The 67,153-nt window shown below is 42.5% G+C and overlaps 1 protein-coding gene across 1 annotated transcript; it reads left to right on the forward strand.

The window, feature by feature from the left end:
- Positions 1-2,254: 2,254 nt before the first annotated feature.
- On the forward strand, positions 2,255-41,203 carry LOC124276390 (leucine-rich repeat-containing protein 71-like). The gene is made up of 10 exons (XM_046712032.1): positions 2,255-2,313; positions 14,125-14,237; positions 15,196-15,327; positions 16,323-16,435; positions 17,019-17,030; positions 17,219-17,295; positions 19,897-19,971; positions 26,369-26,443; positions 26,749-26,908; positions 41,141-41,203. Exons 1-10 carry the CDS (start codon positions 2,270-2,272, stop codon positions 41,201-41,203), a joined length of 864 nt encoding a protein of 287 aa, XP_046567988.1. The 5' UTR covers positions 2,255-2,269.
- Positions 41,204-67,153: the final 25,950 nt, after the last annotated feature.

A 67,153-nucleotide genomic window follows, 5' to 3' on the forward strand; every position in this document is an offset into this window, starting at 1 on the left:
GAAGGTACGCGGGCTCTGTGAACTCACTTCTGCAGGAATACTTCTGAATGTTGACTCTCATTACCAGGCAAATTCTAGCCTCTTGACCACGTGAAGGAATACTGGACCTTTGACTTCTCATTACTAGGCACCCTAGCCTCTTGGACCACACGTGAAGGAATACTGGACCGTTGAGCCCCCTTACCAGGTACCCTAGCCTCTTGGACCACGTGCAGGAATACTGGACCTTTGACTCCCTCATTACTAGGCACCCTAGCCTCTTGGACCACGTGAAGGAATACTGGACCTTTGACTCTCATTACTAGGCACCCTAGCCTCTTGGACCACGTGAAGGAATACTGGACCTTTGACTCCTCATTACTAGGCACCCTAGCCTCTTGGACCACGTGTGAAGGAATACTGGACCTTTGACTCTCATTACTAGGCACCCTAGCCTCTTGGACCACGTGTGAAGGAATACTGGACCTTTGACTCTCATTACTAGGCACCCTAGCCTCTTGGACCACGTGTGAAGGAATACTGGACCTTTGAGTCTCATTACTAGGCACCCTAGCCTCTTGGACCACATGTGAAGGAATACTGGACCTTTGACTCTCATTACTAGGCACCCTGGCCTCGTGGACCACGTGTGAAGGAATACTGGACCTTTGAGTCTCATTACTAGGCACCCTAGCCTCTTGGACCACGTGTGAAGGAATACTGGACCTTTGAGTCTCATTACTAGGCACCCTAGCCTCGTGGACCACGTGTGAAGGAATACTGGACCTTTGACTCTCATTACTAGGCACCCTAGCCTCCTTGGACCACGTGTGAAGGAATACTGGACCTTTGACTCTCATTACTTAGGCACCCTAGCCTCTTTGACCACGTGTGAAGGAATACTGGACCTTTGACTCTCATTACTAGGCACCCTAGCCTCTTGGACCACGTGAAGGAATACTGGACCTTTGACTCTCATTGACTAGGCAGTACTAGCCTCTTGGACCACGTGTGAAGGAATACTGGACCTTTGAGTCTCATTACTAGGCACCCTAGCCTCTTGGACCACGTGTGAAGGAATACTTGACCATTGACTCTCATTACTAGGCACCCTAGCCTCTTGGACCACGTGTGAAGGAATACTGGACCTTTGACTCTCATTACTAGGCACCCTAGCTTCTTGGACCACGTGTGAAGGAATACTTGACCTTTGACTCTCATTACTAGGCACCCTAGCCTCTTGGACCACGTGTGAAGGAATACTGGACCTTTGAGTCTCATTACTAGGCACCCTAGCCTCTTGGACCACATGTGAAGGAATACTGGACCTTTGACTCTCATTACTAGGCACCCTGGCCTCTTGGACCACATGTGAAGGAATACGTGTGGACCTTTGAGTCTCATTACTAGGCACCCTGGCCTCTTGGGACCACGTGTGAAGGAATACTGGACCTTTGACTCTCATTACTAGGCACCCTGGCCTCTTGGACCACCTGTCTGAAGGAATACTGGACCTTTGAGGAATCATCTCATTACTAGGCACCCTAGCCTCTTGGACCACGTGTGAAGGAATACTGGACCTTTGACTCTCATTACTAGGCACCCTAGCCTCTTGGACCACGTGTGAAGGAATACTTGACCTTTGACTCTCATTACTAGGCACCCTAGCCTCTTGGACCACGTGTGAAGGAATACTGAAGGGACCTTTGACTCTCATTACTAGGCACCCGTGAAGGAGTACCAGCCTCTTGGACCACGTGTGAAGGAATACTGGACCTTTGACTCTCATTACTAGGCACCCTAGCCTCTTGGACCACGTGTGAAGGAATACTTGACCTTTGACTCTCATTACTAGGCACCCTAGCCTCTTGGACCACGTGTGAAGGAATACTGGGCGTTTGACTCTCATTGCTAGGCACTCTAGCCTCTTGGACCACGTGCAGGAATACTTAATTCTTGACAAAATGCATAAATGCTAGCATTTCCTTAGGTCACAGGGTCAATTACGCGTATTTAGAGACACCCTTTCAACATACTTCTCGTGGCGTCGGATCGATGGAATGTCCAACGAGGCTCAGTAGGAGATAATCACAGAGTAAAATCCTTACCTGGATGTTCTATTGAACACGTGACGCTATAGAGTCTTCACACACGTCACATGCTTATGATACGCTGGTGTACATGCGGTTGAGAGAATATCCGATATCTGTCTGGAGGTTATTGTTACCAGATAATCGGAGGATAGCAACACCTGGCTTTACTATCAGGAGTGGGATTACTCAATATCGTGATGGCATCTGGCGAGAAGCCCAACATGATGTGGACAAAGCTGGGGTAAGTTGTCGAAGATGAAGGGCAGTGTTTAGTGATGTATAAGTGAGTGAGTGAGTGAGTTTTACGCCGCACTCAGCAATATCCCAGCTATATGGCGGCTGTCTGTAAATAATCGAGTTTGGACCAGACAATCCAGTAATCAACAGCATGAACATCAATCTACGCAAATGGGATACGATGACATGTGAAATATTGCAGACTACGTCAAAAGACACTATCCATGCACTCGCTCTGAACGCGAGGCGCAACTTCCGGTAATAGATTTCCGGCGACATGCATGTATACAAGAACCAGTTCTGGTTCCATATTGCGCGACCGCAATATATGACTTCACTAGACTGGACCAAGTGTACTACCACCCTTGGCTGCTTGAATATACCCCTTGTAACAGTGCTATCGACATTGCCGTAAAACCTTGTTTTTCACCGGAAGTACTAAAGTCTCGCAAAGTGCCGTGACCTACTTACGGGCCCTAAATGACCTTGACACAAGAATGGGATCTGTGATGTCAGTAATGTATCAATTTTGAAATCTTTTGTTTGGTGTTTAACGCCGCACTTACCAATTATAGGCTTTGTGACGGCAGTAAATGCTCCAGTCTGGACCACTCCATCCAGTGATGGACATTACGAGCACCGATCTTCTAAACTGCAATAAGAAGACATGCATAAATAATGTCACCGCGTTTGACCTAGCTACCCTCAAATCTCAACAGTCGTCTCTTACGACAAGCATGCTTAAGACCCACTTCATGTTCAGGGGTATTTTGAACATTATTTGAATTGTATCACGACAAGTCACTCTGGCGAGTTGGCCCGAATGAGTGCATGGCAAGGTTGTGAACGTTTAGCTAAACCCTGGACATTGGGTAGGACGCTAGCAGATAGCGGAACCTGATTAGAGCAGGTGAGGCAACTCTCCCTGGGATAGGTGTGCGTTCTTGGAGTGTTGAGCTCCACACACTGGCGATGCTTGGGTAGTCGGAAGAAAACATTTCTAACTCCACTGTTTTCGTGTTAAACTTGCGGTCCGTTTGTCTAGAAGAGAGAACGATGTACTGACAAATTACTTAAAAGTGCTTGTTCGGGCTAGTCCTCCTTACGTTATTGCCCCATCCGCTAAACATGTCAACTTGTCCACATAACAGCATGATAGTTTCTCAAACAACTTGTTTCAGTGATGGGTATAAAATAACAAAACGCAGATATTATTGGTTATACAGAGTATTCCTTGACCCGTACCGTTCTTTACGATTATGAGTTGTTTTGTAATTCATCGGCCTCATTCACAGACAAAACGGGCTGTAGTTAGGACTGAAACGTGTCACCACTCGCCCTTTCCGTAACCTCCAAGAAGACGTCCCTGTCTCGATGCTTGTTATGTGCGAAAATACCACAGACCAATCAGAAAGCGCGTAATGGTTGCGATGCTTTGATAAAAATAATCCGAACTACATAAATCGTTTTTGCATTATGTTATTGTTTAAAAATCATGAAAATATTTATCGCCTTATTGAAAGTATTAAGAACGTAGCTAACAGAATTGTGCTATCTAATGGGAAGTTTTTTTTATCAGAATCATGCGATTGAAGGTGAGAGATTCAAATACACGCACGTGAGTTTTTTACATAACGGTCCAAATGAGTGTATTTCTGCGGGCTTGTGGTGATTGTTCGTGCGCTTCTAACAGTTTTTAAAATGTAATTATAGATCGCTACGACTTTCAAAACAATAATATTATATCTGTATGTAACTCATCAACTTTAATCTTTAACATTGGGCAGACATTTTAATTCTCTGGGAATATTTTAGTCTGACCTTTTTGGTCATTCATATATTTTTCATCGAATTCATTTAAAATTCCACTTGGGGTATGACAGCAAGGTTACGCGTATGTTCAGTTTAAGAAATATTACAAACGTTATTTTTGAGTTTCTGCTTTTTATAAATTATTTGCATATCCAATAAAACAAATCCCATTTCTCATTATTAAACCCTTTCCAGAAATAAAATTGAAAATATAAGGGGAAAATCTGGTAATAATTACGCCAGAATATGTCTTTAACAAATATGTTATTCTCTTTCTTTAAGTTGTACCAAGGAGGTTTAATTCTTTAAAATATATAAGCAAAAACAAAAACAACAATACAATGTATGAGTACTTCGGTGATATTAAGTACCATTGTAATCAAACAAGAATAGAGTTGTCGTTCCTGTTTGAAGTAGTTCTGATGTTCCTACGCCAATATGAAATCCTTCCAGAGGGCACGAGTCGCTATTCTGCTTGTCCCGGAATAACACGAGTTGGTCACGAATGGAGTTGGCCATGGCCGATATCGATGTAGCATTATATTGAGAAGCTGAAATATCGATAATATCAATGCCTGAAAAAGTGATTGATGGCAAAACAATTTAAGAAACAGGGAACCCACGCCACACAGTTAGGGCCATGCTGTCCAAGGAATCCACCTTCGATGACTGGATACCGACAACCTTGTAAATGCACGATCACTAACGCGTGTGCTGCGGATGAATACATCAATGAATGTTCTGTTTTTTAAGCTCTATACTTTTTTATTTAAAATATAATTGATTTATTGAGATCAATCATCAATCTTGTGAAGTTTAATATACTATTCTAAAGATGCGCACCACAGCAAAAAATACCCACCCCCAACACCCACCCCGCCCCCGACCCGCCTATGGTTAGTGTATCCCACTTGCGTTGAACGATGCCCATGATATCAATCACAGGACTGTCTGGTTCAGAATTTTGCTGAGTGCGGCGTAAAAAAATAAATAAAACAAACACGACAAAACCCCACAAATATGATTAAATATACTCATGCCAATAATGGTTGTCACCCCCTCCCCACCCCAAACCCCCACACCCACACCCCACACCCCCTCTCCAATTAAAAGAATTAAAGGGGTGACAACCATTATTGGCATGAGTATAATTGCGACATCTGTTTAACCAGTCGAGTTCACCAGGAGCGAAATAGGAGGGCTGGATTATCGAGGTTTCACTGATACTAATTCTGTCCTCGACACCTCTAAATATACTACCCATCAAAAGTTTAGACTCACTTAAAACATAACTATATGTTATGTATATATATATGGTTACAACGAAGATGAATTTCTCCACTAACTTGAGGAAAACAACTGCAAACCCTAAGCAGATTAACTGCACGAGGATCATGCATCAAACTGCTGAAAAGTATATGCAAATATCGTGCATGTGAACAGCTGCGTTTTGGTGTAAAGTTTTGATAAGAATTCGCCATTTTTAACAGAGTTTCATCATTTATTAAACACATGATAATAATCTTTTCAACGTTATGAATTTGTTTTACAATACATCAGTTCATGTATAAACAGCACCGTTAAACAGTATGGAATTTTTGCAAAATTTAGTTTAGAACAGTTACCTAAAGTAAGAATAGAAGAATAATTTATTTCGGTATATAGGCCATTGGCCCGTGTACAATAAATGCAAAGTGGTATATGATATATAGACAATATGGTTTAAACATATACATAGGTATATATATACATGTCTCTTCTAACATTGGATAGAATTCCTTTTTGATATTGCATGTTTAATAAATAATGAAATTTTTATGAGTAAATTCTTATCTTTGCATGTTAACAACTATGATATTTGCTTAAAACAGATGGACAATTAAATTCTGGTAGGTATTTGCTTCTTAAATTTGCATATGCATCACAGACAAGTACAAAATGCAATTCATCCTCAAAATTATCGCGGTTACACATTTTACATATTTTGCTTAACCCACTGTCATCTTGACATCTTACGTTACATAGGAGAGGCAATTGTTGAATACGTAATAAGCATAAATAACGGCGATATTCCTTTAGATGTACATTAGAAATTTAGTATTCAACATTCAGTAATGACTTTAATGATTTGTAATAAGATAAATGTGCTGATTCATTTATTTTGCTAAACATATTTTGCTTTGCAGAATCTACAAGTCTTTGTTTAAACATAAATACAAAATCATTTACGCTACCAACTTTTTGGCTTACCCACACAAAACCAAATCCATACGTGTTTAACAATATTCTTATATAAGATGCCCAAGTAATTCTGCTACAATCATCAAGCTTTTTCAAAAGAATATAAGATTGCTTGGGGTAACATGTGGCTACATGTACACTAGTGAGTCGAAACTTTTGATGGGGAGTATATATGAAGGCGTATAAATATATACATATAAACATCTTTTGACCCACCGTAATGGCCTGTATGTCGTCAGTTCGCAGGCAAACACCTTTTGTAGAAACAGAGGACATGGTTAATTGTTCCGACGTCAAGTGGCTGATTATAGCTGTGTCGACTTCACACAAAGCGACACAAAGTCTGAGGGATACAGTCGGGTTCAGCTGCTTACAGGGGCTATTGATACCGTTCCATTGATTCCACTTGCTATTCAAAACGGAACAAGCAGATTCATTTACGGCAAATGGAGCGGGATATCTACATTGTCGTTAACATGTGCAGGCCTTGGAGTGGACGTAAACACCCCGTACATGTTAGTTGTATAATCTATGGAACGCTTACTGACTTGAGGGAACCGCTCAAAGAGCGGGTGGAAGCAAAGCGTTAAAGGGGGACTACCAGAATATAGGTTGTTTGTTGTTTAACGTTACACTCTGCCATATTGCAGTTATATGACAGCAGATATTCAAGTCGAGTCTTAGACGAGACTATCCGGTGATTGATATTATGAGCGACAATCCACGCCGTTAGGGCACTATGATGGTCTGGTCACCTGATTCATTAACTTGCCGTGATTAAAGCGCTCGCTCGTCACGCCGAAGACGCACAAGGGTACAATGTATGAAGCCCATTTCTGGTGTTCCCCGCTGTGAAATTGCTAAAAGGGGCATAAATTTAAACTCACTCACTAAGACTGTCTCCGTTGCCTTGTGGTCTGAGTGTGTGCCCCGATAGCGGAAGGTCTCTGGTTCGATTCCCGGACGCGTCACACCAAAATAAGTTATAAGATGGTCCTTGTTGTTTCCGTGTGTGTCACTCGACTTTGATTGAGTGAGTGAGTGAGTTTAGTTTTACGCCGCTTTAAGCAATATTCCAGCAATATCACGGCGGGGGACAACAGAAATGGGCTTCACACATTACATCCATGTGGGGAATCGAACCCGGGTCTTCGGTGTGACGAGCGAACGCTTTAACCACTAGGCTACCCCACCGCCCCACACTCGACCTTGAGGGGATACAACCATTGCATGATCGCCACGGAGTCGAATACGATGTCTGAGCCGGGTATCCATGTTGTAGGCTCAACCGACATTAGTCCTCACAAGTGCACATACGCACACACGCACGCACGCACGCAATGGGGGCTGAAATGAAATGCACAAGAAATAGTTGATCGATGTTGGCGTGTTTGATACAGGCATCACAGGTGTTGTTAGTGAGTGAGTGAGTGAGTATGGTTCCGCTTTTAGCAATATTCCAGAAATATCACGGCCAGGACACCAGAAAAGAGCTTCACATTGTACCCTTGTGGGCAATCGAACCCGGGTCTTTGGCTCTTTAACCACTAGGTTACCCCACCGCCCCTTGTTTTTTGGTAAGCGTTTTGACGATTGTTTTCAGTCTTGTATTTCCTGGCAACGTTATTTATTTATTTATTTATTTGTTTGTTTGTTTATTTGTTTGTGTGTTTGATTGTTTGTTTATTCTCAAATCCAGTTTTCAAGTGTATACTTTAATGTGCCAGGCAGTTTAGCTTTAATATTGCTAAGTAAGACTCTAAACAACAAACAAACAAAACAAACATGCCTATTCTACCAGCCCGAAGTTGTGTCGCTCGAACCTTTGATATGTGTAAAAGACCTCACTGTCTGTAAAAGGCCTCACTGTCTGTAAAAGGCCTCACTGTGTATGAAGGTCCGGCAGTGGGTCTTTGATACACTAGGCATTCAGCCGGTCTGACAGTCATAGAGCTCGGACAGAGAAGGGTGGCTTTAGACACAATCCACCCTGCATACCACGGTGACAGCTAGGTGAAATATAGGCCCGACCGCTGACATGGAGGGAGGGAGACGCGTCAGTTTCATCGACAATATCGCCGAAATGGGTCTCAGTAGTCTCTCGATCGCCGCCAAGAGATTCAAGAAGAAGGGAGCTAAAGATGAGGAGGGGGGATATCGCCAGCTCGCGCTCTTGGGGTAGGTGTTAAAAACCGCAGTATTAATCTGTCCAAACAGACGTATTTAGGTGAATGGTTGGAATATTCCCAGACACTGGCGGCTTAAACATGTTGATTCTGACATCCATTTTATACTTAACGATCGGAATTAATCAAGAAATGTAATCATCGAAAGACGAAGGCACGGTTACCATTGGCTTGTGGGTTTCATCTTGGCTTTACACTCCAGGGAAACCTTGATGTTACCACATACTTTGCTGGATATTTGAGGCGCACTGAAAGAAAAGGGAACTTAATATTTGTGACTACCCTTAAGCATGTATGATATCACATCTTCTAAGTACCACTTAAATATATCATAATACGAAGATTACTTTCACAAATACTCAAATATTTGTATTTTACAGAATTGATAAATGTATCGACATTTGAAACACTCAGGCTATGACCTTTTACTACACAAAGTAATTATTCAAGTTTGAATGTATGATTACAATGATATAAGCATTTATTGTGACGAACTGAAGCCACTAACAAACATAAGCAAATATAAAGTCCGACATTACGAATAAATTGTTTCACACAACAAATATAAAGTCCGACACTACGAATATATTGTTTCACACAACAAATATAAAGTCCGATCGACCTCACGTATATATACTCATGCCAATAATGGTTGTCACCCCCCTCAACCCCCCACCTAAAACCCCCACCCCAATAAAAAAAATTGAAGGTGGTGACAACCATTATTGGCATGAGTATAAACTCACGGGCGAAAGAAACGTCTACAAAATGATTTTTTAATCTTTTATCGTACAATAACTGATTATTCATGTCTGTAGTTTACACTTTCATCATTCAGAATGTTGTAAATCCATTACTTTTCCACATATGATTGTTAAATTTGCAATGTCTGAGTTTGTTGTTTTGTGACATGTTAAGCAAGCGAGGTGACGTTTCTTTCGCCCGTGAGTTTATATATTCGTGAGGTCGATCTGACTTTATATTTGTTGTGTGAAAGGATTTATTCGTAGTGTCGGACTTTATATTTGTTGTGTGGAACGATTTATTTGTAGTGTCGGACTTTATATTTGTTGTGTGGAACGATTTATTGGTAGTGTCGGACTTTATATTTGTTGTGTGGAGCGATTTATTTGTAGTGTCGGACCTTATATTTGTTGTGTGGAACGATATATTTGTAGTGTCGGACTTTATATTTGTTGTGTGGAACGATTTGTTTGTAGTGTCGGACCTTATATTTGTTGTGTGGAACGATTTGTTTGTAGTGTCGGACTTTATATTTGTTGTGTGGAACGATTTGTTTGTAGTGTCGGACTTTATATTTGTTGTGTGGAACGATTTGTTTGTAGTGTCGGACTTTATATTTGTTGTGTGGAACGATTTATTTGTAGTGTCGGACTTTATATTTGTTGTGTGGAACAATTTATTTGTAGTGTCGGACTTTATATTTGATGTGTGGAACGATTTATTCGTTGTGTCGGACTTTATATTTGTTGTGTGGAACAATTTATTCGTTGTGTCGGACTTTATATTTGTTGTGTGGAACGATTTGTTTGTAGTGTCGGACTTTATATTTGTTGTGTGGAACGATTTATTTGTAGTGTCGGACCTTATATTTGTTGTGTGGAACGATTTATTCGTTGTGTAGGACTTTATATTTGTTGTGTGGAACAATTTATTCGTTGTGTCGGACTTTATATTTGTTGTGTGGAACGATTTGTTTGTAGTGTCGGACTTTATATTTGTTGTGTGGAACGATTTATTCGTTGTGTCGGACTTTATATTTGTTGTGTGGAACGATTTATTTGTAGTGTCGGACTTTATATTTGTTGTGTGGAACGATTTATTTGTAGTGTCGGACTTTATATTTGTTGTGTGGAACGATTTGTTTGTAGTGTCGGACTTTATATTTGTTGTGTGGAACGATTTATTTGTAGTGTCGGACTTTATATTTGTTGTGTGGAACGATTTGTTTGTAGTGTCGGACTTTATATTTGTTGTGTGGAACGATTTGTTTGTAGTGTCGGACTTTATATTTGTTGTGTGGAACGATTTATTTGTAGTGTCGGACTTTATATTTGTTGTGTGGAACGATTTGTTTGTAGTGTCGGACTTTATATTTGTTGTGTGGAACGATTTGTTTGTAGTGTCGGACTTTATATTTGTTGTGTGGAACGATTTATTTGTAGTGTCGGACTTTATATTTGTTGTGTGGAACAATGCGTTTTAGGTGGTGTGGGACTATGTATTCGAATTTGGGACGTTGGAATAGCCCTCTGGTTAAAGCGTTTGCTCGTTACATCGACGACGCGGGTTCGATCGATTCCCCATATGGGTACAATGTGTGAAACCCATTTCTGGTGTCCCCCGCCGTGATGTTGCTGGAATATTGCTCGAAGCGGCGTATTCGAAGACTTTATATTTGTATGGAACTATGTGTTAGTGTCGGACTATACTCTGGGTATGTTTGGTAAATGGGTGCTTTGTTTGGAACTAATTATACTTTATTAGATGGAGGCAAAGCAGAATTATTCTTTTGCAAATTCACATTTTTCAACGAGCTAGATACACAGTAACATCCTTGGAGCGTCAGTTATGAACATAATTGTGTATTGTTGTAAAAAAAGATTTGTTTCCCCATAGTAAAGGTTCCGTTGGAACTTTTCATTCCAATATTTGTTTCTGTAATAGTGCATGCGGAACAATTATTTCGTTCCGTGTACAGAGAATTTATTCCGGGTAAATAGGAACTTTCACACACATCCTAAAGTGTCTAAAAGAAGGTTTTGTTTGTTGGGGTGGTCTAAAAATTGGGGCGCGTGGGGAACAGAAAATAAAATAGGATTTTTCCTACGGTATTTGTTCCATATGGAACAAATCATGTGGCTATCAAGGAGCAATTATCATGTGTGAAAGTTCCTTACATTTTTTATGAAAATAGATTCCTCAGAATGCGAACTGATGATTCTAAATGAATCTTGTGTTAAAAAGAGTTCACAGTCATTATGTAACCAAGTTACCTTCATTAATCAGGTTACAGTCAATATGTAACCATGTTACAGTCAGTAGCCAGGTTACAGTCAATATGTAACCAGGTTACAGTCAGTAGCCAGATTACAGCCAATATGTAACCAGGGTACAGTCAGTAGCCAGATTACAGCCAATATGTAACCAAGTTACAGTCAGTAGCCAGGTTACAGTCAATATGTAACAAAGTTACAGTCAGTAAACAGGTTACAGTCAACATGTAACCAAGTTACCTTCATTAATCAGGTTACAGCCAATATGTAACCAAGTTACCTTCATTTATCAGATTACAGTCAATATGTAACCAGGTTACAGTCAGTAGCCAGGTTACAGTCAATATGTAACCAAGTTACAGTCAGTCAGTAGCCAGGTTACAGTCAATATGTAACCAGGTTACAGTCAGTAGCCAGGTAACAGTCAATATGCAACCAAGTTACAGTTAGTCAGTAGCCAGGTTACAGTCAATATGTAACCAAGTTACAGTCAGTAGCCAGGTTACAGTCAATATGTAACCAAGTTACAGTCAGTAGCCAGGTTACAGTCAATATGTAACAAAGTTACAGTCAGTAGCCAGGTTACAGTCAATATGTAACACAGTTACAGTCAGTAGCCAGATTACAGTCAATATGCAACCAAGTTACAGTTAGTCAGTAGCCAGGTTACAGTCAATATGTAACAAAGTTACAATCAGTAGCCAGATTAGAGTCAATATGTAACCAATTTAAGTTACAGTCAGTATCCAGGTTAGTAAACATGTAACCAAGTTACAGTCAGTCAGTATCCAGGTTACAGTCAATATGTAAGCAAGTTACAGTCAGTGGCAAAGTTACAGTTAATATATAATCAAGTTACTGTTAGTCAGTAGCCAGGTTAGTGAACATGTAAATAAGTTACAGTTAGTATCCATGTTACAGTCAACATGTAACCAAGTTACAGTCAGTATCCAGGTTACAGTCAACATGTAACCAAGTTAATTAGTCAGTCAGTATCCAGGTTACAGTCAACATGTAACCAAGTTAATTAGTCAGTCAGTATCCAGGTTACAGTCAACATGTAACCAAGTTAAGTTAGTAATCAAATTACAGTCAACATGTTAAGTTACATTCAGTCTGTAGCCAGGTTACAGTCAGTATGTAACCAAGTTGAAGTTAGTAGACATCCCGGATGTTGACAAGTTGGATGAGTCCATTTTGCATTCAATAATGACTGGAATAGATTAGGCCTATGGTATTTGTACCTGTTCGATGGAATATTTGCCGTATGTGCGGATTTTTTATTCGTGTCATCCATTCTCTATTTCACGGCATTTATTCCGAACCGGAACATTTACTACTCGGAACTAAATCATTTTTACATTGTTACATGGAATCTAGTTAAATGGGCAAAAGGGCCGAGAAGTGCCAAGTATAGGTTGATGAAAAAGTCAAATGGGCCGTAGTGAAAGTCAAATGGGCCGTGACAAAATGTCACAAGGGCCTTATTCTTAGTTATATGGGCAGAAAAAAACCAAAAGTTTACAAATGTTTTTTTCTCCATTTTTCATTGATATATATAACACTAAAGAAATATCATAACAATATCAATAGCATCCTCAGCTATGGACCTGGCAGACTTGAACAGGTCTATATATGTTGCAGCCCTCACTTGTTACATATACGTCATTAATTTTACGTGTCTGTTAATCTTTTAATTTATTCAGTCATTTTCTTATTCACACTGATTCCCTTTGTGTTTAAGATATAAAAAACGCGAACCAAACCGTGAAACGTGGCATAGAAAAGACTGCGCCCGTGTTTGAAATGTGTGCCAAGGGAGACCACTCTTATTCAGTTGCTAGGCTCGCTAATCACTTGGCGTAGTAATAATATCTCTATTTTGAGATGGCTCTCTAACATGTCAGTTTATCTTCAAGGATGATCGTACATTGTTTTGATCTTTGGAACGATATGGATGTCTCTGGTACAAGTCCAAAAGCGGAGCACTGGATTAATATAGATGAACTATTTCTACTCCGCTTACTTCCGGTAAATGCAATTCGGTGAACGATTGTTTACAAATGGTTGCAGATGGAAAGAGGAGGAAAGCAGTGAACGAAGTAGTTTCCTCATATTATGTGTGTCATGTTTGTTTGTATGCATATGATATTTTCGACAGATGACGGCATAATATTCTCGTGTATGTCAGGCTAGACAGTGTTGGCCATCTGTTGAGAAATTGCAGTTAATCATGTCATCATCCTTTCGAATTTCGGCATTACATTTCATGAAATCAGATCTGTTATTAACGACGGCAATTGACAAGCAGATATAGCCAACATGTCACCACCAGTCGCCAGATGTATGCTGCATAGTATTAAAAGTTATCAAATATCCCATGTTGTCTGGTGTCTAGTGTTTTCAAAATTCTCATAAGGCACAAAACACGAAACCGAGATGATTTGGAATTTTGACTATTATGCAAGTGTCAGGTTTCGCCTTACTTTGTGTCAAACAGACTGTTATATTGAGTTAGAATGATTCATTCCACTATTATCATGATTTTTATTATTTCAGCATCGCAGCAAGAATCAAAATGGGTCGCAAGGGTGACAAGACTTTAGGCAAAGACAAGAACCAGTCATCATCAAGTCAAGATGCCCAAGACGAGGATTCCAACAAAACCCCAGGTTTGTAATAATAGCAATACCTTTTGGCTCTGTAAATAGGATTTAGAATTGGTGACTGACATAGGTCAGACAGACAGAAAGTTATAATTTTAGTATTGTTATTTAGGGCTAAGCATAGCTTCTCAAACCCGATCATGCTATCAATAGTATCATTACCTTTGCTTAACACTGACACTCCACATGTTCAGTATTATGGAAAACCTGAATTTATTTTGAGATGCTCTCCTTGACATCAAGATAACAATGAAGGTTTGTAGAAAGAGGTACATAATATCCTTATATGGAGAAGAAAGTTGGACATATTAACAACTTGATCATTGTCTTTAATCAGAATTCAGAAGTGGACCTGAGAATCACCTCCTTTTCTATATTAGAAATTTGAAGATAATTTCCTTTTGCTGTTATGTTGGTCAAAATTAGTAAACAGGTGCTTTTGTGTTTACTGGTTATATTGATATGTTTTTTTTAATTGTTTTATATTTATCAATTTAAGATAATATAAGTAGTTTCAAGATATGTTTATTGTAATTTGATAATTTTGACTGAATACTGTTCGACAGGTTAGCAACTTGATGGATAACTTTAATTAGATTTCAGACCTGGAGCTTGACGAATCATGTCCTTTTAGTTTTAAGCATCTCTGAGACAGAAGCAGAACATTGATTGCCTCTTCACAACAGGACCAAATCCAATTTGTGTTTGGTATAATATATCAGAGGTTATTCATATCCATTATTACTGATGTATTATGTCCAGCTTGCAGTAAAAATAGCCTAATCGTTGAGTCCTGGATTCAATTCTCCTTATGGATACTATATATGAAAACATTCCCATTGTCTACTCATATGACAATGGAGGAGGGAAGGAAATCTCTTAGTGACAGGTTTGGTCCTCAAGTTAATTTTTTCAATCTTGACTGCAACAGGATCACAAAGTATTGGACTCATGTTTGTTTCAGAGCCATACAACTGCTCCGGGCTGTTCCAGTCCGACTTTGCTGAGTTGTGTCATAGGCAAGACATGACATTTGTCCCACAGATAGTTCCACGCCCGCGGCCGCCGGCGCCATCTCCCAGTCAGGTTGCGGAAGGTAAACCAGAGAAGGGAAGGGATAAAAACAAACAAGTCAGTGCCCCGGAACCAGACCCGGAACCTTTGTTAGACGAGGATGGTGGTAAACGTTTATTTGTTTCTTTTCGTTTCTTCTCATCTGCTTATTTCTAGTATTAAAGAGAAAACCCAGTTCTATTACTTTCTTTATCTGTTTGTTTGAGGACCATCAGGGATGCAGATCGCATCGCTTGTCCAAGGGGCTGTTTTCAGTTATTTTCAATCATTACTTTTTTTTCCTTCTTTTAGTGTGGTTTTTGATTGTGTATGCTTAGTCATTTAATTATTTTATAAAGTCTTATTTAAATCTTATTTCATATATTTATGATCATATTGTGTTGTTGCTTTTTCCTTTTTTATACCTTTAAACTACCAGTCCTCAAATAAGGGTTGAATATGATGTGTTATTAAGTACACAGTGTTCAAAACTAAGGGTGTCCTTGAGGTTTACATCTGTTGAATCGAATATGAGGTCTTCTCCGTTTGAATCATGTATCATGCCTTTATGTATTGAATCATACAAGAAGCTTGTTCCTATTAATTTTTGGCATCAGCCTTAATGATCAATTAATTCATTTTCATTTTCAAAAATTCCAATTGAAACCAGTTGATAAAACCAACATCATTTCAACTGACAATGACATTTCAGTTAACATTATTAACATTCATTTAACAGCATATTAAAGCCATGTTTTACTGGACATGGAGGGATGCTGTGTAGTGATGTTGTTCCGCAGCAGCTTGTCATAAGAGGCGACTAAATACATGGAGTGGTCAGACTGACTTGGTTGACACATGTCATCATGTCCTGATTGCATGGATTGTTGCTCGTGATGCCAATCACTGGATTGTCAGGTCCAGACTCGAATATTTACGGACCGCTGTGATATGAGTGGAATATTGCTAAGTGCAGTACAAAAAACAAACAAAAAAGGTTGTGTAACTGTCACTGAATTCCTGATTGCTTGCTACCAGAGCCAGTGGAGCCTCCTCCCAAGACGTACACTGTGAAGGACAAGTTTGAGTACTTCAAGCCATCGATACAGGTGGAGATGGACAACCCTGACAAGCTGGACACTGTCACTGAAATATACATTAAGTGGTGGTGTGGACACTGTCATATGTGGACACTGGTCATTGAAATATACATCCGTGGTGGGTATATGTGAACACTGTCACTGAAATATACATCTGTGGTGGTCACTGAAATATACATCTGTGGTGGGTATATGTGGACACTGTCACTGAAATATACATCTGTGGTGGGTATATGTGAACACTGTCACTGAAATATACATCTGTGGTGGGTATATGTGGACATCTGTGGTGGGTATATGTCACTGAAATATACATCTGTGGTGGGTATATGTGAACACTGTCATTGAAATATACATCTGTGGTGGGTATATGTGAAAACTGTCACTGAAATATACATCTGTGGTGGGTATATGTGGACACTGTCACTGAAATATACATCTGTGGTGGGTATATGTGGACACTCACTGAAATATACATCTGTGGTGGGTATATGTGGACACTATCACTGAAATATACATCTGTGGTGGGTGTATGTGAACACTGTCACTGAAATATACATCCGTGGTGGGTATATGTGGACACTGTCACTGAAATATACAATCGTGGTGGGTATATGTGGACACTGTTACTGAAATATACATTCATATATGTTAACATGACCGGGAAATAGAGTGAATTCATTAGTATACATGGACACTAAAATAACAGGCTGTATGTACAGTTGATGGGGAGAGTAGCCCGTCAGTAGATGTCATGTTAGCAAGCTCTAATGCAGGGTGTGTATGAAGGAGGCTGCATGGGACAAGGGAAGTAACCCATGGTTTCTGTTTCCAGGTTGGAAGGTTGACGAGTGTATGATGAACATATTCAAACAGTGCTGGCCGGCCATGGAGAGGCTACATACAATCAAGTGAGTTGGTTATTTAAACATTTTACTGAAATTGGAAAATGTGTTATCAAATAGCTGTCACCATGGAGCTGGTGACTAAAGGACCATTCATAATTTATGGCTAAGGGGGGCTGTGATTGTTATTTTTGTGGAGAAGCATGTCCCCCCTAAACTTTATGTACAAAGTAAGTAAGCTGGTTTGAATGTAATTCCATTGATTCTGTGTTGGTATATGAATCTTGGAAATGTTATCTTATGTCTTTCATATCAGCATTATAGCTCTTCCAGGCTTACTGTTGAACACTATTAAGACTGTTGAACACTATTAAGACTGTTGAACACTATTAAGACTGTTGAACACTATTGAAGACTGTTGAACACTATTAAGACTGTTGAACACTATTGAAGACTGTTGAACACTAGTAAGACGGTTGAACACTTGTAAGACGGTTGAACACTGTTAAGACTGTTGAACACTATTAAGACTGTTGAACACTGTTAAGACTGTTGAACACTGTCAAGACTGTTGAACACTGTTAAGACTGTTGAACACTATTAAGATCGTTGAACACTATTGAAGACTGTTGAACACTTGTAAGACGGTTGAACACTATGAAGACTGTTGAACACTATTAAGACTGTTGAACACTATTAAGCCTGTTGAACACTATTGAAGACTGTTGAACACTAGTAAGACGGTTGAACACTTGTAAGACGGTTGAACACTGTTAAGACTGTTGAACACTATTAAGACTGTTGAACACTGTTAAGACTGTTGAACACTGTCAAGACTGTTGAACACTGTTATTGTTAAGACTGTTGAACACTATTAAGATCGTTGAACACTATTGAAGACTGTTGAACACTTGTAAGACGGTTGAACACTATTAAGACTGTTGAACACTATTAAGACTGTTGAACACTATTAAGACTGTTGAACACTATTGAAGACTGTTGAACACTAGTAAGACGGTTGAACACTTGTAAGACTGTTGAACACTGTTAAGACTGTTGAACACTATTAAGACTGTTGAACACTGTTAAGACTGTTGAACACTGTCAAGACTGTTGAACACTGTTAAGACTGTTGAACACTATTAAGATCGTTGAACACTATTGAAGACTGTTGAACACTTGTAAGACGGTTGAACATTATTAAGACTGTTGAACACTATTAAGACTGTTGAACACTATTAAGCCTGTTGAACACTATTGAAGACTGTTGAACACTAGTAAGACGGATGAACACTTGTAAGACGGTTGAACACTGTTAAGACTGTTGAACACTATTAAGACTGTTGAACACTGTTAAGACTGTTGAACACTGTCAAGACTGTTGAACACTGTTAAGACTGTTGAGCACTATTAAGATCATTGAACACTATTGAAGACTGTTGAACACTTGTAAGATGGTTGAACACTATTAAGACTGTTGAACACTATTAAGACTGTTGAACACTATTGAAGACTGTTGAAAACTAGTAAGACGGTTGAACACTTGTAAAACGATTGAACACTGTTAAGACTGTTGAACACTGTTAAGACTGTTGAACACTGTCAAGACTGTTGAACACTGTTAAGACTGTTGAACACTGTCAAGACTGTTGAACACTGTTAAGACTGTTGAACACTATTAAGACTGTTGAACACTATTGAAGACTGTTGAACACTAGTAAGACGGTTGAACAGTAAGACTGTTGAACACTGTTAAGACTGTTGAACACTATTAAGACTGTTGAACACTGTTAAGACTTTTGAACACTGTTAAGACTGTTGAACACTGTCAAGACTGTTGAACACTGTTAAGACTGTTGAACACTATCAAGACTCGTTGAACACTATTGAAGACTGTTGAACACTTGTAAGACGGTTGAACACTATTAAGACTGTTGAACACTATTAAGACTGTTGAACACTAGTAAGACGGTTGAACACTATCAAAACTGTTGAACACTGTTAAGACTGTTGAACACTATTAAGACTGTTGAACACTATTAAGACTGTTGAACACTATTGAAGACTGTTGAACACTATTAAGACTGTTGAACACTGTCAAGACTGTTGAACACTAGTAAGACGGTTGAACACTAGTAAGACGGTTGAACACTGTTAAGACTGTTGAACACTGTTAAGACTTTTGAACACTCTTAAGACTGTTGAACACTGTTAAGACTGTTGAACACTGTTAAGACTGTTGAACACTCTTAAGACTGTTGAACACTGTTAAGACTGTTGAACACTATTAAGACCGTTGAAGACTATTAAGACTGTTGAACACTATTAAGACTGTTGAACACTATTAAGACCGTTGAACACTTGTAAGACTGTTGAACACTGTTAAGACTGTTGAACACTATTAAGACTGTTGAACACTGTTAAGACTGTTGAACACTGTCAAGACTGTTGAACACTGTTAAGACTGTTGAACACACTGAAAAGAATATTAAGACTGTTGAACACTATTGAAGACTGTTGAACACTATTAAGACTGTTGAACACTATTAAGACTGTTGAACACTATTAAGACTGTATTTGCTTGCATGTTCTTCTCATTATTTGTTAAACTCTTTATGGGGAGATTATTTGTTTGTGTGAGTGTCCTGTATATGTTTCTGTTCCCAGTTTGTGGCAGGTGGGACTGACCGGGGAGACTGTGGCCATCTTGGCGTCCTTCATGCCGCTCTGCATGAATCTGAAGTAAGTTGTTTCCTTCCAGGTTTCACCTCTGTGAGGGTTCCAGGGTGGCACAGTTCTTGCCTAGCAACCATAGATGTTGTACATTGTTTCATGGTGTGTTACTGTATCCTGATTTCATGGTGTGTTGCTCATTATATTGATCACTGGTTTGTCTGCTTTCTTAGACACATGTCCCAGGTGTATTTCCACTTGAAATGGTTTTGTTTTGATTTGTAACTTAAGTATGTAGAGTCATACCTATCTATTTAGACAACATGAGGTACAACAGTTTTATTTAAAATCAGTGTGAGATAAACAAAATGATCCTGTACATGTGGGCCCCAAATCATTTTTCACATTGTTATATTTGATAGGATATTTATTTAGTGCACATATCCACACAGCTAGTACATGCTCAAGGTGCTTGAGTGTTCCCTTGATCAACAGATGTCTTTTTTTCTGGCATTCTTTTAACCAACTCAACTCCCTGGGGAGTATTCAGCTCATGCAGCCTTTTAGGCGCAGTGAGTTATCACACAGCCTCATCCTCACAAGGTACCCATTTGCAGCTGGGTGAACTGGGACACATAGTCACAGTGTTTTGTCCAATGATACTGCACGTTACTATACCCGCAACTAGGTGTACGCACGTGTTCGTGTGTCCACCGTTTATGTAGGTGTACATGTTGATAAGTGGGCTGTGGATTATTATTAACTGATCCGGGACTTGGAACAACACACTGCTATGTGTTGAAGTGGCTACTTAGAGTGAGTGAGTTTAGTTTTATGCCGCCTTTAGCAATATTACAGTAATATCACAGCAGGGAACACCTGAAATGGGCTTCACACATTGTAACCATGTGGGGAATCGAACCTGGGCTTCGGCGTGACGAGCGAACACTTGAACCCCATGGTTACCCCATGCCCTGGGTACTTAAAACACTGCACAAGCATGCTATAGGTTAAGGTAACTAACTGCAGTCAGGCCGCGTTAGACTCATGCTGTTACCAATCTTGTTTACTATATTAACACGTCAATTGTTGATTCATTAATCCGATGGTTCAGTCTCTGACGCATCCTCGATAATCTCCAGGGTATAGATTCGATAAGTCTCCACTATACCCTGGATGCATCTATGGCTCGAGCTGATAATTTTATTACCTCCCTTTGCTGCCGCAACCGAGCTTGCCAGTTTCAACAAAGATAGCTATCGCAGCCGCGAAAGTTTGTTCTCAGTGCGACTCAGATTTGGGGGGAAAACATACAGAAAAATTGACCGGTCTGAAATCTTAAAAAAAATATATGCAAGAACTCCTTCTACCTCTTTCAGAGCACCTCTGCAACAATATATTATTGTGTTGCACAAGTTTAAACGGTTAGATAATTTAAAAGCGACAGTGAGTTGTGATTGGTATGCTCAGCTTGACACCTGATTGGATGAAAAGCCAACCAAGGGAGGTAATAAAATCATTGGTTTGAGCCTGAGACGCATCCAGGGTATAGTGGAGATTTATCGGAACGTATACCCTGGAGATTATCGAGGATGTCTCCGACCCCGGACGTCAATTATTGGTAATGGATTAGTTAATTGTTCTTGATTTTCTTTTATTAATCCATCTGTAAATACAGCGGCCATATTATACAATTATAGACTGGTGATGAAGTCAACACAGGTACTGACCGAATTCACCAGTCCATATTGTTTTATTATGTAATTACCAAATGAAAGAAGCTTCTAAAAGCCAAACCATGTCGGTTTAGTCAATAAAAGTAATTTTATTTTTGGTACAAACCAATAACATTATGTCAACAATACTGTGACATGTAAATAATAGAATGACGTCATAGCTTGACATCAATGTTCTTTCGTCTCTCTCAGACAAGTGAAAGGGAAGTAACGCTACTGCAGTTTCATCATCCAAAACATTCTTTATGGAACTGTTCTGATTATCGCGGCCTGACTGTGATAAGCAGCATGGTGGACTCCGTGCAGCCGTACCTAGATGGGATCCTGCTAATTATGTCCACTGCTGGTTTGTCTGACCTGGATATTTACATGCCCAGTGCTACACACAGCTACACACAGAATACTGCTTACTTTGACGTGAAACAACCACAGACCAGAGACCATAATAATAGAGGGACGGCCCTCTAGCCAGTGCGCAAAACCATCAGCGCTACGGCTTGCCCTGCGCAGCCTATCCGGAAGCTGGCGAAAACGTGTGTTGACTTCAGTCATCGATTTCGCGTATTTTCATTGCAAAGGTAAGATTTGATTTTTTTCATGTATTCTCATGCATATACTTATATTTGCAACAGTGCATTAGCGGTGTATTAGGGGTGCTAAAGCATATATTTGTCCTTGTATTTGATAAATACTGCCATGTGTGCTCGTCGTTCTGTGAGAACAATGGCGGAGGTGTAAAATCGGCGAAAGTCCCGATTTTGATTTTCAATAACGGATTCTAATTCTCGATACAAATCCTTAGTTACCGGGGTGTAATGAAAGAAAATAAGATAAAGATTGGTATAGGGGCATTTATAAGTCTGTGGCGGTCGCGTCATTGCTTATTTTGGCTCGTGAAATGCGACAAAATATGATGTTTTCCGAAATATTTACTCCACAACACTTGATTTTCGCACGCTTTCACAAGAACAGCTTATTACTAGCATTTTTGAAATAAACATGTGAACATTCACGGCGATTTCCTCTTTTGCGTGGTACACTTTTTATATGGCTACGATCGGTATTTTATTTTTTATGATTTTTGGCGTAAACCCATATTTGCGTCGTATACTGAACATTTCAATTATCATGTAGCAGACGACATAACATTCATTTTGTTCGTTAATATAACGCGAATATATATTTAAATCATTCTACAAAAGTCTCATTCACCTAATCGTTTGAAAAAATGTACATATTTCCATTATTGTTCATTTTGATGATTATGTTTGTGGAAAAGGTCCTTATTTATCATGTAACAATTCATATATTTTTCTGTTATCATTATTCTTCCTACTGAAGTTAGAGTTATATTGCTATATATTATTATACAGTACCAGCAGCCTGACTTTATGGAACAATGAATCAACACTTTATATCATTACACTATTTATATAATATATTATCATTTGTTTGGCAGATGCCCAGGAAAAAAGTTTTCATCCGCAGTCGCGGGAAGGGCTACTCAACAGCTGCTCAGAGAGGGTCCGAGACAACAAGGTGTCAGTTCTTCCTCTCTCTCTGACATTCTTATTCATCAGTTCAATCAACTGTTCTTGACGATTGCAGGTAAGTAATAATGGAAGTAAGAAATTCACAAATGATGTCTTTGAAAAAAAATGAGTAATTTAAACTAATTTTGTGTTGATATTTTGTAGTTATTGGTATTTATTTATTTCATTGGTATTTGTATATCTGGTACCTGCAGAAATAAGTTTAAAATATCAAAGCAATTGTATAATCAAATATTAATATTGTTTCTTTTCTTATGTAAAAACAACGGTATAGTGTAAATTATTAAGTACAATATTCCCATATTGAGTAAGTAACTAGACCTTGTTTGAAAGAACATTGGCAACCAACTATTGCATAATTTTAACAACTATTTAGAACACTTCAATTTTTTTTTAATATTAATATTGTATATCTTTTTTTTCAGTTCAAGAGATGCACTGTGGGACAAAGCATGGAAGTCATTCTTCATTGACCTCACCGATGAACCCACAGATACCCCATGCCTGGAAGAAGCGACAGATTCTTATACATGTAGTTGTTTGGCTGATGAATTCTTTGGTTTTTTTTTTACACAATTCCCCAGTATCATCCGGACAACAATGTAGATGAATTTGTTGATGGCATCCTGCGATACCAGCAATATTTAACATTAAAAAAGGAGCTGTTTCAGCATGTAGATGAGCTAGGCAATTTTACAATTGCAAGAAACAAGCGTGAAAACATTACCATTGTGCAGTTTTATGACTGACGTAGGCTCAGTCCAGCTTTCAGTAGTCATCAAGCCATCCTTTACAGCAGCAATATATGCACATCGACGTGACTTTGGCCCAAATCATGAATTCTGAATTGGTTTACCTGCATTTTTCTCCACTCTAAGAGATATGAAGAAACTTTTATCAAAACTGTCTACATACCATGTTTGCGTTGGCAGTTATGAAGACAGATTTACAGACTTGATTCCAGTTGGTGCAGGCATAAGTAAAGTAGCTATTTCAACAATATCTGCCTAATAATTTAACATGTAATAAAGTACATGAGTAGAAATTATGGAAATTAAAATCCAATGTACAGTTCACTTCATGGATATCTAAAATATCTGTTAATGAAGTTATATTAAGATTGTGTACAGATTTGTATGATTTTATGTTTTACATTCACAATCAGTCCTAAATGGACAACCTAACTTTGCAGGCTGTGTTGCAAGAAGTTTAAAAGTTATCATCTTCCCTTATTTTATCACCAGCTTAAGTCTGGGCTAGTACAAGCAGCCGCCCATACACATACACACGCATGTCGTCATATGAGCGAAATATTCTCAAGCACGACGTTAAGACCAATTTCACCTCACCTCACCTCGACTCACTCGGCACTCATCGGAAGGGCTACTCAAAGAGCCTACTATTAAGTACAATATTCCCTTCTTGATTAAGTAGATATACCTTGTTTGAAAGAACATTGGCAACCAAATATTGCATAATTTTAATTTCAAATTCAGTTTAGAGTTTATTTGCAACAGTTGAAATTCACATTTACTGTGTTTTTAATGAAAGAATATCTAAATGGTTGAATTTCGTAATACATGATTGTACATATAGATATATGGTCCTATTCTACAATAAATACATTGTACATATAAGAACGTGTGATGTTGTGTTTTAATGTTATTGGTTGCATGTTCCTGCCAAGTTAAAGTTGACACTTTGCTGAAATTTTTTAATTGATAGGGTAATGTACTGCAGCCCATTTAACACGTATATTTCATGGGCTCGGAGGAAAGTGACTTTAGTATTTAGTGGCTTCCCTTTGAAAACAACAACAAATGTCTCCATAGGGCCCAAAGCATAATCACTGCTAGCCCCAAACTGGCATTATAAAAACATTAACGCTCTTGGATAATGTTTCGTTGGGACTATAAACGTTATAATAAAAAATTATGCGAATTAATATAAAATTAGAATCAGAGACTATAATAGCGTCATTTAGTGAAACACCATGCAGCCAGTCACAGGCCCTCGTGTCTTTCCGATGATTCATGATTTTAAAAATATTGTTTTTGAGATGACGCCCCGACTCGAAATGTTTCACAGTACAATACATAATGACAAGGCCGGACACTGCTAGGGTGACCCTACCCGACTGCGTTGCCGATCGCAACGCTACCATCACATGCAATCGATTAAAACTTTATGTAAACATAATCATGGATGATTGGCCTATCGAGCAACACTCACGACACCTACCAATTCTTTATTGTTATTTCTGCAAGTCGATTGAAAACCGATTTTGACTCTCAACTAAACGATCTTGACACAAATGGATGACATGTCCGCACACAACAGGGGTGTGGTCGAAGCAAGTCCTCTGATTGGCTAACGCTTGCAAATCTGCACATTCTTTATAAATTTGCGGGAATTTTTACTTTCATCGACTGCTTGACCACACCCTCGTTTTGTGTCAACGAATACTTGCAAGTAAATCTTGAGATTAGCCATGTGATGATACGTTTGGCGAGCATCGGGGATATTGGCAACTGTAATGTTAAAACTGCCTTTACCTGACTGGGTTAGTTTGATTTTTGTATTTTTGGTTTATATTCTCTGTCCTTTCGTAGTCTGTAAATTCTCCAAGTAAGTATCGAGGTCCAAGTCGCAATCATCCCAGTGAATGAATTAAGTCGTCCATGGCCATGCCGAATGTTGAAACAAATATTCCAGGCTTATGACGACACGCATTTCGCGAATGATACATGTTCTGCGATGTTGTCAGTTGACAAATGTGTGCAAATGAGAGATAAGATACAAATTAAGATTATTGTAATCAGTTTGTTGGAGCTGTCCATGTAATGTTTAACTGTCAAACGCAGCTGGTGAAATCCCGCTAAGGGAATTAACTCTCGGCCTGGATATTACGCAATATTGTTTACGTGGTTACCAGAGTGCTCATTTGCGAATGTCTGCGCATCTGTTGAGCATGTGTACCGGTGGAAGGAAGTTAGCAGCAGGGTGTCGATGTGCATCAGTTACATGCCAGTTCCGTAGCGCTGATGGTTAGTGATAAACTGTTGGGGAGGGCCGTCCCTCTATTATATGGTCTCTGCACAGACCTACATGTGATAATGATCCTGTCAGTGCTGGATATGATGGATGTGGGACTGTAGATGAAATTGTCTGTTGCAGGAACCTGGTCCTGGATGGCAACTGTATACAGGAAGGTGAAGAGAACTGGCATCTGTTGGTGGATGATGACAGCAGGTGAGGGTGTATGCATTAGGGTGAGGTGCAGGGAGGAGACATAGCACCTGTAGAGGAACTTTCCTTGTCCTCCTCCCTCTTCCTCCTTCTCCTCTTCCTCCTCTCTTCCTCCTTTTTTTCTTCTCTTCCTCCCTCATCTTCTTCCATCTCCTCTTCTTCCTCCTCTTCATCATCACTGTACCTTGATTACCTTTTGGTATCGAAACTTGTAAGAGGTCTCTCACATAATTAGATAAACTGTTATATTTCTGAATTTAGTTTATCAATCATTCAGCCAAGCTCACCCACTCACTCACTCCTTTCAGTGTTCAGCTTCTCTCACTCCAACATTGTGCCGTCTCTGATGAAGCTGCCGAGGGCATTGGCAAGGCTCTGGGTACTGCCAAACGCTTCAACACAAAGCTCTTGTCTCTCAACCTGGCTGGCAACAGAATCACAGATGTTGGTGCGGAGCATTTAGCAGGGGTAATTTCTGGAAAAATCTCTGAAGTAACAGATTAGGGGAAGTGACTGTGTGTCTGATTTACATAGCTTGCTTAGACTGCATGGCCTGTTTCATGTCATTAAGCTGGCTCTTTTGATAGTGTCTCGATAAACCAACACAAATATGTACAATTCTTTTTTATATATTCCTCCTTGGGGTACTTATAAGCATTTAAATGTCCATTTAAATTCCCTACGACAGTTGTAACAATATTTGAATAAACATATTTACAAAACAAAAACTACGTTTTGTCTTGTGAGACCACCCTTACAGGGCCCTCCGGCCCCCTACAGCCAAGAGCAGGTAACTCTAGACCGTAACCTCGTACCTCACTTTCCATGCTGTCGTTTACCGGCAAGACGTGGGTCCATTCAAGAAGGTTTCTTTTCCCTGCGCAAAATTATGAGTGTGTCAGAAACAGCAACTGTATGTATGGTTCTCTTTTTTCCCTGCATGGGCGATTTGGAGGCTTGTTCTGAACTTTTTCATTCATAATTTCTAGTTGTAACTTGGTACCTGTCGCGGTCGGCTCGCCGGGTGCGTGTCAAGATGGCGGACAGGTCCCTTCGCTAGCCTCACTGTTCATTGGTTTCCCGTGTGGTTTTTCAATGTTACAGGTGGTTTTAGTATTTTTTATTTATATGTTGTTACATGTAGGGCGTTTCCGCTGCTAGCATTTTCTATCTTACGCTAAAAGTCGTAATTGTTAGTTATGTTGCAGTGCGTATTATGATTATTGTCAACTGTATGCTACGTTGTCGCATTAGTTGTGTCGCCCATGCGTGTTTTTTCATATATGTATGTGTGTATGGGGTTGATTGCTGCACAGGTTTTTTACTTGTTGCAGTTTAAATCCTGTACTTCGTGCCTCGCCGCCATTCCCGTCAGGGACACGCACGCGAGGTGTGTTTCGTTGCCTCATCCAAACTGATCATGAGGAAGAGGGGTGTCGGCGTGTGCCATTTTCGCCTCAAACTATTAAGGCCACGGCAGGTGGACCGGCTGTTTTACAGCAACCTGCTTGGCTGGGGTGATATCTGGGCTCAGGATCCCCGTCCAAGCGTTCACACAAAAAGGGGTCTCACGGGGCAGCTTCCCATCTGAGCCGGCTCCCAAAGAGCTAAGGGTTCCAAGGAGGCCGTTGGAGAAAACTAATACATCTATTTCTCAACCTGCTCCTGTATCTGTCACCCCCCCTGTTGTGTCGGCACCTGTTGTACCTGTTGACTCTTTAACCGCTTTGTTTCAGGAACAGATGTCGTCAGTGAAATCCCTGATCGATACGGCGTTGGCTGGGTTCTGTAAGGAGCTCATGGCGCCCGGTCGTCGAGAGTGGATCTGACACATCTGGGGGTGGCTGCGGCCTGAGCCCGGCAGCGCCTCCCCCCGGGCAGCTTGATCCCGGCTTCGGCCGTGGGGATAGCGCGCCCTCGGCACCTGGTGGCGGCATAGCTTCATGCTCAGGTCTGTCACAGGTGCCTGGCGCCGGCGATGCAGGGTTGCCCCTGTCTTCGCCTGGTGCCCTGACTGGCGGTCGCCTCGGCGCCGACCAGCTCGGGGATACCTCGGCGCCTGGCAGCCAGTCTGGGTTACCGGGAAGCCTGTTGCGGCAGGTTCCTCTCGGGCGCCTCGGTGACCTGGCGCGGGTTCCACCCGGCAGGGCGACTCGTTTCCTCTGGCGCCTCTTGACCTTTATAGTCTTTCTGGTTCAGCCTCTGGCGTATCCTCGGCGGTCTCTCAGGAGTATGAGAGTACGGCGGCCGAGGATTGTGCCGAGGTGGATATGGAGGATGATGGAGGGAGGGAGGAGTCGGAGGCGGGAGTTCCATACTCCTTTGGCTCGTCTCTGTGGCAGGTTCGGGATAAGATCGCCGAAGCCCTGCCCCAGGTGGCCGTTACCGTACAGGCGCCCAACCCCGCGGAGTTTCGGCTCCCGGGGGAGGCTTTCGCGCCTAGCCGGGTCGCCGAGGCACGCCTCCGCATTCTGCCATCACTGGTGAGTGAGGTGATCAATCCTCTCTTGACTGGTGCCCGCTCTCAGTTTGATTTGCCCGACGTCGGCAAGCGGTACCAGTTGGGAGAGGAGGCACTGTTCGAGCCGCCAGTGGTGGACGAGTGCGTCTTTGCGTCCATCACTCTAGGGGGGTCGTCCTCGTCTTCCCTGGCCTCGGCCAGGCAGGGCAGGCGCCTCCCCCCTTTTCCTACTAATGCACTTACGCTGAAGTCTGCGTACTGGTCCTTCAAGGAGTGCTACCGGTGCGCAGCCCAGCAAGTAAAAGTGGCAGTCCACTCAGCCTACCTGTCTGCTCTGCAGGGACAGCTGGTGGATCAGAGCGCTTGTGACGCCGACTTGTCGGCGCCGGTGCTCGCACAACAGCTCGCGAGGGGTACACTCTCATCTGGCACCGGGGATAGCATTGGTGCTGTGCCAGCCAGATGATAGATGCCGTGATGGAGCTTGCGCCGCCTGTGGTTGTCCGTGGGCGGTATTCACCCGACCCGCGCAACGAAGGCGCTCCTGTCATTACCTTATACCATGGGGTCCTCCCTGTTCCCTGGGGCATTGCAGGTTGTGCGGGGAGGCCAGCGGAGGCAGTTTCTACCTTCAAAGCCTCTAAGCCTTTGGAACAGCCCTCCGCTCCTGCGCCACCGGCCTTCCCGCTTCGCTTCGCTTATCCTTCTGCCCGGCGAAGGGCGCTGCAAAGTGGACTGCCCTTTGCAGTCAAAGCGAACGAGGCGCCTTTGAGAGCAAGGGCAGGCCTGCTCAAAGCGCGCAGCAGCCTTTTTCCGGGGCAGGGGAAGCCAGCCCGGCTTCCCGCTGATTACTTCCCCAGAGCCCTTATTGCCCCCCACTCATGCAAGCGGAGACTTGCCGACTGTGGGGGTGCACTGCCTCATGCCACGCGTCCCTGTCGCGCGGTTGTCCCTATTCCTCCGGGAGGTGGGAGGCAGCCACCTCAAATCCCTGGGTCCTGTCCCGCGCTCAGGGATGGCCATTTGCCACAGTGGGCCGAGATCCTCCGTCCTTCTCCGGGGTTCGGCATACGCCTGTGCCGACCTCCCGCGACAAGGCGAACGCGCTCCGTGCCGAAGTTCAGTCCTTACTGAACAAGGCAGCCATCGAGGTGGTTCCTGTGGGTCAGCAAGGAGAGGGGTTTTATTCCACCTACTTCCTAGTGACCAAAAAGGACGGAGGGTTCAGACCCATTCTGAATCTCAGAGGGTTGAACCAGTTACTGGAGGTGCCGTCTTTCAGGATGGAGACACTCAGGTCAGTGATCTCCTCCGTCGAGACAGGGGATTGGCTTCGTCAATCGATCTCAAAGACGCATACCTCCATGTTCCAATGCACCCCGGGGCGTGCTACCAGTTTCGTGTGCTCCTCTTCGGCATCTCCACGGCGCCAAGGGTGTTCACCAAACTTATGCTAATCCCAGCTCAGTTAGCCAGGTCTCAGGGCAGGTGTTGTCACCCGTACCTGGACGATTGGCTTCTCAGGGCCTTAGGTCCTCAGTTAAGCAGAGCCTCCACACTGTGCGTGATGGATACTCTGGTGTCACTGGGCTGGATTATCAACCTCAAGAAATCAGACCTCGTTCCGACGCAGGATCTGATTTTCTTGGGGGCCAGATTCAACACGGAGCTAGGGATTGTTTCCCTTGCTCCGGACGCTTATCGTCAAAGTCAGAGGACTGTGTTACACAGTTTCTCCAGTAAGCCCAATCGTCAGCCCGAACATGGCCGGTTGCTAGGCAACATGGCGGCGACAGTGGGCGTGGTTTGGCGTGCTTGGCGTCTGAGGATCGCGACCAGTTCAGCAAGCGTTAGCTCAGCTGTGGTCCCACTTTCGCAGAGCTACGAGATTATTCTCACTAGCGCCCAGTGGTTAATTCCTCACTTGCGATGGTGGGCCGGGCGTGGGAATTTGTCAGGGGATCCCCTCGACACCCGACACCTTCCCTCTCAGTTCAGGCGGACGCCTCCCTCACAGGGGGTCCTGGGCGAGCACTCAGCCTCCGGCCTCTGGTGGGGCCGGGGAATCAACCTACACATCAATGTGTTAGAACTGAGAGCAGTCCGCGGGGTGTTGAGTGCTTCGGGTGTTGGTGCAGGGCCGTGTGGTTCGTCTAGAAATGGACAATCAAGCGGCCATGTCTTACATTCTCAAGCAAAGGCGGCACAGTGTCTCCGTCGGCTCCTTCAGGGCGTGGCAGTTTCTACTGTGGTGCGATCAGTTCAGCATTCGGGTTTTGCCTGTTTATCTCCGGGGTAGACAGCGTCCGTGCAGATGCACTTTCCGGTATACTAGTCCCCTGCAGTGGATGCTTTCGACCGGGAGATATTCGGGGATTATCTCCCAGTTGTTTGGGTCGATTTCCAGGTGGATCTGTTTTGCGTCTGGGGTGACGAACCAGATTCCTGTGTTTTGCTCAGTTCGGATCGGGGCGTTAATAACGGCGCCTTTCAGCTCGATTGGACGGACAGGGTACTGTGAAGCGTTCCCCTGATACCACTGATTTCCAGGGTCCTGTCACAGCTGACCGCACAACCAGCTCGGCTACTTGTGCTTCTGGCACCTTTGGTCGGCTGCGCTGGTTTCGGTAATTCTCAGGTTTCTGGCTCAGCCTCCTGTTCTATTACCTTTTCGACCCGGACCTCCTATCCCAGAGCGGGCCCACCGAATCCCAGGATTCAGTGGGTGGCTTTGCCGCTGTCAGGGATCGCCTCCGTGCGGCGGAATTCCTTCACCAGTTGCAGACACAATTCTGGCCAGCGGAGGGGATTCGACAAGCGTTCAATATGAGGATAGATGGGCCTGTTATTGGCTGGTGTGTCAACAGGGGATTCTTGATCCCTTTTCTACTGATTTAGTCTCTGTTTTAGAATTCCTCCAGTCTCGGTTGGCCGCCCGGTCTAAGCGGCTTCAACTGTTCGAGGATATTCTCACGGCTATTTCTCGTTTCATATTCCTGTTGGCGGTGCTCTCTTGGGGCAGCACCCTCTTGTGCAGCGCTTTTTAGCGAAGCGTGGACAGAATCCGTCCGGTTGTCCGGCGGTTAGTCCCCCGGGACTTGTCAATGCGTTCTTGATTGGCTGTCGGTCCACTGTTTCACAATCTGTCGGCTCTTTCACTCCAGCTGTTGGCGTGGAAGGCGGCGTTTCTTAATGGCGGTGACTTCAGGCGAAGCGGGTTGGCGATATTCCGCGCAATGTCGGCCCGATCCAGCTTACTATTTTCACAAAGACAGAGTTAGCATCACGGCTGCCTGATACTTACCGTCCTAAGAAGGATAGTCCCTTCCATGTGGCGAAGCCTATTGAGCTCCCAGCTTTCACTCAGCCTTCCTGTCGGTACCTCTCTTACGGCGTGCTCCGTCTTAGATGTCCGTAAGACACTTAAGGCTTATATCAAGCGAACAAGGGGTACCCGTAAGGGTAACCAATTGTTTTGTTGTTATGGCGGGAGTTCAGGCTGGTCTTCCGGCGACCAAGCAAACCATTTCTCGGTGGCTTGTCTCTGCCATACATATGAGCTATACTCAAACAGAGCAGTATCCGCCTGTAGGGTTGAAAGCTCATTCGGTTAGGGCAGTTGCTACATCGAAAGCTTACGCTGCAGCCCTGCCCATTGAGGAGATCTGCTCAGCGGCTATTTGGAGCGATCCGGCGATGCGTTCATCCGTCATTACCAACTTGACAGACTCTCAAGTGGCGTGCTTTCGGTTCGGTCAGTCAGTTCTCTCCAGTGGGCATGGTTCCACCTCTCTAGCCGATTGAGCTTTCGAGGATTTTATTATGTGAACCATTCTATGCCAAATTTTTTAACACTGGTGTTGGGTTTTAAAAATCTTGTTTACATATTCCCTTGGTGACGGGTTTTATGTGGTGATGGTTTTTATTCCCATGTCTTTTGCATTCTGCTCTAGACTTAACTGGCCTTGGAAACTTTGCTAAATATATATATATATTAAGGCATTTCGTTTCTGGTGGCTTTCGCGGGACCCTTATCTTGGCTTCCGAGTAGATTACGGGAGGAGGGAGGTGTGTCTCGTTAGTTTGCATTAAGCGAGGTTTAAGCTGGGCAATTTACATATGTTCAACCCTGACCCTGGCTCATGCCCCGCCTGATTGGCTATGGTGGACGCGTGACTGGGTAAGTGTGCTTTTCTGCTATATTTAGCTTGGGAAATTCCACTTCTTGTCGGGGGTGTTTTCTGCAGACAGAATGCGGCTCCTTAGCTCCGTCTTTAGGAGTCTGTCTTATGCTTATAAGTACCCAAGGAGGAATATATAAAAAGAATCGAACTAACCTGTAGAGGTTTCAGATTCTTTGAATATATTCCTCCTAGAAGAATCTCCCATCCCTCCCACATTCTGTCTGACGTTGTTCAGCATGGAAAGTGAGGTACGAGGTTACGGTCTAGAGTTACCTGCTCTTGGCTGTAGGGGGCCGGAGGGCCCTGTAAGGGTGGTCTCACAAGACAAAACGTAGTTTTTGTTTTGTAAATATATTTATTCAAATATTGTTACAACTGTCGTAGGGAATTTAAATGGACATTTAAATGCTTATAAGTACCCCAAGGAGGAATATATTCAAAGAATCTGAAACCTCTACAGGTTAGTTCGAATTTTTTATGAGAATTGCTCAGATACTCCAGATTAACTAGGTTTCACATGAAGATTCTCTGGTTAGACTAACATCTAGTTTCAGAAATTGAAATATTTCACAGAAAAAATTATTCTGATAAATATATTATAAAGGAGCCCAGTTACTCTTTTTTCAGAAGTTGTAGTAATCAAGACTGTTCTACTAATACAGGCATATTTGGGTTATATTGGATGTGTTTGTGTCGGTCAGTATGACTGGTAGTTGCTTGTCTAGGTCAGTTGTATATGTGACCTGCAACATTGTGCCAGGACTTGTACATAGAGGGCACAATCCACACTCCGGTGCTGTGATGACTTAGCATTACATCACCGCCACAGGCTAATTTGGATATCACGTGACCAGACTATTCTCTTGTTTGTAAACAAACGCGCATATTCATAATAAGAAGAGACTAGTCCTACCAGAGATCATATAATATGGTCTCTGGTCTTACGCAAGCTTTTCGGTGGGCTCTTCACAATGTTTTACATTGTTGCATATATATACTGACACACATTGAAAACGCAAAACCAAATTCAAATGAGGAAAACTTAACAAACAACAATACTTGGATGAAAATTGTTCTACAGTTATGTTGAGAATTTCATTGTGCTTCATTTTCATAAAAAAATGATTGCAAGAGTTCCGCCAATATGACTGACACGTCAAGCGTCACACACAGACCCTCCTTACGTCCGTCAGTAGCGAGTGTGACCTCCCTGAGCCTGTACACATGCATGGAGTCGACATGGCATGGATTCGCACAAATGTCGAACAGGTGCTTGGGGGATGTTCTGCCACTCCTGTCAACTCAGCGACGTTGTTTGGCTGACGTTGACGTTGCCATTGATGAATCCAGCGACCAAGCTCATGTTCATGTTGCTGCCTGTGGACGCGTTGTCTGCCATCTGCAAATGACACACAGAACCTGGACCCATTGAAAAACACCCACTGGTTGGAGATTCATGGTGGTTGGAGGCTATGTTGCTGTGCAAAAAGGAGTCTGTTGACTCGATGATGTTGCATAATGATGTTTCCCGATATGGCCCCTTAGTGCCACAGCCTGCAGATGTCAAATGACTGTCATGGCGCTGATGTGGCATACTTTACGTCCTACAGTGTTTCGAGGTGAGTTTGCTGCTGTCTGAAAGCGGCTTCTTTGGTGAACTCGTCGGATGTGCCGGCCTGGAAGTGCCGTCATGACCGGAGTTTGTCCTGGTAAGGGACAGTCATGGATGCTTCCAGTTTGCTGATGACGATTTTGGAGTCTGTTGATGGTGGATTTGTGATGTTCCCACCGACAGCATCCCGATAGCTTGTTCCCTCTGCTGTTCACTGAGCCGTGGCATTGTGTGACTGCTAGTGAAACGGTTGAACCATAATGCCTTTTATGTGTCCAAAACCTGGCTTTGCATGTGTATGTCATGATAATCATGCACCCCAATAGGTCCAAGGAATATGCCAGAGTTGTGTTTTCATGAACTGTACCCATGCCAGAAAACAAATGAAGGAGTTTAGAAAACTTAAGGCTGGATATGATTGATAGAGGAACTGTGGCTGTCTGTAAGGAGACAATTAGAACTGAGTTGCATGCAATGGGTTGGCAGAAAAGTCGAGGAATTCCATCACCGATCATGAAACCTGAAAAGGAGCGAAGGTTGAACTGGTGCTTACAGCATAGAAATTTTAACTGGGACAATGTGATTTTCTCAGAAGAAAGTTCTGTGTGACTGTTTCCTAATACACTGAAATTCTGGACTAAACAAACTGAAAAACCTTTGTATCAGCGCCCAAAGTAGAGTCCGAAATTTAACATGTGGGGTGGCATATCTGTGTTAGGGGCAACGCCCCTCTGTGTATTTGAAGGGAATATGAACAGTGAGCGGTACACAGATATTCTAGCGGGACATTTACTTCCATCTGCTCACGTGTTCTATGGAAATTGTTGGATTTTCCAGCAGGACAACGATCCAAAACATCGTTCAAAGCACTCACAGGCCTGGTTTCGGACCCAAAATATGACATTATTAGATTGGCCAAGCTATTACCCGGACCTAAATCCAATAGAAAATGTTTGGGGACTTATGAAGAAAAGTGTCAATAAGAAACATCTGACAAATATTGCTGAAATGAAAAAAGAGGTGGTCCGATATTGGGACAGCATGGACCACGACTTTCTAACTTCTTTGATCAGTAGTATGCCCCGCCGCATTGAAGCCTGCATTGCTGCCCATAGTGACTTGACAAAATACTAACTGTTCACTTGTCTTTGAATCTGGAGTTATGTTCAGCTAATATTCACATTTAATACGTTAGTAATGAGTTAAAAAAATTTTTTTTATGATCTTTAAATTTTCAATAATTTCTTGTTGTACTGTATATTCTTCCACACCGGCGACATTAAGGTTTATGAAATACATTATTTTTCCTTATCCTGACTCATGATGTTTTCCAGAAATTCCTTAGCTCCCTTTCCCTTGCGAATGGTAGTGGAACACTTGAATCCCTTGTAGTTCCCGAAGCGGATGTAAAAATACACTCACCCACGAATTACCTCCCTTCTTTCCCACGCAAACAGTCATGTGACCAGCCTTGCTGTCATTCTCTCCCTTTTCGCCCAAGCGGATAGTTGAGGCTGAGCACTGGAAGTCCCATATCGGCAGATATCCTTAAGTAATTAGATCCTATTTATCAAAATTTCGCTGTGTATGGTATTTGACTATAACTATAAAGCATTAGTTGTATAAAATTTGAAGAAATTTTCGTAATTTGTTACACTTTTTCATCATAATGTAACGTGTCTACATTTCATGAAATCTTGCATTGTTTGCAGGCACCGGCTATCTGTGGCTGATCCTCACCCCCAATGCCCATCGTACATTAAACCATGTTCTTCCAGCTCACTGTGTACATATTGCAGTGATTTATCAAATTTGCAATTTAATCAATATTTGTCTTATATCTATAGACGTGCCATGGATAGGGTGAGGAAGTCATCACAAGTCATGGTTGATAAACCTGGAAATCAGCCGGTAACCGTACGTTGTTTGCTACTGCAGAAATAAATAATTTTGGTGCTGTGTTGAGTACGTTGCAGGGGTCGTCGTCTGGTACGGGGTCGAAACAGAGGTCTGCTACGGCGGAGTTGATGCCCTCTCAGAGTGAGAATAAGACTACTGCTTTATCCACAATGCAGAAATGGGCATTTATAACTAGGTTAGCGTCAAAATCAACACGACCTAGCAGGTCAACTCATCAGAGGTCGTTTAATGAGGAGATCTTTCTACCACACGAGGCAGACGTGCTTGATGAACCACCGTTACTTCTGCCTGAAGTACCGACTAGATTGGCGATGCAGGCGACCTCCACGACTACTAGATCGTCTTCTGCAACTACAACAGCGGGCGAGCTGTTTGACGACCAACCACCAACTTCTCAATGCAGTGAAGTTGAAGCACACAACACATCAATGCCGAATCAGTTCCAGTCAACGCAGAACTTTGATCCAGGCGACTTTATGAAGCAATTTACTACCCAAATGATGGCCATGATGGAACGACGGTTTGATGAGGAAGCGAAGGCACGACAGAATCTCACATCAACTGACAACATTCGCATACCCTCAGACCTGCGCGAACCTGATAACGCCTTTGGCAAACGTGTACCTTCATCACAATCGGACAACTCTGTCATCATGGAACAGGATGGAAGGTTTGTGAAGGCTACTAGCTCTACGAGAACTTCGTCTGCGAACCCTCAACATTTGAGAATGCCTAGGAATCCATCTCCAAGAGCCAGCTGTTCCAGATCTACATCCCGCAGCTCTCACACACAAACAGAAGGTTCGCGAAGGTAAGGTTTGCGATAACGGAGTTCGCTAAGGCTAGGTTCGCGAGAGACAAGTTTGCAAAGGGATGGATCACGAGACAAGGTTCGCGAAAGGGTGGATCACGAGACAGACGTTCGCGAAAGGATGGATCACGAGATAGAGGTTCGCGGAAGCTAGATTCGCGAAAGGAAGGTTCGCAGAAGGAGGATTCGCGAAAGGCATAGGTCTACGGAACAAGAACTATCTGATGAACATACCAACTACGTCTTCTCAGATACGGAAGTTACAGCTTGGATAGCTAATTGATTGAACTTAGAGTCTCCCTCCAAGGAATTGGATGAAGCTTACACAGACAAGATGTGCAAGGATGACTTCGACTCAGTGACTTTTCCTCCTTTTGAGCCGAGGTGCCTTCAAACCTACGCATATCTTTTGACAAAGCTACTAGGTTCCAGAATCAGCATCTGCCACCCCTTTATGAGAGCGCCGGACTTAGATGAGAACATAAAACTGGTCAACAAATTTCGGAACAAGTTTTACAAGGTGGAGGATAAAAAGTTGGCCCAATTTGATACTGCGACGAGGAGATCCTTCTTCGGATTAGCGAGATCCAGAGCAATCAATGAGGCATTAATTAACAAGTTCCAGAACCCCAGTTCGAAAGAAGATAGGATGATATTATCTGCTCTGCTCACTCAGAAGAAGGACCAATATCCATATCGGATCATTTGGCCTGAACGTCGGCACGTCTCACCTTGTTCCTGGAGTGACAGATTTACCCAACCCCTACTTAGAGCTCCTTGGGCGGTGCCTACCATCTTCGGAGGTGAGATAGATGAAGCAGCTAAGGAAGCTAGTCATGACTCAAGGGAAGTCATGATGATCAAGTCTGTAGATACTCCAGCCAGCGTCATTCGTCATACTTCACAGAAGTACAACAGCAAGTCGAAATATTCAGGTATCCAGAAGGCTAAGGAGAAGAAATACTCCAGTTTCAGAGGCGGGAAAGGCTCTTTTTTGTTGCCCATCCGGAAACTAGAGAGGAAACTCAGGGAGAGGACATACTCCCAGAGGTTTCAGAGGAGCTAGACGTTGAAATTGGGGCTCTGAAAGACTGGATACTTCCACCCCCAGCCGTTCCTGTACAACCATCGACAGTGGGTGGATGTCTACAAAGGTACTGGGAAAATTGGGGAATACTGGAGGGCGACTATGTCTCACAAGTACTCTTGTGAAGGATACAGAGTGCAGCTCAAGGCCACACCACCGTTAACCCTCAGACGGATGGTCTTCAACTATGCAGATGAGCAAGCAGACAAGCTACAAGAAGCCATCAACTCACTTTTCTAACCAAGAATGCGGTAGAGAGAATAGATCAACATCATCTCACGCCAGGCTTCTACACCCCAATTTTCCTAGCAACCAGAAGAATTCCAAAGAGAAATTCAGGTTGATTTACAACATGCGGAAATTCAACCAAGACTATCTACTCAAACCGAAAAGGTTCAGAATGATCCACCTACCTCAACTCAGACTACTAATTCGTCCAGCAGATTATATGGCCAGCATAGACCTCCAGGATGCATATCTACACATCCCCATGTTCCAGCTACACGTGTGGACCATATCAGAACCTGTCTGAAGAAAAGAGGATACTCCGCCAGAGCAGCGAAAGCAGTAACCTTAGCGTTACGCAGATGTACTCGCAATTTGTATGATGACAAATGGCAGAAATTTAAATATGCAAGGCGGAAGGGCTTCACAGCTATGAAAGCTGCTCATTCTCAAGTGGCCGAATATCTATGTCACGTTAGATATACAAGACATCTGAAAGGTTCGACATTATCCACATCAGCATCAGCCATCAGCACAGTCGTCACTAAGAAGTCAGGCATCAAATTGACGAAAGTACCAGAATTACTGGATCTGCTGCGATCTTTTAAACCGGAGGACCAACAAAAGAAATTCAGAGCACCAGCCTGGGATCTGAATGTAATTCTACGTCATCTCATGAGCGTTGCCTATGAGCCTCTAGAACAGACTAACTTCGAGCTACTCACACAGAAAACTCTGTTCCTACTTGCCCTAGCCACGGCAGCTCGTATGTCTGAGATACATGGGCTGTACGAATTAGATTCAACACGGGGCACCGTGCTGCAGTACATCTAGGACTAAGATGGGACTTTATTGCAAAGAATCAACTACCTGGTCAACCAGATAAACAGTTCCATGTGCCAGCGCTATCTAGGATCCTCGGACCAGAGGACACCCTGGACCTATCCTTGAGAGCCGTTATACTAAGAGCCTACAAAGCAGCATGATTAGAACCTCCAAGAGCTTCCAACCCACACGAAGTCAGAGCACTGGCGTCAACACTCGCTCTACATGGAAATTGCTCTATATCATCAATTATGGAGGGCTGCTTCTGGAAGTCAGATACGGTGTTTGGCAACCACTACCTCCGAGACATAGCCACCGAAGACTGGCTGGTCACATGACTGTTTGCGCGGGAAAAGGGAGGTAACTCGTGGATGAGTGTATTTTTACGCCCGCGTCAGGGAACTACAAAGGATTCAAGTGTTCCACTACCATTCGCAAGGAAAAGGGAGATAAGCAAAGATCATGAGTCAGGATAAGAATAAAATATCAATTTTACTTTAAAAAATTACATATTAATATATCAACTGGCTGCATCGTTTGCTGTCTGTCGGCTTTGACGATAGCATGTGGAGCCATTACAAAGCATGTAAACAAAGGATCGCTTTCATAAAATCGAAATATTGTTACAGGTTTCAGAGCTACAGATAACTTTTGGGTCAATGAGTTATGTACTCGCTTAAGCTTGTGAAACGATAAGAAAGAGTGAGTGAGTGAGTTTTATGTAACGTCACATCGGCAATATTTCAGCCATATCGTGACCGATAAGAAAGACCACAAGTTGCCAAGTCCAGGAGCTGAAATAAAAACACTCAATACACCTCAGTTATTTATCTATTTTTGTTTGTAAGCATGTATTTACAAAACTGAAGCGTACTTATGCGCAACAGATGTAATAAAATTGAGTTTTCACATAAATATTTGCGTAATTTACGCAGAATCGCAGCTTATCTGTACCTCTGGCGTTTTAGGATATTTTGTCAGTGAAAATAAAGCGATTCTATCAAGGATGATTTGTTAGATATGTAGACTTCGTCAAAAATAGAAGAGTTAAGAAAAATGTACATTATATTGAATGGTGATTGCAAGATGTGACGAATCGTCACATCTTTTACAACCTAATGGCAGAGGTACTGTGCTGGCCACATGGAACTCCGGGTAGGAGAATGGGCACAATCAGGCTGGTAAACAGTGTTGATTGCTGGGGATGGGTGATGTTTCTTACGTGCGTGTCTGTGAGAATCTTCAATGATTAAAGGGAGATAACACACATCATGTACTACATGTTGAACAAGTGAAGGTAACAAAACTAGCTGGTTATATTAATGGATTTTTACATAATGGATGTGCAGCAACCCATTTTTGTTTTAAGAGGCGGCTAACAGGATTGGACAGTCATTCCTGGTTGAAACATTATCATTTCTTAATTGCATAAATAAATGGTCATGATGTTAATCACTGGATTGTCTGGTCTTAACTTGATTATTTACAAACAGCCATCAGACAACAAATAACAAACATAACAAACAACAAACCTGGTATTATGATGATTATAGTGTTTTGTGTTCTGTGTTCCAGGGACTTAGGATGAACAGAACACTGCTGTCTCTCTCCCCTGGCCAACAACCAGATCGGAGATAAGGGGGTGAAGAAAATAGCAGAGGTCAGTGAGCATTGCTTCATTTAATTCATGGGGCACATAATGCAAGACACATTCTTTTGTTATGATTATAATACTGAAAATGTACATATTGGATATATGGGTACAGTTACCCTGTTTTGAGGGTTTGAAAGGGGCAGTGTGCAAAATAGCCACTGGCCCGCTAGCCTGTGGCTAGTAAAAATCAAGTTGGGCCAGTAAATGTCCACAGTCTCTGGCCTGACTGGCTAGTGAATTTTCATTGGGTCATTTTGTAAATATATCACTCTCTCCAACATATCAGCATCTTAATGATAAAACCCATGTCTACATTCAAATTTCGGACTAGTAAATTATTTTGTGGGCTAGTAACTGAATGGCTAGCAAAATTTGGAAACTATTTTGCACACTGGAAAAGGGAGCTGCTTTATGCACGGGGTTAAAGATGTCTGAGTATTGTTTTATCTGTATAACTTTCTGATTCTAATGGTGATGTCAACCAGCATCCGATTGTCACTGATGTGTTTTGATGAAATTATGGGGTCACTTAAAACATGTGGTTGCATGTGGAATATCGGGGTTGTGCATGTGATGTACTTCATTCCGACTTCTAGCACGACGTTGTGTGATACTTGATTCTGATTGGCTGAGAGCTCATCAAAACCGTATGTAAATGGCAGTTAAAGGACTGCTAATTAAAGTGACCGATTCACCGCATATTAATAAAGTGAACCTGTTGTAAACAAACACATCGGACATTGGTGATTTCTACCTCAACAACATCTCAGATGTTTTTGAAGTAAGGGACTGTTCATAATTTATGGCTAGGGGGGTGTGATGATGATTTTAAGGGGGATCACCCATTCTGTTCAGGGGAGCAAGGTGGGTGTCATCAATTTTGCACACATGTACTAGGGGGGTCAGCAATTTTGTACATGACATGCAGGGGGGATGTCACTTATTTTGTACATATATTATAGGAGGGGTAATTCACAATGGACATGCTCCTCCATAAATGTCATCATCATCCCCCCCAACCATAAATTATGAACGGTCCCTAAAAAGCAAATGGTTTGAAGAAGAATTTTTTTAGCTTAATCCCATTGAAGAAACTTCCAAGCAGGAAAAAGCACGTTCAGTTTTTAAGTTACATTTAGCCATCTTAAATCAACGATAAAGGACCGCCACATTGAAAACAGAGTAGCATTATCTTCTAATTAGTTTGCAAGCAGGGTACAGAGATTAGCATTGAGTTCATTGATTTTACAAGGGGTCACCTTATGAGTGAGATTACATGTATAGCCTATATCTCGTCTGTAGGCACTGTCTCCGGTTTCCCCTGACACGAAGAGGTGGTGGCACGTCGTCGTCTCATCTCAGAAAGGTTCTCCAGAGAGAAATAAATCTGTAAGTACTATTAATAATTAATACTTATTTGTGATGCACAAAAAACACCCACTGATGCATGGTCACAGCACTCCATTGGGTACCTTGCCTAGTGGATCAGTGTGCACTAAATTCCCATTCTCAACACCCTGGGGAGTATGCAAATACCAACCTTATAGAGAGTAAAGCCTTACAATCACTGCCACTAGTTACCCGTTCACTGCAGGAGAACAGAGACATGTTTCACTCAGGAAAGTCACTCAGGAGATACTAGTGTTTCAGTTTAGTCAGGATTAAAGCACAAGAAACTCTCAGAACTACATGATAACCCATCCTCCAACTCTCCTTTACACGTCCTACCTTTACCAAATTTGTGAAATCAAAATGGGGAAACTACTGTTTGTAAGATAAATTACCTCCCTTTGATCTGTCGTAGTCTTTAGATCCGTCTGTAAGACCAGGCTGTTGGGTGCACAGATGATGGAATTGGATCTGCCATAGTTTTAGATCCGTCTGTAAGACCCGTCACGACCAGGCTGTTGGGTGCATAGATGATGGAATTTCACTGGTACATTTTGAAAATTAGAGTGAGTGAGTGAGTTTAGTTTTATGCAGCTTTTAGCAATAATCCAGCAACATCCGCGGTGGGGACACCAGAAATGACCTTCCGCGAATTGTACCCATTTGGGAAATCGAACCCAAGTCTTTGGTGAAGAGTTAGCGCTTCAACCACTAGGCTACCCAACCCATGAAAATTAAGACTGGTAAGACTGTCTCTACATTCCTGCCTGATACTTGACGCCATTGTACTTGCACAGGCTACCTTCATTGAGCAGGAAATATTTCTGCTTCATGAACCTTTCCTTTGAGTATGGGTGTAAAAGGCCTTCATGACCTGTTGAACCTTTTAGACCTTGTAGGTGATATATGATGGTATATCTGCATGTCTTTGTTCACTGTTCACTTTGCACTGTTCACCTAGCCACCACCGAGTAGCAAGAGCGGATTCTAAGGACCGTCCTGGCAGTGTGCGTAGCAGCTCTCACGGACAGGGACAAGTCTAAGCGAGACAAAGCCATCTGCCAAAAGAATAAGGTACTCTCTGTGGCTTTATACTGTTGCAGGCAACTGATACATGTCAAATGTATTGTTTCAGTATTAGCGTTAGTACTGACAACGGTATACAAGCAGTACTGGTGTACAAAGCTGGTAATACAATATTGGTAATACAATACTGGTGATACAATATTGGTAATACAATATTAAGTAATACAATAATGGTAATATAGTATTGGCAATACAGTACTGGTGATACAATATTGGTAATACAATACTGGTAATATAATATTGGCAATACAGTACCGGTGATACAATATTGGTAATACAGTACTGGTGATACAATATTGGTAATACAGTACTGGTGATACAACATTGGTAATACAGTACTGGTGATACAATATTGGTAATACAAAACTGGTGATACAACATTGGTAATACAGTACTGGTGATACAATATTGGTAATACAATACTGGTGATACAATATTGGTAATACAATAATGGTAATATAGTATTGGCAATACAACGGTACTGGTGATACAATATTGGTAATGCAGTACTGGTGATGGTAATATGGTACTGGTGATACAATATTGGTAATACAATACTGGTGATACAATATTGGTAACACAGTACTGGTGATACAATATTGATAATAAAGTACCGGTGATACAATATTGGTAATACAGTACTGGTGATACAATATTGGTAATACAAGTACTGGTGATATTATATTGGTAATACAGTACTGGTGATACAATATTGGTAATACAGTACTGGTGATATTATATTGGTAATAAAGTACCAGTGATACAATATTGGTAATACAGCACTGGTGATACAATATTTGGTAATACAATACTGGTGATACAATATTGGTAATACAAAACTGGTGATACAACATTGGTAATATAGTCAATGCGGGTGATAGAATATTGGTAAACAAGTACTGGTGATACAATATTGGTAATGCAGTACTCGTGATACAATATTGGTAATACAATACTGGTGATACAATATTGGTAATGCAGTACTACTAAACTGGTGATACAATATTGGTAATACAATACTGGTGATACAATATTGGTAATACAATAATGGTAATATAGTATTGGCAATACAGTACTGGTGATACAATATTGGTAATACAATACTGGTAATATAATATTGGCAATACAGTACCGGTGATACAATATTGGTAATACAGTACTGGTGATACAATATTGGTAATACAGTACTGGTGATACAATATTGGTAATACAGTACTGGTGATACAACATTAGTAATACAATTACTGGTGATACAATATTGGTAATACAAAACTGGTGATACAACATTGGTAATGCAGTACTGGTGATACAATATTGGTAATACAATACTGGTGATACAATATTGGTAATACAATAATGGTAATATAGTATTGGCAATACAGTACTGGTGATACAATATTGGTAATACAGTACTGGTGATGGTAATACAATACTGGTGATACAATGTTGGTAATACAATGCTGATACAATATTGGTAACACAAGTACTGGTGATACAATATTGATAATAAAGTACGAGTTGATACAATATTGGTAATACAGTACTGGTGATACAATATTGGTAATACAATTACTGGTGATATTATATTGGTAATACAGTACTGGTGATACAATATTGGTAATACAGTACTGGTGATATTATATTGGTAATAAAGTACCAGTGATACAATATTGGTAATACAGCACTGGTGATACAATATTAGTAATACAATACTGGTGATACAATATTGGTAATACAAAACTGGTGATACAACATTGGTAATATAGTGCGGGTGATAGAATATTGGTAAACAAGTGCTGGTGATACAATATTGGTAATACATTACTTCGTGATACAATATTGGTAATACAATACTGGTGATACAATATTGGTAACACAGTACTCGTGATACAATATTGGTAATACAATACTGGTGATACAATATTGGTAATACAATAATGGTAATATAGTATTGGCAATACAATTACTGGTGATACAATATTGGTAATACAGTACTGGTGATGGTAATACAGTACTGGTGATACAATATTGGTAATACAATACTGGTGATACAATATTGGTATATATGATGCGGATTGATAGAATATTGGTGAAACAAGTACTGGTGATACTATATTGGTAATACAATGCTGGTGATACAATATTGGTAATACAACCGAGATAAGAGATAAGAGTTCCAGTATTATAACACTTGCCATGTTAGAGATACTACCAGTATTATAACTTGCCATGTTAGAGATACTACCAGTATTATAACACTTGCCATGTTAGAGATACTACCAGTATTATAACACTTGCCATGTTAGAGATACTACCAGTATTACAACACTTGCCATGTTAGAGATACTACCAGTATTACAACACTTGCCATGTTAGAGATACTACCAGTATTATAACGCATGCCATGAGAGATACTACCAGTATTATAACACTTGCCATGTTAGAGATACTACCAGTATTACAACACTTGCCATGTTAGAGATACTACCAGTATTATAACACTTGCCATGTTAGAGATACTACCAGTATTACAACACTTGCCATGTTAGAGATACTACCAGTATTATAACACTTGCCATGTTAGAGATAAGAGTACCAGTATTATAACATTTGCCATGTTAGAGATAAGAGTACCAGTATTATAACACTTGCCATGTTAGAGATAAGAATACCAGTATTATAACACTTGCCATGTTAGATATGAGTACCAGGTTCTATAACACTTGCCATGTTAGAGATAAAGTACCATTACTACAACACTTGCCATGTTAGTGATAAGGTTCCAGTATTATAACACTTTCCATGTTAGAGATAAAGGTACCACTATTATAGCACTTTCCATGTTAGATAAGAGTACCAGTATTATAACACTTGCCATGTTAGAGATAAAGAGTACCAGTATTATAACACTTGCCATGTTAGAGATAAGAGTACCAGTGTTTATAACACTTTGCCATGTTAGAGATAAGAGTACCAAGTACTACAACACTTGCCATGTTAGTGATAAGAGTTCCAGTATAACACTTTCCATGTTAGAGATAAGAATTACCACTATTATAACACTTTCCATGTTAGAGATAAGAGTACCAGTATTATAACACTTGCCATGTTAGAGATAAGAGTACCAGTATTATAACACTAATGCCATGTTAGAGATAAAGAGTACCAGTATTATAACACTTGCCATGTTAGAGATAAAGAGTACCAGTATTATAACACTTGCCATGTTAGAGATAAGTATTACCAGTGTTATAACACTTGGCCATGTTAGAGATAAGAGTACCAGTATTATAACACTTGCCATGTTAGAGATAAGAATACCAGTATTATAACACTTGCCATGTTAGATATAAGAGTACCAAAGTACTATAACACTTGCCATGTTAGAGATAAGAGTACCAGTACTATAACACTCTGCCATGTTAGTGATAAGAGTTCCAGTATTATAACCAAAAGGATAAGGTACCAATGTTATGGCATGAGAGGGTATTTTCTTATCAATATCAACTGTAACCAAAAGATATTCCATATCTAACATATTGATGTTCTAATACTGAAACCTTTCTTATCTCCTAACATGAACAAATGTTATCTCATGGCTTTAAAAATGTTCTAATGTCTCTCTGCATGAAACGAAATTCTGTTGCTTAATATAACATGGTATATATAACATGGCAAAATGATATATCTTCAGTATATATGGCATGAAAGATGTTATAATATTGGTACTCTTATCTCTAACATGAAAATGTTATATGCTGGGGCACCTATTGCTCCTCTTTCATAACTTGAAATATATCTCTAATAACGAAGTCACCCACTTCGAGCCTCTTAACATAACTTAGTATGCTCTTATCTCCCCTAACATCAGCAATATCAACTCATCTTAACATGAAGACATGTTAATAGTACTCTCTCTAACATGAAATATTCCTCTATCACTAACATATTTAAATGTTAACTCTATTACTCTTAACTTAATCTTCTTATCTAACGTAACGAAATTATATACTATTCTTGCTCTTCAACATCGCAAAATCATATATCTTCAGTACTCTTAACTCTCTTTGTAACCCAAAATATTCCTCATGCTAGTATCTTATCTCCCTAACTGTAACAATGTCTAATACTGAAGCCAAATATCTCTAACATGTGAAAATCATTCTTAATACTGTGGCTCATCTCTAACATGTTGAGAAATCGATATAATACTGGTAGTATCTCTAACATAACTTGAAATATTCTTAATACTATTGGCCTCTAACATATTTTAAAAATATTATAACTTTATTACATTATCTCTAGCTGTAGTATAATACTAGTATTATCTCTAACTGTAATCATTATTAATCTATTATTATCCTCTAACATCTTTAAGCATTCAACTACCTGACGAAAATATCTTCCTAACATAACGAAATTATAATACTGATCGAAACTATACCTAACATGAAAAAGTGATCCATAATACTGATATCATAACGCTAACAATCATTCATAATACTGGTACAATCTGCTCTCTAACACATTATTCAACATGGAACTCTTCCATCTTGTCACCGGTTGTATGCAATATTGCCAGTATTACCAACAATATCACCAGTATTCTATCTACCAATATTGTCACCGGTATTATACATTGTTGTCACCGTATAAATTGCCGTCACCGGTACTGTATTACCATCGTGTCACCCGTACTATATTGCCAATACTATATTCGCCAGTACCAACTCATTATGTCACCCGTATTATTGCCAATATTGACGTCACGTACTGTATATTATGTCACCAGTAGTAGCATTGCCAATATTGTGTCGCGGTACTCTTATTACTGGCTATTGTCGCCGGTACCTGTTTGCAATGTTAATACATCGCCGATGCTATTGCAATGTTAATCGCCAATTGTATTGACTGTGCCGGTTATTGACCCGCCCGTGTTGTCGCCGGTGTATGTGTTGTCGCTCGTGCTGTGCCGATAATATGTCAATCGCCCGGTGCTGTGTTGTTGTCGCCGGTGCTGTTACCGACGTAATAATCGCCGGTGCTATTGTTACCAGTGTTGTCGCGGTGCTGACGGTACTGGCTTGCGGTGCTTTCGGTATCGGTGTTGTCGCCGATGCTGTGATTGCCGTGATGCGTGTGTGCCAGTATTGTTGTCGCCATTATTGCCGTCGCCGGTAACGTGCCGGTGCTGTGCCGGTGGCAATGCCTCATTGCCATTGATGGCGTGCCAGTATTATCGCCGGTGCCATTGTCTCGCCGGTGCTGTGCCAATGTTGTATCATGATTTTGGTACCCAATATTGTCGCGTCTTCGTGACGCCGGTGTTTGGCGATGCCGGTTTCTTGCCAATGTTGTCGCCGGCGCTGTTGCCAATGATGTCTCGCCCGACGCTGGCGACCTTGGCTGTTGTCGCCGTGCTCCGACCCGCCCGTGATATTGCCGGTGATGCCAATGTTGTGTCGCCGGTGCTTTCATTGCCCGACCTTTCTCGTGCCAGCGGCTATATTGCCAATGTTGTCATGATGCCAGTGTTGTACCGTTGCGCCGATAGTATGTCGCGTGTCGACGCATCGCGATTGTCGTGCCAATGTTGTCGCCGGTGCTTCGTTTGCCATTCCTAGCGGAGCCAGCATATCTGTTACGCCCAGTGTTTGTTGTCGCCGGTTGTTACCCGGTATTCAATGCCCATTACCCATCGTGTTATTGCCAATGTTGTCGCTCGGTGCCTGACCGCAATGTAATGCCGGTTCAATTTGCTGACTGTTGTCTCGCGGTGCTGTTGTGCAACATATCAATGCGCCCGTGCGTGCCAATGATGACGTCGCCATTGCTGTGTTACCAGTATCGTGATGCGTGCTGTGTTGCCGATGTTGTCGCCATTGCCAATGTTGTGCCGGCTGTTGCCGATGTTGACGTCGCCGCGGCATTTGCTTGTGCTATTGCCATGGCTTGTCGCGGTGTGCCAATGTCGCCGTGCATATGTTATATGTTTGTCAATCGCCGGTGTGCAATGTTATCGCCCGGTATGTACCGAAACGGTCGCTGTATTCTCGGCTGTTGTCGCCATTCTGTGTTATTGTCGCGGTGTATTGTGACCCGTTATGTTGTCGCCGGTACTGTGTAATGCTGTCATTACCATTATTATTGCGTGTTGTTGCCGGCCAGCATCGCCGACACTGGCGTACCGTTGATGCGCGATACTCGGAACGATGGGTGACGTAACATCGGTCCAGCGCTGTATCAAAGGCGGAAATAACTGATGTTTTGACTTTATCTCGGCACCTGATACGTATAAACAGACTGGTATTGTGAAGTGAACGATTGCCAAAGATTCGGGCGAATGTACTAAATCAATAATGAAAGGTCGGCAGTGCGTCGAAGGAGCGAAGAACTATGCTGAAGGTTCAAATGAAGAAGGTGCCTGTGCCGAGTACCAACAATGAACGATGTTATAATTCAACAGTACCGTGGGTTGAAGGGCGACTACCAGTGATCTTCCGTAAGCGACGCGGGTTCGACCTGGAAGTAGTGATGAAGTCATTTCGGTGATGCTGCCGTTATTCGACCAACAGTTAGCAATGGCTCTCGCTGTTCAAAATGACCGATCGAAATTCCGCGGCGGTGTTGATTAACGGGCGGATCTGGGCATGGCGTCGATTCATCGTCGTGCGCCAACATTGTTGAGCGATATCGAATATTATCTTTGACGGTTCCCCATTTTGATTTTCTGTTGTTGGGCGGAAGACGTTTCTGACAAACTGGTACGCGACGTATTCGGTAACCGAGCTATACCAGACGACGTTACCGGGAATTTGAGTGCGCGCGCGATCCGCGGAGCGGATGCAATGAGTCGCGCAACGATGTCGTGATTGTTTGTTAAATCGCAATATTGATGATGACCAGCCAGTACTTACGGGCTATGCTCTGGAGAACTTTACCAGACGGCGTGCGCTAGTGATGGGGATAACAGGCTTCCTTGTCGCTTCATGGGTGACGCTATTGAAATCAACCAATAATCGTGCCCTGCTGAAGCTGTCAGAAGATGTGCTATACGTTTCGATATTGTCTTCCGTTGATTTGGAAATGGCTGAAATCTTGACGCGTGCTGCTTGTTTCTTCAGTGAGGATAAGCGAAGATGTTTCTTTCAAACCATTTTGCTGAGGGCGTTCATGATTTGTGGTTTGGGGCATTTTGGCGGAGTCATTATTATTTTCACCTGCTGTGATAATTGATACACCCATAATGTTGGCTGCAGAATTAGCGACTTCAGTATTATATGGAAACCGAGCGCCGCCTTCCCTGGTGATCTGTAAATCTCACGCCCTTCATGAAATTATGAACGATTCGAAGCGTCTGGTGTTGAAGAAATGCCAATGATACATTATTGACGGGATGCGTTGAATGGGTCTTTAATTAACGGTCGCTCAACTTTGCCGTTTACTATGCGGTTTTGATGTCAGTAATCGAAGAATCATCACAGCCTATTGCATGCGGCCACATGTTTTAAGTGACATGTCATCGAAAGTACGTCATTGGAGGAAATCGGTTAACGGTTGTTTAAATCACCAAATCGAGGATCTATGCTCGAACATCTTCAACAGATGCTTCGCTGGGCGCTTCAAATTTTGTCGGTATTACCAAACATCGCTAGTCGAGAACTGGTGTAGCGTAATTTATCTGGAGTGATATGTTGAAATGACGTAATTCGCTGGCTCGAGCCGGGAACTGGTTTAACCCCTGATTTTGCTGGCCACGTAGCGGGAAAAGCGGTATTATTTTGCACTGCCTTCGGCAAAACGAATATTATATGTCAATATGCGTTTCGGTATTATGATAAAGGCGATAACGCTAACGTAATAAATGATACCTCTTCCACTGCTAACCACGTTATCGTTGCTGTTCAAATCTGAAGTCACAGGTTTACGAACAAACATATATTCGGGTTTCATTGTTTGTTATGTTTGTTGATTTGACGATGCGATGACTCGTTTCATTAAAATGTCGGTTAGACCAGACGATCGATAATTCCTTTGTCATGATGCATTTATTTAATGCGGTGAAATGATAATGTTTCGACCGGGAATATTCGATCGATCCTGTTACGCTTATCTTTCAAAGTAATACCGTCAATCGTGAAATCGATTATTATAACCGGCTGATTTGACCGCTTGTTGTGGTACATGTTCCTTTATCATTGAATTTATACGGTGCGTGGCGGCATCACCAACATTTACCGGCTGATTACATTCTTTCACCGTGAGTTCCATATTGACCGGCTGTCATCTTGCGGGCAAAATGACGTTGATCATCTTTACTGCATCGATATAATCTTTACTGTTTTCTTCAACTTCTTCTGTACGCAACGTGTATCGCCTGACAAAATCAGTTTGTTGCGCTGATAAAATATCCTAAATTAAACTTCAGTATCAATTATAATGAATGATTCTCATTACGCATCTGGTGGCGATCCTGAAGCGTCTTTCGGCAAATAACACAAACATAAATAAAGATAAACCAGTTAATCCAGTGTTTTATTTGAACAGTAACGATATGTTCAACTTATCCGTCGCGATATTCAATCAGCGATCAACGTTACGTAAAATATTTCGCCTCGCTCTTTCTTCATCGTTCATAATCAAAGTCGCCGTCGATCAGAAGGTCATCTTAACTAGCTCTGAGCGCCAGTAATATTTCGATTTGGCGTCCTTCGAACATAGCGATAACATGATACGCATCTTCGGTGAAATACGAATAACGATTTTAACCGATAACCGATTTTTCGAAGTAAAATTGATATTTTATTCTTTATCTGATGATCTGCTTATCTCCCGCTGGCGATAGTGGAATTGCCATCGCGAGTTGCACCGGCCAATATTAATGGAACCAACCGGTGATATCGGTGTTGCTTGGCTGCTGACTTTCGCCCTCTCCATATTGACAGAGCAATTTCCGTAATGGCGTCGTTAACGAATTCTTCTGACTATGATGAGTTGAAGAAAACAACGGAAGATTCCAATAAATAACGCTTTAGGCTCGACCGGGGTCAGGGTGTCATCGGTCGGCTGGGCAATGAAACTTGTTTATCGGTTGACCGAGTGAACGATTTAACTGGCGTCATCTTCAGTCTAGATATTGCTGCGATCTTAATCGATCTATCGTGCAACTTCATCTTCAGCTATGGCAGGCGAGTTTTCGCGATGATCTTCAAACAAAACAGCGGCTCGTAATGATATCATTATTCGATCGGTTCGATATCTAATTTCTTTGGTCATTCGCGTAAAGCGAAAGCGACGCTTTTCGTCGATTGATGCTGACCAATTGACGATTTGATGACTGATAACTTTCGCTGATAATATCTAACGTTGACGATGAACGATAACGGCTTTCGCTGCTATTACTTCATGCTGAAATTTTGTCAAATCATACGGAACTAACGATATCTGTAGATTTTAACGATGAACAATGATCACCGGGCTGGAACGAGGATATTGAATGTCCTGGAATATGACGTATATCTGCTGAACGAAGATGAATCATTCTGAGCACCCGTTTGTCAGGCATTGTAAAATCAACCGCAATTCTCTTTGAGTGTGCGGTGAAGAACACGGTGTAGAAACACGAACCGGATGATGTTGATATTCTCTCTGCGTCTGGTTGCATGATTGATATTTCTTGTAACCTTTTGGCTTTCATCTCTATCGGGCGTGAAGACAATCACGGGTGGTGCTGATAATCAGCAACCGCTTTCTTCATCGCCCAAATAGCAGCCGCCAATGAATAATCGCCAGTATTCCCATTTTCCCCGACGCCTTGTGGTGCCATGATGGTTATTTGAAACGAATCAATCAACATTTTGTTCGCGTCTATCCATAAATACCGAAATTCTCCTCTCCCGAATTTCGGATAACGCTTTCCGCGCCTGGCTTCGTGGATAACTGAATATTCCGACTTTCTGTGACAGGCGACAACAGTGGCGTCTGCGAACGATTAAATCATGGCTTCGCGGTCATGACGCTGCAGCTTCAGCTGCGTCATCGCCGCATCACGGTGAGCGCACTGGCGCCACGAAGAACAGGGTTGATAATCGTAAAACCAGGCCAGTAAAAATGATCGATGTCGCTTTCTACCAGTGAAACTGGTATCTTCTTCGAACTGAGTTCTGAAACTTTTGATGTCTCATTGATTTGCTCTGGATATGGCGTCTCCCCTGATGCATATCAAGTGAACCAGCATCTCCTTGCGCCTGTCAGGCTTCGTTCGAAAATTTGTTGACCGGTTGTCGTTGCAAATAAAGTCGTACTCAGAAATTTGGCGGATGTGATTCTGGAACCACCGATGCGGCTTTGTCGCGAAAGATGTCTTTGTGGTGACTTTCGGTAAAGGGAAAGTCACGATATGACGATAATCAACTATCCCAGCACCAATGCGATTGATAATAGTTGCTGTTCATCTTGGTAAATTCTCCTTCTCCTTCAGCAATCCTGTCGCCTCGTGGGTATCGCGATCGCCGGCGTTGCCGATAAATGATCCCCGCAAACGTATACCGGTAACTCGTTATCACCGGAAGCTTGCCACGGCGAACCTTTTCGGATACCGGGCTCTTGAATGAACTGACATTAAAATGTTATGAGCGAGGGTTGGAAACTGGTAACCTTTCTTAAACCTTCCGTCACCTGTTCCATGTTTTGAAGTTGTCATTACGATGACTGCGGTTGCCAGGCGTATCGGTACCGGCGCGGAAATTCGAAGAATGATGGAACGAACAAACTCGAAGCGATAGGTTAATATCGACAAACCAACTGTAAGTAAACCGGATCAAAAGTCAGACGATTAAAACGTGTCGATGATGCTTCCTTTCGCTGCGATAGTTGGTTGTTCGTCAAAATCAACAATATCGTATGATTGCGAAGGCGTCTGTCAATGCGTGAAGAACAATACCGCTCAGCCAGGTGGTCATCAATGGCGTCGATAATTCCGTTATAACGAATTCGTCGATACCGGCATTAACCATGGTTATAAATAAATATCGGCAATCTTTCGACTATATGAAAGTCTAATCATGCGGCTATACGTGGCGGCATTCTGGCGTATCGGCTAAATATTCTGCGGTAGCGTATGGGTTGCGTTGTTCATGACTGGTGGTGTGGTGTGATTGAAGTGGTGATAGTCGCAATGTTTAATGTCGCGATGGTGATGGTGAAGATCGGCCGCAGTGCCGATACCCTGTCGCGAATTTCATCGAAATATTGAACGCGTTCTCGATATGATGAAGAATGTGACTTAAATGAAATTTCTTCAAAATTTTATGCGGCGCATGAACCTGGTCCATGCGCGGCGAAATTTTGACAAATAGGATCTGTCTGAAGGATCTGCTATGGACTTTCGGTCTTAACATAAAGCGGCATGACGAACGTCTGGAAACAGTTGGTCATATTTTCCGTAAAACTGCGAAGCGGATACCCACGGTAGCGGAAGTGGTCGGAAGGCAACAATTTCGCAAACTATTGGTACGATGCGGCAAGTCGTCGAAATTTAAAGATCGCCTTCGTAACGTTATTATCAGTGTCGAACATAACTCAATTCGGAACAGTGGTACGGTCAGTATTTTGTCGAAGTCGCTAATGAACGGCAATTTCAACGACGTACTGATCGAAAGTGATCATGCTGATGTCCGGACTCTGGCTTCGTCGAGATGTTTCTTTATTGACGCTTTTGTTGCGTTAAAAACGGGTAGATAAATTTGTCAATGATGTATTTCGGTCGCTTGACGATGTTGGTCTGGATTCTACAAGTCATAAAGAGATAGATGAGCGAGATGAAGATATCGGTCGCTGAATATCGTGCGCTCATGTTCCGCTTCTGACGCTGTCATCTTCAAATACCGGAAGTGACATTTCGGTCGAAGTACGGTAATGACTCCGGAAAATGATCGCGATACCATTGTCGGTCTACTGTCGCTGCTTCAGTTCGGCTTAATATCGGGACTCATGATGGTGATGAATCTGGAACTTTCGACTTTCAGTTCTATTGATCTTTCCTTCCTGTAATACCAGTTTCTCTCAATCGTATCCGGCCTTAGATTTTCAAACTCCTTCGTTACGGCGTAAAGCCACGGCTTTAAACGTGGCCCGGACCTATTGGTCATCGATTCATACGACGTACAATCGCAACCGCTGAAACATTATGGTTCGCGTTCATAACGATCTTATATAAATCGTGGTGGCGCGAAACAATATCGGTCGATCGAGAACACCTTAATCGGCGAACTTCAAAATGAATAAATCGGCTTTCGATACCGACATCCATGTTTTAATCATACCGGGGCAAACTTCGATTCGTAATGACGATATTTCGCCAAAACTTTCCGGGCAACGTATGGGCGTCATCTTGCGTCGAAACATCTTAAGGCTATATCGGTATCGTCATACGTCATCCGGTCGATTTCACGCGGCAATATCGGCTACCGATGAAAGTGTTTCAATGGATCCGGGAGTTCGTCGATGATATGCGAATTGAACAACACCAGGCCGCTTCGGCTCGACATATGACGATGACTGGTCATCGATAACGGCGTCATCGGCCAATAGCGATATGATTGGTGAAATCCCCAAAATACCTGAATTAATTCATTTGATATAACGTCGTATTCTGAAGCGAAGTCACCTTCCAACTGACGGAACAATCAATGAAGCGGCAAATAGTCGGTAATCTGGCGGGAACTCTTGCAATCATTCCTCGTAAATGAGCAATAATTATCAACGCTAACTGGGGCGACATAAATCAATCAATCGATTGTTCGAAGTTTCATAATTTTGATTTGGTTTTTCGCGTTTTCAATGATGACCGATCGTATATGCGACGATGGCAGGCATTGTGAGGAATTTGCGAAAAGCGAACGAGAGACCGTATTGTAGATATGTTGGGAACTGGTCTTCTTTCTTACGTACATGATAATAATTTGTTTGTTTCAGAAGATAATGATCTTGGTCATCGGTGTCGATGGCACTATTGGTAGATTACGATATTGATGTTGAAATTTTGGCGCCGGTGATTTATAAATTTGGTCGCGGCAGCGGCGACCTGGTGTTACCGATAAATACGCGAACTCAACCGCTTTGAAATATATTATTAGTGGAGGCGGTCTTGATTTTACGGCATGCGAAAACTGAACTTTCGCTGTGTATTTGTCGATAATTTTTCGTGAATTTCTGAAAACTGGGCGTTAACTCGTAATGATTATCTCAATTATCTGACTTGGTATCATCGGTGAACTGTTTCGAAGGTTCGAGTTGTTTGATATGATTGCTTATAACGTTTAAATGTCATTTAAATTTCGTGCGGTTAACGGCGCAATGTTGAACAATATGTTAAAACCTGCGTTTTGATATTGAACCGCCTTGCCCTCGACTTTATCAGGCTGCGTGCCTCGCTTTCCACATCAGCGGGTAACGTCGGAGGTGGTGTTCGAGAGATCGAAACTTCTCCACGGTTAGTTGTTAACGCATATATTCGCGAAGTCACTTAATAAGGAGCTGAGGCATTCGCGAAGCTTACGTTTGAAAATTGAGTACCAGCTAATATAACGCTCGCGTCCACCATAACCAACGAAGATGAAACCGAATAAAGTTGTATAAATAAATTGGCATTCAACATCTATAGAACACCTAAATGCTGAATTCATACCACCAGCGAAATCTTATCTCTAATATGTTGTAAGGATGAATTAGTCAAACCGTCTGGAAAATCATCAAACGTTTCAACACCAGTGTTTGAAGCGAAACAGTTCGCATAATAAAATCACCGACTCAGTAAACTGAAGATGACCACAACGCTGGAGAACGACTTTGACGAACGACTTGCGCTTCCTTGGTCTGTCGAAACGGCGGATGAACATTCGGCGAAAACAACGATCTTCATCGAACAACTAACATACCGACCTGTTATTTCGTATGTATCGAACAACCATATTTGGCGGTGGCGGACCAGCGAATTTCATATAATGGTTGCTGCGCTGATTAGTTTGATAAAGTGGAACATCCTAGCGATGGAATTCGCGATATGGAAGTGACGGGGAAGCGGTAACTGAAGTCAACATGAAGAAGTTATCCTTCTTGGGCGATGAAATTATCGAACGGCAGGTATCTTAACAATGGCAATGGCGAGATAAACGACAATGAACGCCAGCATGATCTTCGCGATCCCAACTGGCGACGTCATCAACGGTAGACGACGGCAATCAAACGACCGATATCGCCGGACAGCGGGCAGTTAATCGCATACTATCGCAATTAAGCGGCCGTCGAACTGAAAAACGCCGAAATAACCGGTAAAATCACCGGTGGCGCATCGTCAGCTTCGAACAATTCTAAAACAGGCGTCATGCGTCACTTGTTACGCCAGCATATCTCATATTCCAGCGTTTGTACATCACGCGAAATGGTATTGCTGGTCGCCGCCTGACTGGCGACAACACCCACCCGGAGATTACGTGCTCGATTCTGGTAAGTGCGATGAATAAATAGGCGCGAGGCAAAACTGACCGGCGACAGGTGCCAGAAGCACGAAAGCAGCACGGCTGGCGATAGCGGTCACGCTGTATTGAACCCTGAAATCGGCCACAATACCTGTCGTCCATCGGCAGCGTCGTTGGCTGGATCGAACAACAGGCCTGGTTGTCACCCAGCGCGATAGCTGGAAGTATGGCGGGCAACTCTTCGATGGAAAAGCGTATCCCATAGGTATTGAGTTAATGCGTAATTGCATTACCGAGGGGAAGCGAGCAGAAACGATGCTGAACGATCGCGCACGGCAAAACTGCCCGCCCTGGCGACGGCTGAGAATGCTAAGGCGATTGTCCATTTCACGGAGAGCGAACCACGACACCGACTGCGGCGACTTATACCATGCGCTTTTACATTGATATTAGGCGACTTCGGCGTGGGGCTCATCACTGACGCAATGGGGTGATAGAGATACCTGGTGAAGACGTCGTCTGTGAAACCGAAATTAACTGCTGCGGCGTTATTGGTAATCTGCGGTGAACTTTTGGTTGACTGGCGCTGACGTCTCAGGCGGCAAAAGCCGTCATGACGCATATGTTGCTGCTGGCGAAGCCATGTTGAGCTGTTGCTGGCGATATCGTGCCGAAGGCAATCACGCTCGTCGAAGATGCATTTTAAGCGTCAGATCACTTTCTTTACGTGAACGGCGACATAACCCGAGGTTAATAATCCCGGCAGTGTTTCCGCAATCCATCGCGCCGTCGCTGGCGGACTGAAACCCTGGCGAATGCTGTCTTCTGCCATTGCTGGCTGAACCTTTATTGAACACCCTTGTGGCGATGAACGCAAATAACGGCGGCAATGGTATGGAGGTATCTTTTGAAGATCGTGGCGTAATCGCGATCGGTATTTCATCGGCGACGCCTCATATGGTTCGGCCACCTCTGAAGAACCGAAATGATTCAACTCGGTCGCACCTGTCGCCATTAAGGTACTCTGCTGATACCGATGACGCCATTGAACCGGCAATGTTTGAAGCAGGCGACGGTCTGCGCTGCCCTAATGATAAATATTCATCGAAATGACGGCTGCCTCCCCATCCCGGGCCAGGAACCACGCCCATCGGGCATTGACGCTCGATGCCACGATAGGCGTAATCTCACGTAGAGGCACCAGTATCGCCCGAACTAACTTCTGCCGAAAAGGCTGTAACGGTACTGTTTCAGTCGCTTTACGCTGCGAAATTGGCGGTGAACGAAACGGTGAAACTTTTCGACATATTTTTGTACTGTCTTGGGCGGGCGGACTTCCAGCGCGGCAGCCGACGAGGGGAGAAGCATATTTAGCGATTGTCTGCAGCCGCGGTGACCGATAAACGGCACGGCGAATGTATCGACCAGATGGTCTGCCCAACAATCGTCACGAAACCGATCACCGGCTTTCATCACCGAGGCTGGTGGAACTGCCGCTGCCCAGGGCTGCGCGCCATGAACCGGTGAACTTCGGCGTGTAATAAGGAAAGGGGAAGCTTACCAGAATACGAATTCTATTCGCGTACTTTCGTTCACTGAACCGGCAGTCTCTCCCAGCGAAGCAATCAACTGAACTTCGTCGAAACCTCACTCACCGGTGATATTTGGTATCGATCTTTCGGCGACCCGACTGGCGAGCGAAACTTTCCCGGTTAGGCCTGTGCGGTAGCGATATGAAGACGAACTTCGTCGGCGAGCAAAGTATGTCCGAAACACTCCTCCCTCCACCACCTGGCACAATCACCGACGCCGTCATACTGAAGAACATCGCCGAGCTAACCAGAACTATAAAAGATCAGAACCGAAGGCGATGCCGGTGGTACCAGCGCCAAAGTCAGCCGGCTTATATGCCAGGCTTCCACCGGAACTGAAAACTGCCGAAGCGCCCGGTATCCCGAGGAGCTGGCGAGCATTTAATCGACACCAGCGAACGAGGTGCAACCCTGCCGTCGCCGACCGAGCGCAACCGACGAATTGAGCATAACCACCGAGTATGCTGAAAGCATGCGACGGCGATCAACCGAGGCGGATTCAATGATCGAATCACCCGGCGACGGCGTGAAACTCCCCAGGAACAACGATAAAATGCATGACGACATCTCGTTCTGAAACAAAGCGATTCAAAAGGTCAGCAGGTGCTGGCTGGGGAAGTTGATGCAGGGCTTTGGTGAAAACAGATATTTTCTCGCAACGCAGGCTTCCCTTCTTTGGGCCCGGCTTTCACGCATCCCGTGAACCCATTTGTGAGCGGCGAGGATCTGAGCAGATCTCCCCAGCCAGCGAAGCAACGGTCCTGGACACCCTCTTCATGATCGGTGGATGAACGCGTAAACGCACCGTCGTCTGGCGAGAATTAACGGCGTTACCGAAGGCGAGATACGACAATATATTGCGTAATCAACCCATACTGCATATGAAAAGCATGGTGACACGGCTAATGACAGCCAATCATGCGCTGCATAACTGGCGCAATTACGCTTTTAGCGATAGATGAAAATAACGCTGACGCTTCATCATTGTTTGGCATCGCAAATAAAAACAAAACCACCTGTAACGTGCGGTGATGAGCAGCGAATAACTTGACTTACTTTTGCCGGCGAGCTGCCATTTCAGCAGGCACGAAATTACCGAAGTTATACAACTTCAGGGGTATGGTGGCCGAACAAGCATAATAACCGGCTGGGCAGAACCGTAGCCGGTGGCGTTTTGCCGCTAATATTTTGAAACAATATGCTGCGTGGCATTTTGGCATCGAAGATCTTTGACGATTGGCTGTGAAGGCGGGAGAACCAGATGATGCTCTGAACAAGCGTCGTTTCGTATATTTCTTCGAAGCATTGTTACGGCTTCCGTGAAAGAAATTTTAAATGGACATTTTGTCGCCCAGAATAAAAGAGTGCTGTTGTTGTTTATCGAACATCGGCAATATGACGACCGAACCATGCGTCTGGCTGAAAGCGTAATGAAATCGAACTGCGATCGCTACAATCTGTTCCGCTTCGAAGACCACCATAATGCATAATATCTGTGATTCTGTTATGCAACAACGAATTAAAATTGATTGGCGTTTAATATTGCCGGAAACCTTCATTTGTCATCGACGTTTCAATGTTGAATTGACTGACACTGGTGGTATTTAACGATGATTGATAAACCAAACCGGTTATCTGTATTAATGAGGAACTTCGATATGATAATCGGAAGCGCGATGACGATGAAGAGGAAGGAAGGACGAAATTGTCTACATACTGACATCACCGGTTAACTGCAATATACTGTTCATCCGGGTTCCTGTCAGATGATCCATCTTTCTGTCCACATCCCGTCATATCCGGCACTTTACATTCCATCGTGTGGAACAATGCGAAATCCCCAATCGGCATGCGGCTGGTAACGATTTTATGCTCGCGGTACATGGCGTCAACGATTAACAATCAATACTGACGGCACCCGTCAGCTGTATTGCGTGGCGTAATTCCCTTGGCGGATTTCGCCGACTGGCGTTTGTTCGACCGTGGTTGCCTTCAACAAACTGATTACAGCGGTATCGATAACACATCTTCCTCGGCAACATCGCGGGTGTGTCGTTAGAAATGGTGTGGAATCTCAACGATTTGTTTCGGCGATTAGAACGTGACCGTCAGACAATTCGTTGGGGATGTTCCCGCTGGTACGAACTACGAAAGGACGAATTATAAACCAAAATACTGAAAATCAAACTGTTTGATTTTAACGTTCTTAATGTCCGTTTCATCAGCGTATTTGATCTCCAGATTTACTGCTGTTATTAGTTGACGGCGGTCGATGATAAAGGCGATTGAATGGTGAATTCATAACTATGTTAACGAATTCAACCAATCCGGGAGACTGTATAACGACATGTCATCGATTGTCGATCGTTTGGTCGAAAGGTTGAAATCGTTCAATGAACTGCGAACGGTGAATAGTGATCGGTGCCGACAATCCATGATTGTTTACATAAAGTTCAATCGATGCGTAATGATATTAGCGTTAACGTCATTAACATGTCGTGGTGATGTCACGATTATCGTATTATTGTTCGTCGGCCGTCGTAGTCATCGAATACTGTCCATATTATACGCTGACCCGGTGCGCCAATTTTGATAGCGCCAGTCGCTGAAATGTTTTACGCGTGACAACAACTTTGAGCCCTATGAAGCATTTGTTGACTGAAGGAAACGCAAAATATTTAAAGACCGCTCTCGGTACGTAATCATAGTGTTGGGCGCGTATTGCCTATCCCGGTAAAATTTCGGCAACGGTATGCGGCGATAACGACAAAACAACGTTATTGCAATGTATTTATTGGCAGAATGAATATCTATGTTTGTCATGTATTGAATTCGGCCGTTGATATTCTTTCATTAAAGCTTGCAGTGAATGATTTCGGCTGTTGCTGAAATATTCTATTGGTGCAGTAATTATACCCGATTTTATCCAACAAAAGCAGGCTCTTGTCAAGAAGGCGCTGTCGAAACGAACCTTTTGTATCGATGATGCGTGAGCAGTAGTGGTGATGTGCGTGGGTGGCGCTTTGAAAAGTGTTTAAAACCATATGGCGATGGCGTGTGTCGACTTTGCTTGTGCCCAGCCGAAGACCAGCTGCAGTCAAAGGGAAGATGTTTTAAACTTCTTTGCCTTGTACCTGCGAAAGTTAGGTTGACCATTTAGAGCGTTGATGTAAACGCAAAATCATGCAAATCTTAGCGCATATAGTGTCATGAAGTGACACCAATACGTGGTTATGGTCGTATGGGCCAGGCCGTGGGCGAATGTGTTGAAATGTACTGCGTACTGCCCTTGATCGAGTCACCAGCAATCTGATATTTCATAACGCGCAGAAAGCATGTTGTGGCAGTTTTTGACAAAGACATATCTTGGGGTGAATGCCGAATATTCAATTCGAGAGGTGAAATTAAGGCAAATCCTCGCCAACATGTTCAATGATGACTTGCAGCGGGCTGGCGCCTATAAATTTTAATATTGTTCTGCAATTTAATCAGGCGCTCATCGTCTTTCAAACCTTCATGGTAACGGTATGTGATGCCATCGCGCAAAGTTAAATGCTGCATTGTTGATGGGATGATATCCACCTGAGAACCATTAACGAAAACATGTCGGCAAATGCAACTTAAAATGCTGGTAAACTGCTCGGGCGTAATTGTGAGTTGCGACGAAGATCTCGGCGAAGAGCTGACACCACGTAACGATATGTGAACTGGCATACCCGTATGTCAATATTCAAAAAGAGGCCGAAGGTATTCTGCGCTAGTTGTTGCGTGTAAACTCAGTTGATTTGCCAACTAACAGTACAGATGCAATTTGCCTTTCAGCTAATGAGAATATTGTGCTTAATGAACGCGCTGCTATAGACATGAAAAACAGTAACTGTTGATCCCATATAATTAGCGCGATATTTTAAGCATTGCGGGTACCGAATACTGAAATGCCAATGAATGCCAATAATACGAAATCGGCGCGAAATCAGTTTGAAGTACTTTCATTTTTCGAAATTCATTTTATTAATTTCTTGCTTCGATACCGTCAAAACAGGGCCGATTAATTGATGTTAAATGTCGACGCCGATATGGAACCCCTCTTTAAACGGCGATTATTAACTTCAGCGACACCGAATGGCTTTCCGGCATGACAAATGATAATATGTCCATCTGTAAAACAGTGTAATGATAAGGTGTTGATTCATTGTTCCCGCCGAAACCTTTATTGCTATATGTCAATAGCAATGCCAACTTTCAGCTTCGTGGAAAAGAATAATGATGGCGAAAAATCAGCGGTGTTACATGATAATCAGGGCCTTTCACGGAAACAATCATCGTGAACAATGAAATATGTGCATTTTCGAAGCGATCGATGGTGGACTTTTTGTGCCGATGTATTTAAGCGTTATCGTCAACGACAATGATATTTGTGATAGATGCTGCTGTGATGGTGAAATGTTCGTTATGCGACGCAATCGGGTTTGCACTCAAAATGCCGATCATTCAACCGTGCGCAACGTGAATGTTCATCGTTTATTTCGAAATGCTGAAGCCAATATTGATTGCTGTTGAAAGCAAAATATTCGTGATAGTATCATGATGCGATAACTTTCGAACCAAAACGACGCGACATACGACATAATCTTTATACCAATCTTTATTCCCTTTCTGCGTCCGCCGACCGACTTCAGGATTTTACGTAATCGGCGTTGTTAATCCGAAAATCAGGACTTTCGCCATTTACCACCTCGCCATTGTTCTCACCCAAACGGCTACATGTTATCGAAATACAGGTTGAAATATAACGGCACCCTATTTTCGCTTTATTATGCGTGAGAACCGTGAAAAATCGAAATCTTCACGCTTTACGTGAAATACGCGAAATCGTGACTTTTGCGTTTTCTTCCGGCGAAATACTTCGATGTTTTGCCAGCCTGATGGTATTATGATTATCGCGATTCAGTAACGTGATATTGTATTGATGGCACTGAATTTCTCCGGGTCAGTATTAACGGTTATATCGTTGCGGCCGCGGTACCATCCTTTGCTTGTACGAAGACTATCTATCGGTGATTCGCAAAAATGTTTTGGTCGATGAGCTGCGGCGTACTTCCGCTTTCGCGATGAACTCAATTGATAATCATTATGACGTCGTTGTGCGTATTGTTGATATGATGACAGTTTTGTATACCAATAAGTACTTTGTGACCCCAAACGACAGTTTGGCAGCTCTTTCATTTATTAATTATGTCGCAATGAGCTGGTGGTGGTCGTGTTGACTTCATCACCGATCTATGACAATAATATGGCGGCTGTTAATCCCACGAATGGATGACAAAATCAAAGTGGTAATCCGTACCAGAATGAACATCGACATCGGTATGCGTTCGATAAATCTTTCCACTACTGGATAATCTCGAAAGGTGCAATACGGTCGGCTTTTCATCGATGATCAACTGATATCTGTTTCGCAATGCGCAATTATCTGGCTTGTGCGGCTGCATCAATATATTGTTGCAGTCTTTCTGAAAGGTAAAGTTCGCTGCGCTTCAACGAATTTGAACCGTCAATTTTATGCAATTCAGTCGCACTGAGCTTTGGCTGCGTCTTTAACTGGCGGTTGATATCAAATATCATCTCGGCCATAACATGATGGAGACTTTAGTACGCTCGAGATGGTCATTGAATATCAGCATCGAATCGACGATCGTGTTATATATTGAAGCAGGTAACGTAATGGTCAACGCGACACCGGATTGATGCAGCAACGCCAGCGTAACGATGCGTACTTAATGCCGAGTGGCGTGAACTATTCGTGAGTTCAATCGTTAACAAATCGCCGAAAACGATTCACATGTTACCGATAATCGGCCCGGTAGTGTTCTGCTGTAATATTGAATGTAAACTCATATAGCCGCTTCGCTGCAGCGGTGTGTTCGAAATCACGGATCGTCACGTACTATCCTTTTGTCACCATAAACGGTGGACGCGGTTCGCGTGTAGTGTAATGCGATGGACGTTATGTGTCCAATAACTTTTGAGGATAATTTTCATTATTGTTTTCTTTGCGCATGCAACTTATGGCGGGAATATACGGGGAAGTTGTTGATAAAATCGCGAAGCATGATCGAGATACTATGTTGCGAAGCGTATTTATGGCGGATATTATATTTATCGCCGTCATCTTCAACAATGATTTTGAAAGTCATTTGTTATCTTCACCGCTGATTATCGAGCATTGATACGCTATTCGTTAAAATTATGTTTCTACCCATCTTAAAGTTACAAAATCAAAACAAAACCGAAAGGTGAATACGGGCGCAAACAATGATCAATATAATGAGCGGCATAATCGAGATCTTTAAATGTTAATGTATAACATCAATTGCTGAAACAAGTAATAACCGCCCTGAAGTTCTCACTAACCGCCGGGTCTGGTATAACGCCAAAAGTATTTCGTCCGTTCGATTCAACGATTGGCTTTCTGCGGAACAATAAAGATGCAAAATAATCGAAAGAACGTACAATGGCGATGTTATCAGTGTTCGGCGCAATCTTCAATCGACCGGCGCAATCTTAACCGGTCAACTTCATCGAAATTGTTCAACGGTCTTAACCAGTGTTCGTACCGGTCTTGACGCTGTCTTGTTTGATAATTCAACGTCTTAATGATGTTCGCTGTTACCCAACGTTCGGCGCAATCTTTACAAATTCTTCGGCATTCTTAGCTGTTGACGATATGGTGTTCGGCGTCTTGGCAACAACGGTCTTGGCAGTGTTCGGCGCAATCTTAAAATTGTTCGGCGCAATTAACAACTTTACGACGTTCGGTCGCGGCATTCAACGGTCTTGGAAGTCGTTCCGAAACAACGAATCTTCAGCAGTCTTTAGCGGTGTTCTTCGTCTTCAGTCGACCGATATGCTAATTCAACATTTCTTGACGTCCAACATTTAATGTTCAGCAATCTTTAATAGTCGTTAACGGTCTTGTGTTCGGCGATCTTAATAATTGTTCAACGTAACAATGTTCTTGATTTTGATAAACGTCTTACTGGTGTTCAACGGTCTTAATAGTGTTCGACGTCTTGTAGTGTTCGATACCCTGAAGTCGGCCGGTCAACTTTCAATGCGGCTCTTAACAGTGTTCGCCGGTGACGATGTTCAACGATCTTCGCTGACTCTTCGCTGATGTTAAAGTGTTAACGATCTGTTCAATCGTTCCTGAAGATCGATTCAATAAACTCTTTACCGGTTATAACGTGCTTTCAATGATCTTCAACGGAAGTCTTAACAATTCGGCAATCGCGGCGGTGTTCGGTGTTGACGTGTTCAACGGTCGTTCGGCTGATGGCGATATTCCTTTTGATCTTATGGTGTTCGGCTTGATGTAACGATGTTCGAT

Source organism: Haliotis rubra, unplaced genomic scaffold, assembly GCF_003918875.1.
Source record: "Haliotis rubra isolate DU_JTF1 unplaced genomic scaffold, ASM391887v1 Scf2089, whole genome shotgun sequence".
NCBI classification, from domain to species: Eukaryota; Metazoa; Mollusca; class Gastropoda; order Lepetellida; family Haliotidae; genus Haliotis; species Haliotis rubra.

Coding starts and splice junctions, on each gene's coding strand:
- LOC124276390 (XM_046712032.1), top strand. CDS start 2,270: ATGGCATCTGGCGAGAAGCCCAACATGATGTGGACAAAGCTGGG. Junction 17,296..19,896: donor GAGAGGCTACATACAATCAA/GTGAGTTGGTTA, acceptor TTCTGTTCCCAG/TTTGTGGCAGGTGGGACTGA. Junction 19,972..26,368: donor CCGCTCTGCATGAATCTGAA/GTAAGTTGTTTC, acceptor TGTCTGTTGCAG/GAACCTGGTCCTGGATGGCA.